The sequence below is a fragment of the Chenopodium quinoa genome, unplaced genomic scaffold, assembly GCF_001683475.1.
Source record: "Chenopodium quinoa cultivar QQ74 unplaced genomic scaffold, ASM168347v1, whole genome shotgun sequence".
Taxonomy (NCBI): Eukaryota; Viridiplantae; Streptophyta; class Magnoliopsida; order Caryophyllales; family Amaranthaceae; genus Chenopodium; species Chenopodium quinoa.
In genome coordinates, this window is record NW_018745454.1 from 4,946,250 (window position 1) to 5,003,135 (window position 56,886).

Consider the following 56,886-nt stretch of genomic DNA (forward strand, 5'->3'; position numbering starts at 1 on the left):
ATTTTTCATTTAATATTTTATTTTTAAAAAAAAATTTAACCGAACCTGAATCCAAACCTGTGAGTGAGTCTTAAATGGGGCCTACTAATAACTCTGTTAATTCTCATAGATATTTGTGCCTTGGGACAGCATATGTTTGAGGAGAGAGAATGCCTTGCTGCCCAAGCCAAATTTGGTAAATTTGGGGTCAACCAATGTCAAACCTTCACCCCTATTTTTTTTTTTTAAGATATTACTTGTTTTTTAAACTCATGTCATGTACTCTAATTTTTTTAACTATTACTACGCGTTACTGCGTTATTTCTAAATTGAAAAATGAACAACGTATACATAATCTATTAATCTGATAATCTTGTAATACTTCCAATTTCAACTCGTATATAGAGTTAGCGCAAATTGTATGTTATCATAAATCCGTAATCATTTGCGAGACATGAGTTATACTAGCTTTTATAAGGAGAGTTCGTAAATAATTCGTATGTCACAATTATATAAAGTGATAAGACTCATAAGAGTGTATAAATAAAATTTTAGCTTCACCCATCAATTTAAGCGTATGATTGATTTGGTATTTTAATACTACGTATATTATCAAAATTAAGAGCTAGCATGAAAAAGAGGTTACGAATTCAAATCTCAGCTCGTTCACCGGCCCCTCCTTCACGTGAAAGAGCGTGATAGAGTATATATGTAGTATGAAGCTAGTACTATATACGAATATGAAAAAAGTCTCATGTGTCAATACACGTACAATCAAAATTGACAATCATAATTTAGAGTATTTTTTATATGTTAGGGTCTAATGTAGTGCAATATACGAATATTGAAAAAGTCAAATTTGTCAGTTATTTTGGAACAAATGGACAAAGTATTTAAGATGTGACCTAGGAGACTGGCATGGATATCATATCTTAGTTCTCTTAGGCGCAAATTTCAATAATACTGTACAACTTTATCGCGTTATATTTGACTTACTACTTCCTCCGTTCTTCAACATCTGCAGTGCTTAAATGTGTGTTTTTTTTATAACATTAATAAGAGTTTTAGTCGTTTGTTTAACTAGTAATAGTAATTAAGTGACTAAATTAGTTCCCATTAAAATGAACATACAAAGATCATATAAATCTCATTTCGAGGCCTGTGGGACGTTGTGGTAATAAACATTTCCAATACTCTGGTTTGCGCATCATACATTCATACTATTAGTAATAAATTTTATGTTGTGCATGTGAAAGGAAGCACAAGTTTTAGATAACAACTAGTTATTGGCCTGAGCGATGCCTCAATGTTTGATTAAAATTGAATCTAAAAGGTCAGTGTTCGACAATATTTAAAAGTGAATAAAATTATAATAATAAATTTAAGATTAACGGGTGCTAGTTTATATTCATTAATGTCTTAATGTGCAATTATTTAGAAGTTAAATTATATGGGAACACTAAGTACAAAGGTTACACATATCAAGAGTTTTGGAGTAATAAATTATGACACATAATGTGATACATATTGCTCATGTGTTGCCAAGTCATATGGTAGGAACGGTGACACATGACGATAACATGTTGTTCCTATGAGTTTTAATAATATTATTATAATCAATCCTCAATTTTTTTATAATTAGAAAAAATTTCCGTAAACTTCTCTTGATGAATTATTATTGGGTGGGTTAGTAATATAATCAATCCTCTAATTATTAATCAAATTTATAATTACTCTTTCAAAAAAAAAATTATAATTAATGACTTGTTAGTTGCTTTCCCCTCACTAATTTGTGTGCCAATCAAAGCCAATTGAAGTCTTGCTCTAATAAACTATACGAAGTAGAAAGGTACAAAACTACAAACAACATTATTTGTTGGAAAAAAAGTGGAGGAGTGGATTGCAAATGAAGCTTAATTATATTTTGTCATAGTCACATACTCAATCTAAAACCTCAACTTTTCCCACCATTATCTTACATTCATTCTATCATTCCAAGATTTTCAATTCACAAGTGGTAATAAACACATCCAATCTCTTAGATCCATGCAAACATACATATTGCACAACTACATCTATTGCATATTTTTACTACAAATTCTTACCTAAGATGGAACCATGAACTATAATTAATCTTAATTACATAATCCAACTTAGAATATGATATATGTTTGGTTAATTATGAGGATTGCTAAATTGCATGTAACAATCTTGTAAGAGCAACTCTATTGGTAAATAGTACAACAAGGATTCACGTTAGACACATGAACCATTTATATTATTTTAAGTTACTCCATTAAATAGTTAATTGTATTACCTTGTAATTTGTATAATATATTTTTATTAAATTTACATATTGTTAATTAATCAAATCAATCCTTGTGGTAGCTTAGACTAAATATCTCATTTCAATAATAGACCACTTGCTAGATAATTTAAACAATTTACAAGTAGGTCGTGTACATATACCACTAAAAATGCTGTAACATAACATTGGTTAATTATAGCATGACAGTCTTCTCGCCCTCGAGATCATATAATCAAATTATCAATGCATCATTGTCCATTTGATTATTTGATGATCATGCTTCATAGATCATACATTCCTTATACCTTAAGCGAAAGTTTAAAAATTTAAGTAGTCCGTAAGTACGTAGTATGAACTATGAAGCTCCAAAAAAAATACACCCAACGAGGGGGCTTAAGGCACAAACCCAGATAGTATTTGTAGCCTGAAACTGAGACCAACCGTCTTCACTTCCCTAATTTCAAAGGATTTTAGTTTTACTCCAATGCAATTTTCTCTCTCCTCTCCTAAACATCAATCTCTATGGCATGCCCTCTTTCTTCTCAACACTTGTTCTTACTCTCTACAATTTCACTCATTATTTTGCGAATCAAACTCTCAAATTCTCTCTCTCTCTTCCAATTTATTCTTCTTCCTCCTCTTTGGAAGTTTGGCTGAATTTAAGAAATGCCCTCTTTAATTTATCATTGTACTCTGTTTTTCACTTTCTTTCTTACTTTTAGTCAATTGGGTGCAAAACCCATTTCCAATTTTATCAAAAAATCAGAATTGAATCATAAAGTTGGAATCTTTGATCATCAACTTTGCAATGAATCTTGTGGGAAATTTCGAGTATCATTCCCATTTTACATAAACAATGCATCTTGTGGGTTTTCTAACCCCCCATTATTAGAATCATTCCAATTAACTTGTCTTAATTCAACTTCCCTTTTCCTAAACATTGATTCCCAAAATTATAGGGTTTTGGAATTCTTTTCTGATGGGGTTTTAGTTGATTTTCCAGGGTTTTCTAACACGTGTCGGCCTTACAATGATTTAAACTCATTTGGGTTTGGCGGAAATGATTATTTTGGAATATCAAATGATAATGTAATTGGATTATATGATTGTGAAGACTCTTCTTTGTGTAAGGCTAATTGTGAGTCTAATGATTTACCTGATTGTGACAAAAATGGGAATGGAAGTGGGCCAGTTTGTTGTTATCCATTGTCTGATCATAGTGTATGGCATATTGGAGATGAATTTAATGTGTTTGCTAAGTTTGAATGCAGAGGTTTTTCTTCTTGGGTTGTTCCAAGAGGAATGAATTCTGGAAAAAGAGGGGTGAAATTAGAATGGGCTATTCCTTTGAACTTGTCTAAAGAAGCTTGTGATGTTAATGGGTATATTGTGAATGCTACTACTGTGAAGCATGGAGTAAGGTGTTTATGTGGTGATGGGTTTGTTGGGGATGGATATGTCAATGGAACTGGTTGCTTGAAATGTGAGTTGATTGCTTAGCTTATATGATTGTTCATTGTATACTTGTGGTTTGTTTTTTCTTGCTACTGTTTTCTATTTATTACTTTGAACTTTGTATGTATTTGTTTCATTTTCATTTCCTGTGTGTTCGAGATAGGGATGGTTAGTAGGGATCAGGATCCTCTCCGGGGGGGGGGGGGGGGGGGGAGTGGGGGACATTAATTTTTGTTTAGTGGGGTTATTGGTTATGCCTATATTTGATGCAACTTTCAAATTTTGTGACAATGATCAAGGAGAAGGTTTAAGCATTGTATGTATAGAATAATAAGGTTGGATTAGAATTGCAGGAATCTGTTGCTGAAATGAATGTCTGAAAGAAAATTTTGGTGTAAAAAAGTACATGATTTTTTCTGTTTCATTGTTTTTCTAAATCATACTTGGCCTTTGAAGATTTGCTCTTCCTTGAAGGGATGGTGTAATTTATGTATTGAAGTTGAATTTGGTTTTCGCAGCGTGTTTCAAGGATGGAAAGGAAGAATTTGGCAAAGATTGTGAACCAGGGAGGCACAACAAAAAAAAGATGATAATATTAGCTGGTAGTTACTCCATTAGAGTTTAGTGAAAGTGTTACTTCAAAAACTAACACTATCTGCTTTGAGCCTTTGACATATTGAGAAACTAATACATTTGTCTTTCATAATCTGCAGGCGTTCTTACATCAGCTTTTGCCGCTGCCTCTTTCCTTGCTCTTCTTTGTCTGATAAAAAGGTCAGTGAAATCTACCGCGTATGGGTCTCCCCACAAGCCCCAATTTCGCAGCACATTATCATTCCGAAAATCTTGTAACACCCGGCTTTTCACCTTAAATGAACTAGACGAAGCCACGGATGGATTCAACGAAGGCCAGAAAGTAATGGACAGTTGTGGTGGCAGTGTCTTCACCGGTAAACTCAAGGATGGTTCTCACATTGCAGTCCAAAGGGTCAAATGTGAGAACGAGAAGGACCTGATGCAAGTATTGACCCGGGTTGAGCTCTTGTCCACTATTATGCACCGGAATCTGGCTCATATATTTGGTTGCTGTATTGACTCAGGTTACACTCCTATGGTGGTGTACGAATTCCCTGAAAATCGAACTCTTGAAGATCATTTGCACAAAGAACAACCTGATAAAATTGGCCTTGATTGGTACAAGAGGTTAAGCATTGCTGCTCAAACAGCTAGTTTACTCGCTTTTTTGCAACATGAAGTTTCTCCTCCTGTTTCACATCAAAATCTCAAGACTAGTAGCATTTTCCTAGACCAAGATTTTAATGTCAAAGTAGCCTGTTTCGGGATGTTCTGTAGCTTAGAGCTGTATAATAGCGAGGTTTATGATTTAGGGGTGTTTCTGTTGGAGGTAGTCTCAGGCTCTAAGCACCCAGATATGCCTACAATAGCCTTGTACAAGACTAGGGATGGTAAAATAGAGGAGATAATTGACCCTCTTCTTTACTACCATGAACAACCGCCTTTTAGGAGGGATCAGATTGACAGAGTTGCTGACATTGCCACAAGGTGTCTGCTGTTTGGAGGTGATGGAAAACTAAGGATGGTGGATGTTGCGCGAGAACTAGTGCATATCACGAGAGATAGCATCGATGGTGGTAGTCGGAGAGGGCCAGCAATAGAGGAGACCTTCTCAAATTCTAGTCTTCTCCAGATGATTTCCATATCTCCAGATTCAATTTATGTCCCTTAAATCTAAGTCTTCTTGCTACACATTATAATAACCTAAAGATCAACTCTGATTGAGTGATTGTTCATCAAAAAAATTGGTGTATTATTTCTTCATTTCTTGTGTGTGCTTAGTGTTTGCTTTGATTTTGTTATTGAACGAGCATTATATATGTATATGTATTTAGTAATGGCAATGTAACACATCTTCAGATATTATGTATATATGGTGCATTGACAACCTTAGTATTTCTGAGACGGTCTCATCTATGTTGTTTTAGAATAATAGAATGTATGGACTATAAACGGTGCATTTGTTTGGTTAGGACCATACAAATTACCTATACTGGAGTTGTACCTGTGACTCTGTGAGGGCCGTGAGGCTGTGACTAAAGCTGATCAGGAGACAGGCCGGAGTTGAAAGAGCCAGCTATTATGGCTTGACATTGGACTAGTTAGGGTCACATCATGTGGCAAAAAGCTCGGTTACATGGCTGAGCGCATCAAGCTGAATGGTCAATACAAATTGATCTAAATGATGAACTTGGGACAGACCACCCCCCAAAGTGGCTTGAATAGAGGTAGTAAATAGGGCCAAAGATCATGGCGCGTAAATTGAGCCGGTCCATATTTGATCTCCTCTACTTGATACTCGTAGTTTATACCTCCAATGCAAAACTTAAATTAAATTAAGTTTCTTTTATGTTTTAAAAGAATATGATAAAGGTTGTAAACTTTTGCCCTAAATGATCTCCTATACTCAAAAGTCTCAAATTGTAAATCTAATAAAGACAAAATTTGGCACTTTTCTAACATTTCACTCCAACTAAAGAAAACAGATCTAGTATGTTTATTATAATGTCACAAATCAAAGTTGAGAATTTGGATTATACAGTTTACTGGCTGAAGTTTGGACCACAACAAAGTTTGGATCTTGGGCATAGAAGCATTGGGTTTTTTTTTTTTTTTTTTTTTGGGGGGGGGGGGGGGGGAGGAATCAACAACTAAAATTAATTAATGTTAATGTAATTCAAATCACCCAAGCTTATTATAGAGTTGTCAAATTTATTTTATCAAAAGTTGTATTTTTAAATAATTGGGCACGTGATATTCTACTCGCCTAAATAATTGTATGGCCGAAACCTCCAAAATCTCTCAAAAAGCGTGCATATTAGCCTTTAATTTTGGATTTTTTTTTTCCTTTTTTAACCTGGAAATGAAAATTGCTGAAATATTTACCATGATCCCTATTACCCTCCTGGAGACCAATTGGCTGAGTAGAACAATCTAATTTGCCCTTTCAACGACCAATTTACCAGTTTACAACTTGCACTGATTTAATTAACTCAAGCTTACCACGAATATTTATGACAACATATAATAATCATATATGGATCCAAACGGCATTATATGACCCCGAGATGTATCCCCTAAAATCTCAATGCTTTTCGACACCGGGCCCTGAAACCTTTGAAATTTCTCAAAAAGCGTGGATAGCCTTCAATTTTGAAATTTTTTGATTTTTTTTCGTCCGGAAATAAAAATTGCCGAAATATTTACCACAGTCCCAAATACCCTCTGTGAGTCCAATTGGGCGGGTGAAACCATCCAATTTGCCTTTAAACGGCCAATTTATCAGTTTACAACTTGCATCGATTTCATTAATTCAAGCCTACCACGAACATTTATGACAACAAAAAATGATCATATATGGTTCCAAAAGACATTATATGACCCAGAGATGTATTCCATAGAGTTTCAAGACTTTTAGACACCGGGCCCCGAATACTCCAAATTTCTCAAAAAGCGTGGATATACGCCTTCAATTTTTGAATTTTTTGGCTTTTTTCGCCCGAAAATAAAAATTGCAAAAATGTTTACAATGGTCCATAATACCCTCTCGAAGTCCAATTGGGTAGGTGGAACCATCCAATTTGCCTTTAAACGACGAATTTACCGATTTACAACTTGTACCGATTTCATTAATTCAAACCTACCACGAACATTTATGACAATATGTAATGATCATATATGGTCCCAAACGACATTATATAACCTCGAGATGTATCCCCTAAAATCTTAAGTTTTTTCGACAACGGGCACCGAAACCTCTAAAAGTTCTCAAAAAGCGTGGATATTAATTAGCCTTCAATTTTGGAAATTTTTTACTTTTTTCACCTGGAAATAAAAATTGACGAAATATTTATCATGGTACCTAATACCCTCCGGGAGTCCCATTGGGTGGGTGGAACCATCCAATTTGCCTTTATAAAACAAATTTATCGATTTATAACTTGCATCGATTTCATTAACTCAAGCCAATCACAGACATTTATGATAACATATAATAATCATATATGGTTCCAAACGGCATTATATGATACCAAAATGTATTTCCTGGAATTTCAAGACTTTTCGACACTGAGTCCCGAAACCTTCAAAATTTCGCAAAATGCGTGGATATATTAGTCTTTAATTTTGGAATTTTTTGACTTTTATCGCTCGGAAATAAAAATTGTCAAAATGTTTACCATGGTCCCTAATACCCTCTGGGAGTCCAATTGGCTGGGTGGAACCATCAAATTAGAAATTTTTGACTTTTTTTTTCGTCCGAAAATAAAAATTGCCGAAATGTTTACCATGGTCCCTAACACCGTACGGTAGTCTCATTGGGTGGGTGAAACCATCCAATTTGCCTTTAAACGACCAATTTATTGGTTTACAACTTGCACCGATTTCCTTAACTCAAGCCTACCACGAACATTTATGACAACAAATAATGATCATATATGATTCCAAACAGCATTATATGACCCGAGATGTATCCCCTAAAATCTTAATGCTATTCGACACCGGGCTCTGAAACACTCGAAATTTCTCAAAAAGCGTGGATATTAGTCTTCAATTTTGGATTTTTTTGACTTTTTTTCGCGCGGAATTTAAAATAGCCTAAATGTTTACCATGGTCCCAAATATCCTCCGGGAGTCCAATTGGGTGGTGGAACCATCCAATTTGCCTTTAAACGGCCAATTTATCGGTTTACAACTTGCACCGATTTCATCAAATCAAGCCTACCACGAACATTTATGACAACAAATAATGATCACATATGGTTTCAAATGACATGATATGACCCCAAGATGTATTCCATTGAATTTCAAGACTTTTAGACACCGGGCCCCAAATACTCCAAATTTCACAAAAAGTGTGGATATATGCTTTCAATTTTTGAATATTTTTGACTTTTTTTCACCCAAAAATATAAATTGCAGAAATGTTTACAATGGTCCATAATACTGACCCGGAGTCTAATTGGGTAGGTGGAACCATCCAATTTGCTTTTAAACGACAAATTTACCGAATTACAACTTGCACCGATTTCATTAACTCAAGCCTACAACGAACATTTATGACAACATATAATAATTATATATGGTTCCAAATGGAATTATATGATACCAAGATGTATTCCCTGGAATTTCAAGACTTTTCGACATCGAGTCCCGAAACCTTCAAAATTTCGCAAAATGTGTGGATATTAGTCTTTAATTTTGGAATTTTTTGACTTTTTTTGTTCGGAAATAAAAATTTCCAAAATGTTTACCATGGTCCCTAATATCCTCTGGAAGTCTAATTGGGTGTGTTGAACCATTCAATTTGCTTTTAAATGACCAATTTACCGGTTAACAACTTGCATCGATTTTATTAACTCAAGCCTACCACGAACATTTATAACAACAAATAATGTTTATATATGGTTCCAAACGACATTATATGACCCCGAGATGTATCCCCTAGAATTTCAAGGCTTTTCGACACCGGGCCCCGAATCCTCCAAAATTTCTCAAAAATCGTGGATATTAGACTTCATTTAGAAATTTTTGACTTTTTTTTTCGCCCGGAAATAAAAATTGCCGATACGTTTACCATGGTCCCTAATATCGTCCGGGAGTCCCATTGGGAGGGTGGAACCATCCAATTTGCCTTTAAATTAAACGACTAATTTACCGTTTTACAACTTGCACTGATTTCATTAACTCAAGCCTACCACGAACATTTATGACAACAAATAATGATCATATATGTTTCCAAATAGCATTATATGACCCCGAGATGTATTCCCTAAAGTTTCAAGTCTTTTCGACACCGGACCCCAAAACTTCCAAAATTTCTCAAAAAGCGTGGATATTAGTCTTAAATTTTGGAATTTTTGACTTTTTTTTCGGCCGGAAATAAAAATTGCCGAAATGTTTTTCATGGTCCCTAATATCCTCCGGGAGTCCAATCGGGTGTGTGGAACCATTCAATTTGCCTTTAAACGGCCAAATTAATTACCGGTTTACTACTTGCACGGATTTCTTCATTTCAAGCCTACTACGAACATTTATGACAACATATAATGATCATTTATGGTTCCAAACGACATAATATGACCCCGAGATGTATTTCCTAAAATATTAATACTTTTCTATGCCGGGCCTCGAAACCACCAAAATTTCTCAAAAAGCGTGTTTATGACAACATATAATGATCATTTATGGTATGGTTCCAAACGGCATAATATGACCTCGAGATGTATTTCCTAAAATATTAATACTTTTCTACGCCGGGCCCCGAAACCACCAAAATTTCTCAAAAAGTGTGGATATTAGCCTTCAATTTTGAAATTTTTTGATTTTATTTCGCCCGAAAATAAAAATTGCCGAAATGTTTACTATGATCCCTAATACCCACCGGCAGTCCAATTGGATGGGTGGAACCATCCAATTTGACTTAAAGTGACCAAATTACCGATTTACAACTTCCACCGATTTCATTAATTCAATCCTACCACGAACATTTATGACAACAAATAATGATCATATATGGTTTCAAATGACATTATATGGCCCCGAGATTTATCCTATAGAATTTCAAGACTTTTCGACACCGGGCCCCGAAACCTCCAAAATTTCTCAAAAACCGTGGATATTAACCTTCAATTTTGGAATTTTTGACTTTTTTTCGCCCTGAAATAAAAATTGGCGAAATATTTACCATGATCCCTAATACACTTTGGGAGTTCAATTGGGTGTGTTGAACCATTCAATTTGCTTTTAAATGGCCAATTTACCGGTTTACAACTTGCACCGATTTATCGGTTTACATCGGCCAATTTAATTAACTTGCACCGAACCCGACTTGAACTCAAATTTACCGAAATCCGTTTTAATCCGTCAAAACTAGAATTTAACTCGACTTGTTACGAACCTGTCCTGAATTCAATTCGACCTGTTCCTAACCCCACCCGAATTTTACCATACATATTACTTACCAACCCAAAAATTCAACCCTATCTGTTACTAGACCTCAAAATTAACGACTTGTTATTTACCCAACCTAAATTCAAACCAAATTTTCCCAACCCGATTTCAAATCACCGTAAATGCAATTTAGACCACCTTATTATTGTTGATCAAAACATTTTGTCTTGGGAGACCAAGTTGGTCCAGGCCAACAAAAGAAAGGAACATCATCCTCAAATTTAAGAGTTAAATATAGTTTATATTTGTTGTATGGTCAAAGGAGATAATTAAACCCTTGAAATCCCGAATTAAACCCAACCTATTGTTCACCCGACCCGAATGTAACCCGACCCAAACCGTATAAGAAGTATGACCCGATGTGACCCGACTCAAGCATGACCCAATCCAAACCTGACTCGTATAGGTTGTGGAATTAATCTGAATTGACCCGATCCGCTCTTAACCGACCCAAACCCGACCCGTTTAGCTGAATTGACAGCTCTAATTGTATTCCTTATTATTTAGGCCTTCAAATACAAGTGTTCATTTAAAAAAAATAAACAAAATAAGAATCTAGTTTTTGATATGTAAAACAATTAGAAAAAAGTTTTTTTTTTTTTTTTTTTTTTTTTTATGTAGTCGACTTTATTAATGTTACAGAGTACAAAGTTGTGTAAATACAAAGTTGGGTCTAATATTAATATTAGGATAATTTGTCAATTACTACCGCAAGTTAATACCACTTTGTAAATTACTACCGCAAATTAAAAAAGTTGTGAATTACTACCGCAATTTTTTTTAAGATGTTGCGATTACTACCAAACCCCCATTAAACCCAACTATGACGTCATTATGTCCCTTTAACCCGTGTTTGATTATGGTTAAGGGCTTTAACCAGCCCCCCCCCCCCCCCTAGAAAGAAAATGGTTTAGGGATATAATGACATCATGGTTAAGGGCTTTAACCATGGGTTAAAGTGATATAATGACGTCATAGTTGGGTTTAATGGGGGTTTGGTAGTAATCTCAACATCTTAAAATTTTTTGCGGTAGTAATTCACAACTTTTTTAATTTGCGGTAGTAATTTACAAAGTAGTATTAACTTGCGGTAGTAATTGGCAAATTTTCCTTAATATTATTACATATTGCGTATAAAGTTTAAATCTTTACGGAATATTTTTTTGCAATGATAGAGAGTATGTTAATATTATATTATTACATACTCCGTATATTGGATGTCTTGGAAGGAAAAGAAAATAAGAAAAATTTGTAATGCAGAGCATGGATGGAGAGTGGAAACCCATTAACAGAAGACTAAAAATTGCAATAATAATAATAATAATAATAATAATAATAATAATAATAATAATAATAATAATAATAATAATAATAATAATAATAATAATAATAATAATAATAATAATAATAATAATAATAATAATAATAATAATAATTCTGTTAATAAACTTAGCATATGCCAAGTTAGCTGCCAAAATGATTGATTTGACAAAGTCATATTTAAGAAGATGAGAGGTGCCACCTTATTTCTGCATCCTATAATTTCTCTTGTCATTCCACATATGAGTCAACTTTTCCAAGCAATTTAACTACCCTTCATTCTTTCCCTCTTTCTTTTTCTCCTTAAAATCTCTGTTCTAACATCATTTATCCTCCTCCTAGCATTCTCTCCTATACAATTTGTTAAGATTGCAGGTAATCGTTGCGTTTCATTTAGATGATTTCATGCATGTTTTTATTGCTAGAGTAGATGATAGCTAGGCACGGCTGTGCCCGGCCTTTAGAGCACGATCACAACAATCGTGTGACTCGTGTCGTGTCATCCATCTTAGGGGGTTAGGCTAATGGAACACCAATGTGATGCCTTTCTTTAGTGTTATGTTATTGATGTTATGTGGCTCCTGTCGTGTCTGTGATAATCTGTGTAAAACGCGATCCAGGCCAGCCCCACTGAGCCTGCCTACATGCCTACGGCCAACCTTATTTCTATATATTTCAAGTTAAATTGTATTTTCATACAGGAATCAAGAATTGCTTAGAATATCATATGAAAGACTACTGTCAAGAAACATATATCTATATCATAATGTACAAATGAAAAGATTACTACCTGTCCTAACATCATTCTAAATGTTTATCAGAGATGGCTGAAGAGACAATATTGGAAAATGAAGAGATGGTGTTCCCATCACCACGACGACTTGCCAAATTGAATGAACGAATCCTTTCCACGTTATCCAGGAGATCAGTCGCGGCACATCCATGGCATGATCTTGACATTGGTATTATACTATTATATGTGCAAATACTATCACTGTTAAAAAAGATGCAACTTATCTAGTAACAGCTAATCAGTGTTAAGTTGAACTAATTAGCTGCTGCAAATTTCTGGTTGCAGGACCTGAAGCACCACAAATCGCCAACTGTGTAAGCTTTATGCCCTTGCAAATTTCAGATGGTTGTGAGTCTCTGAAGGGGCAGAAAAAGATTTACACTTCATTATTTTACCAAAAAGTCACAGCTTTAGAAGTTTAGATTTTAAGTCAGCATTCAGAGTTTAAAAAGATCTGACATTTGTTTCCTGGTTTTATATATGATACACAGGTTATTGAGATCTCAAAAGGAAGTAAGGTCAAATATGAACTTGACAAGAAGACAGGAATGATAAAGGTAATACAATTATTCCAATTACGTTACTGCTATAATACATGATGTAGATGTTTCAGTTTTCTCTGTACCATTTGAACTATAAATATTTTCTTGCTGAAATTTTTTACAGGTTGATCGTATCCTATATTCATCCGTTGTGTATCCTCACAACTATGGTTTCATCCCTCGCACATTGTGTGATGACAATGATCCTATTGACGTCTTGGTCCTCATGCAGGTAGTTCAGTTTGCCTAAAAAGACATGAATATTGTTCATGCAATTTTGTAAAACACAATACTAAATATGTGAATCTGAATTCTAAAAAGACTAATCTACAAAAATTGTAGAAGTAATGAAATATAAGAATTATATTAACATGGGTCAATAGTTCTCTACTGATGTTGACATTGGATATGAACAGGAACCAGTCCTCCCTGGCTGTTTTCTGAGAATTAAGGCCATTGGATTAATGCCCATGATTGATCAGGTAAAGACTGATCTATGCTTAACTCAATTCCTCAGCTGTTTCTAACTGCAGAAATTTCCTAAACATTAGCCTAAATGCTGCAGGGTGAAGCAGATGACAAGATCATAGCCGTTTGTGCTGATGATCCTGAGTACAAGTTTTACTCAGACATCAAGGAACTTCCTCCTCACAGACTTGCAGAAATTCGCCGTTTCTTTGAAGACTGTATCCTTAAACTAACCAAAACAAACACCCCCTTGGGATATTTTCTGTATTCTTTTTTGTTTGTTATCTCTGTTTAAGGTTTCCTCAACTTCTGCAATATAGACAAGAAGAATGAGAACAAAGAAGTTGCTGTCAACGACTTTCTGCCAAAGGAGGCAGCCTTTGAGGCTATCCAGCACTCAATGTAAGCAATATATACCCTGCCATAATATTTCTACCCGTAGCTGATCAGGTCTATATTAATCTTCTCTCCCCCTTTTCCTTGTTAATGAGTTTTCTTGCCATCTGCAAGCAGGGATCTGTATGGTGAATATATAATGCACACTCTGAAGCGGTAGATCATATGCAAGCCCGGTTCTTTGAGCATTTTTCAGAGATTATAAGTTTTTCTACAATGTTTAGCAACTTAGAAAAGTTTACTGTTATTGGGTTAAAAGGCTTCTTAGAGTAGGAGCTGATAATATCTCCCATTCACTATAAGAATGACAATATACTCCCTCAAACTAGAGGTCTGAGACATTTATTTTCTGTAAAACTTTAGGAATTTTGGATTCACAACCAATTCTGCTATATGAGCTTTGTTGAGAGCCAGATTCGGGTTAGTTTTGCATTATCAGTGTTATCTGTATTTTTACAAGTTCAAAAATGTAAACCAATTAGAATCAAAACCTTAACACTCGGGAAGAAATGGAAGCAGCAACCACTGCCTCCATCTCATGATTCACATCAATGTTATTATACTTTGTATTAAATCTGTTCAACAAAATTCTAGTACTAGCTGAAATTCTACATACTCAATTATTTCTCAGCTCTCAGCCCTCAGCCAAAACACTGAGCAATTTCTAGAATGGCGGTATACTGCAACTATGCAATTCTAGACTACCCCACAACAGCGTAACTTTACATTGAATTCAAGTTGGGTCAAGTCTCTTGGAAATTGGAAAAAGATTGAAGCAAACATAAATCTAGAAGAATCGTTTCTAAGACATCCTACTTTTTCAACTAGATTACGTTTTTAAAAGTTCTTCATATTTTTACTTAAGTTCAATTTTCAAAGAAAAACCTCTTTTAATTATGTACAAGAATACAGTACAATGCACCACAGATATATCACTAAACAAATTTTCTTTCTTATCCAAAAGCAAAAAAAAAAGATCAACAACAAACAAAAGGAAAACTCCATACACTTGAGGGATAATATTACTATATTCAATAGCACAATACCAGTGAGTGAAACTACAAAAATTTGTATATACTCTGTGTGCCCCAAACAAATTGAGGGGCAGGTTCAAATTTTGACCTCATTCATGCAAATGAAACCAGTACTATCTATCTTATGTAACCTAGTAAGTACTTTGTATATTACTTCACTTTGACAACTAAAGTTCACCTAAGGTAAGCTAACAGTCATGCATGGAAGCACCCAATCAAAGGTAGAACTTAAGCAACCGGAAAGCAAATAACTCTTGCTTCCGCGCAATATGCAGCTCAGGGAATAAAGAAAACACTACTATGAATACCATTTGTTCAGAAGCTCCAACAGAAGTGCTGCAGCTGAGTCTTTGGCCTTCCTAACACTTGGCATGGGCTCTCCAATGCATTCACCAGTCCAACCTTTATCTGTGGTATTAACACGGACTGCAAATGTAAACTTCTTGGCATGTGCAGGGCCGCCTTCGTTCACACATCTATATATGGAAAAAGAAAAAAAAAAGGAAAAAAAAAAAAAAAGAAAGAAAAAAGAAAAAAACTCAGCCGCTAATTTTATTTTGGGGGGAGTGGGGGGTGTGGAGAGGGGGAGGAAGCTGGAGGATGAAGGGACTGAAAATTACCTGTAGAGTGGCATGGGCCAATTTCTACGTAAGCAGATATCATTTAATGTCTGTCTTGTAAATGTTTGTGCATTGTTCTTTTTCTTTTTCTCGGTCTCCTCAGCTTTATCCATGGCTTCAGCAGTTTCTTTCTCCTTCAAAGCAAGCAGAGCATTACGAGCAGCCAATTTCTGTGCCATCTTTTTCTGTGGATTTTGAGCCACCCCAATCTGTATACCATCGACATAAACTTCAACAGTGGCTAAATTCCCATCTCGAGTGGCCTTGTATTCCAGACCTTCAGCCTGCTGCTGACATCGTTCTTGCAACTCTCTCACGGGATGCATTGGAAGTGTTTCAGGAGTAACCATTGGTTGCAATAAAGGCTCAAAAACCTGAGGCAAATACCAAAATAGAACATCAAAACCTTAAAACTTCAACTACATAACAAAATTAAGCTAAGTGACGAAGAAAAATGGTAATGAATAAAACTTACTCTCCACACAACTGCCGTATTATGCCTGCTATCAAGAAAAATGGCTCCGGCAATTGATTCAACAATATCACCAAGAACTTTTGGGGCCTTGCAATCTCCTAAGCCAAATGAATTAAATCCAGGTTTTGAATATTCATTTTGAACTTCCTTCACAAAATCCCGTATCTACAAAAGTAGGCGAAAGATAATCCAGATTTACAAGGTGAGAATTGAGAAAAGGTCAACAACCATTACAAAACAGTATCAAGATCAGTATGGCAAAAAAAAAAAAAAGAATTAGAAGGAAAAAAAAAACCTGCTTCTCCAAGGCAGTAGACCCATGTCGTAAATGCACATGAAGCTTGTGTTTGACAGCAACTCGCGCAAAATTTTCATTATTAACAGCTGCAGCACGCAAATCTGTCAAACGTCCAGGGGGCAAATCTGTATACTTGAAAAACAGGTGCCTAGTAATAAGATGATCCAAGACTGCATCACCTACAAACTCTAGTCGTTGGTAGCAGGCGACTCCAGAAGATGGACGTGAAGCATGAGTAATTGCTTCAATTAACAATGCCCTGTCCCGAAATTGGATTTTTAGAGCACCTTCTAATCCATCGAAATCCACACTTCTTAGAACACCTTCTGGAACAGTACTTGGCCTCTTTGGACACTCAATTTCTTCAGGATTGAACTCTATATCTATTCCAATCCATTTCATGAAGTGATTAGCAGCAACTTTTCCGCCTTCAACATAATGAACTCCAATGAGTGATTCAACAACATCCGCCAATGTCTTGCTAGAAAGGACCCTGTACGAACTTGAATCACTTTCAAGTTCACCATCTTCCATTTCATCATCATCAAAATTATTAACATCTAATTCAAGACCCATCTTTGCAAGAGACTTTTCCTGATCAAATAAAGATGATTCCTCTTCTTTGACATCCTCGTCAAAAACTGGAAGAACGCCAGGGGCAGTCCACCTAGACGGTGCAAAGCGATCTGCTTGGATATATGACTGAAGCCCTTTTTCAAGTGCATGGTGGTATAATATCATATTACTAACCATTTGTTGTCTCATTCGTGTGAGCTGACCCTCGTGTTTTTGGGGAAATTTGAGAAAAAGAAATCTACTAACAACCCATTTCAAATAAGCATCTCCCAAGAGCTCAGCTCTTTCATAACAGAATGTCTCTTGACAAGAGGCTGCAGTCAAAGCTTCCAGAATCTGTGAATAGGCAAATTTGTTAGAAGAACAGACACATAATTACTTCAAGTTAATCATAACTTTGAGATAGAAAATAAAAAAGCAAAGCAAAGGAGGCCAGGAAAGGGATTACCTTGGAAGCAGGTACAGGATAGTTGATGATATTTTTAAGTTCAATAGCAAGTAACATGCTTTCCACCCTTCTCATTATTGATGGAAGTCTTTGGGCTCCTCGAACTAGCTCACCAGGAAGTGGATGTACAAAACACAATTCAGCAGGCAGATACACATAATAAGTTTTGTCAAGGGTCTCCTCAGATTCACCCTCATATTCTGCACCAACAAACCCAGTAAGCCATGGCAAAAATTTACAGGAAAAATGAGTATTTAGCATAGGCAGCATACCTTCAGAATGTTCAAATCTAGGGGAAAGGAGATTCTTGCAATATGAAACACCACGACCTCTAAGTAAAGGTTGTTTCTTATAGATCAATTCAACTCCATACCTATTGACAAAAGATGAAAAAATACACCAAATGCACCCTCTATTATGCTGGGGGGAAGCAAAAAGGTACCCAATTTATTATAGGAGGTATAAACTACTGTAATAGGTGGCTCTAACACCTGACAGTAGTCATGAATTCCTTCAAAATTGGGTAAAGCTTTCTGCATCTCCCAGCATAAATTCAGGTACATTTGTGGCATTTAATCACAACTCTCCATTAGTATCACAGACAATGAAAAATAACAACTGGATAAAGAAGGCAAGGCAAATTGATATAGAGCTTATATGCGATTAAAGTGTGGCATAATACAAGAGGGAAGGGTGTGTGTGAAGACTTTAGTATGGACCATACTTTTGCTTGTAGTAGTCTGCATATGAACTATACTCCAAGGGACCAAGATAACCTTCTTTCCTAGGGAATGAATTGTCTGCAGTCATATCATAACGTACAGAATCCACAAAAAACCTCTTTCCAGAGTGAGCAGCTGTCACAATTTTCCCCACCAAGTCTTCTGCATTGATGCAAGTATCAGCCAACATCAAATTTCCTTTAGGAAGTTCAAAATTGGCCTGTACACCATAGTCCCGGCCAGGAACCAATCCAGAAGCTTTTACTACATCATACTGTGCAACTGCTCCTCTGATACCATACGTAGGATGGGATTTCTGTCCAAATGCCATGCCATAACGCAGTTTCCCAAAACCATACTCTCTCCTATCCCCGCCCAGACTCCGCTCATTAGTTCCCAAGTAAACATCTGGCCGAGCCCTTTGTAAGGGGTTGTTCCACGCATCTGTACTTGTTATATTATCAACAAGATCCCAGTCTATTTCTTTTAAAGGATCTACAGATTTATCGCCAACCATAGGGACAAATAAATAAGCCTTTGCAGAATCCCACGGAGTTGTAGAAGGTTCAACATCCACATCAAGTATGATGCTCATCATTCTCACGTGGAAACTCTTCAGGGATGCTAGCTGCACATGACCATATATGTAAGTTATTATAAAGAATTAAGAAATTATAGATCCAAACAAAAGAAGCGCACCTGGCTTTCTGTGACATCTATTGAACCCCGAAAGACAAGAGATGCCTTAATCTTCATGGTTCGAGCGATAAAGAGATCCATCGACATCGATAACACCTGATATTCAAGAAAATTTTATTAAATGCAACTGAAACTACAATCAATGCTGCAACCAAAAAGAGTCTCAAGGGGATACCTCTGCATCCAGCTCACTGCCAAAAAGTACCGAAAAATCTGAAACTTGGGTCAAGAATGGATCCTTTGCGGACCCTAAATGTTCCCATTTTACAGCATACATATAGAGATGAAATAATTTGGAGTCATCACAACCATCTCTGCCAGACAATATCCATTCCCCCTGCACAGCCAGAAACAAGAATCAAAACCTATAGAGGTTAAAATAGAGAAATGCAAAGTGACATGTAACTATTGTAAAGGCATCAAAGAAAACCCTGAAGCATAGACATAGAAAGTTCAAAATCTTATACAAACTACATCATTGTTTTCTCCACTTCAGTCTGTCAAATTATAACTTTCTGGGATACTATTATAGTCATAACTGCTTTGGCTAGTTAGCTTAGCATGTCCATGGAATTTTACTATAATTTACACACTATCAATAATTCAAGTGATACAGTATATAAGCAAAATCAGAAGGAGTAATAAAATGGGATAAACAGGGATTTTTTTTATTTTTTTTTATTGAAATAAAATAAAATAAAATTGTGAGCTGTGCTAGAAACACTAACCCTAAGGATTGAGGCAATTCCTTCAGGATAGAATTCTCTGTGTCTGGCTGTTCCTGGAAGTGGATCTCCTTCATCATTTCGCTCAATCTTTTCTCCGTCTTCACCACTTCCCTTATCAGGCAAGAGCATGTCAGTAAATGCCCCCATCTCGTGAAGCTTCTTACAAGCAGCCAGGCAAACAGCCTGCATATGAAGTCCGTAACAAAAAATAAATACAATACAGGCATTCAGCTGTCACCAATATAGAGCCAGTTAAAAAAAAAAAAAAACTAATACAAAAGTAAACTTCAAGGCTAAACAAACCTGTTGCGCAAGACGAATTGAACTGCATATTGGGCCCTCAAGCTTTTCGAAAGGGGCATTACATGGTAGTTGAAGCCTACAAGAATAATCTGTGGATCCATCTGGCTTCTCATGCTTTACCATGATAAATTCTGGATGAAGTATTGAGTACCTATATCATGGATGATATCAACATATTAATATTGGCATTCAAACATCAATTTTTTTACTAGTAAAAGGAGATCAATATCAACATAAATCAAAGATGAAAGAAAGCTGTACCTATCACTGGGTAGCTGCGAACAGTAAAAATGAATAAGGCCTACAGCAGAATTCAAGCTCACAGTAGCACCAGTTGAAGCAACCTGGTACACTGAACCTGGGGCATTTTCTGCGGAAATCAATCTTGAAGTACCCTTGAGATGACTTACATCAGTCCTCTCAATTGCTTCTTTCCGCAAAGTTTCTTCACTATTTCTAGCATTCCTTAGAAATGCTTCATGAGACAAGTTTCCCCTGATAAAAACACAATGAGTTGAGTATCTCTCTATTCCCTGCTTTCGTATTTATATATACAAATATTAAGCAAGTACCTTTCAACCATCAAGATATAATCTGATCCTGGCTTTCTTGCACGGCCCCTAGATTGAATGTAGGCCAAAACAGTTTTTGCAAGGTCAAAGCGGATCACCACATTACATTGCCGGATATCAAGACCTTCCTCAGAGACACTAGTAGCAACTAATAAAGTCACCTAGAAACAATGCCAACAGGAATATCAAGGTAATTTTCTATGTGATACAAATTTGAATTTCTTCTAGTTTCACTCCAAAAAGACTGACTTCATATCAAGTACCGCTGTGACCATCACTTAAATTCAGTTTTATCAAACTAATATATTCAGCTCTAAGCAAGGTAGAAACATACACGGCCATCTCGGAATTGAGCTATTGTATCTTGCATTTGTGACGTCCGCATTTCCTGACTATTATTATGTCCAATCATACTTGCACACTTGATAAAACTTAAAGATGGAAGCTCAGCAAAAACCTACATATATGACAATTGACAAGTCATAAATCATCACGATCAAGAAACAGAACTCGTGACAACAACAACAACAACAGAGTACACTGACCTTTGGAAGAACCAATGCAGCCACAACTCTCTCAACAAAGATGATTGCACGAAAGTCATCAGTGTGCTTATACTTCATTAGTACTTTCACCAGTGACTGCACCTTAGGGGTGACCTTCCCATCAGCTACAGCAGCTCCAATGACAATGTCAACATGTTCTCCACCAGAGACAACTAAACAGACGTAGGTTTACCAAACAAAACAATTGTATTATTATTCTAATTAAAGGTATAAAAATTTATCAAACACATTATTAAGCCATCACTAACTTTTTTCACAATCACAGCACTTTAATTACTATCTTGACACTGCTTATCTGAGTATCAATGATATAATACATCAATAAATTAATAAAACTGGAATAACAATCAACAGTAAAAAAAATTAGGAAATAAAGTCATTTAATTTTGTGAGTCACCCTTATATAAAACATTTATCAGATGAATATACTCATGTATTTCAGAGTCATGTTAGCAAATTCTAATGAGTAGAAAGCTCCTAGAAAATTGTAGCAGTGCCAGAAAATCCAAAAATGCTCTCAAGTTAGAAATCTATCTAGGAAGTTCATAGAAAAACGGAAAAAGATACATAACAGGTAAAATGTTGATCAACCTTGCAGATAATTGGAATGTATGTAAAACACTCACCGTGACAATCAGGAAGTTCTCCCTCCTCAACCTCATCAACACTGCCATTATCTTGATGGCAGCCACTATCATTATTATCTTCGGTACTGCTGGCATCCTTGTTGGAAGCGGCACCTTCTGCTAGCTGGCACTGTAAAAGTGCAACGACCTTGCTCAAATAAGATTCTTGAAACTTCACATCAAGCTGGTAGTTTGCCCTCTCATTACTTTGTAAGGCTACTAAAAAATTGTGAGCAACCTGCAGGTAGCATAAACAATCCAAAGGTGATTACATAGAGAACCAAGAATAAAATTAAAAAAAAAAAAAAAAAAAACACCAACAGATATTTGCAAAGCTGTATATCAAACCTTGTAAGCACACCACTGTCCCAGTTCACCAAGTGCATAGTTGATAGCCCTTAATTTTTGAATCAAGTTAGCAGCACCATCACTCTCAGTTCTTTCAGAGACACCGTAGACCTGGCGTAACTCTTCCTTGGCTCCTGCATCTCTAGCTCCCATAAACTGCCATTTGCTCTTTCTTGAACTTGCTCGTGCAGCTTCTTCAACTGCTACTTCCATTTGTTTGATTTGTTCATGCAGATACAACAATGAAGCTGCTTTGTCATATTCCACAACAATTTCTGATGGCATAGGAACATGTTTCTCCAGTTCTCTACGGTCTTTTATTGTACAAACTACGGAATCCAACTTAGTCTCTAGGTTTCGTATCTTGACAGCACAATCAACTTGACTGGAAACACCTACATCACCAGAAAAATGTAAAGCTCATAGAGAACAAATTAAATAAGCCCCATCAACAATGGCAAAGTAAATTAAGGGTTGTAAAGGCATAAAGCGGCTAAAACTGTGGCATGGAAGATAGAATTTAGACAGCACATTCTACAAGAGTATATCATACCCCAATTACGGGAAAAGGCTACAAAAATCATTTTATAATTAAACAAAAAAAAATTATATACCCTTCAAGTTAACAGGGGAAGCAGTCATCCCAAAAACAGCAGGCCTTTTTTCCTTTGGAGTTGTATGATAAAATTCAGACATCACTAGAGAATATGGATGCTTCTTGACGGCATGGTGGCACTCATCGAGAATAAGGAGATGTATACATTCCATTTTGATTATGCTATGCCTTAAAATATTTAACAAAATCTGAGCAGTCATGACCAAAACCTGAAGAAAGAAAATTCCTTAGATTTTAATCATGGTAAACAACCTTTGAATACTACTAAAAGAATATACAAAAAGTACACAAGCAGAAGGATTCATAAGAGGCATATATCTTGTAGTAGTTATGATACTGCTTTCCAGAATTAGTTTTAATCTGGAGGCGTATAGATTACAAGTACAGATGAGCACCAAAATATAAGCTGAATACTCAAACATAGAAATCGAACGAAAATTTCTAGTGATCTAATTATGGCTGATAGCCTGTATACAGTCATAAATTGAAGACTTAATTGCTTTAGTATACAGGAATAAACCGAATAACTAGATCATGTCCATATCAAGTTCTCATTAGGAGGGCTTTCTAAGTTCCTAATATTTTATTTTTCTTACCTTATCAAAAAGAAGTTCAGGAAAATCATCAAAATTCTTATCATTACTCTCCATCATACAATTTAAGAAGACTTGTTTAATAAAACAAGAAATATAACATCTACTGTTTATTAAAAGGAATCTTATTGTAGTCCACAATTACTCCATGATTAAGTAATCATTCAAATTTGTCAGATACAAAGAGGAAATGGTTACCATTAACCAAGAATTGAAAAAAAAAATACATCAAATATGTATCAACTACAAGTTTTAACATTCACAATTCACAATTAATAGCTTGCCAAAAGCCAAAATACCTCAATCCACATTATTACAGTTTGCCAAGAAGATGCACATAATAGACAAAAGAGATGCCGAAACTACCATTAAAACATTCAAAGTTGCTGATATGAAATTCCAAGTCATTATATGAACAATATTTTGAAACTCTACTACGGAGTACACCATACAATATTTAATTTTTAAGAGCAAAATATCATGTATGAGACAGCAACCTGCTTCTGCACTTGCCAACTTTTATGATTTAAAAAGGGAAGCTTTAAATTTAAGCTCCACTAAAAAGTACCAGAAGATTATGAAAAATACCTGCTTAGATTCAAACTCGCGTTGCCATCTTCGAGTATCCCAGAAATCTTGACCCATCTCACCACAGTAATGACCAACACTGTATCCAGTTTGCTCGCGTATAACTTCTGCTTGCTATACATTCATAGGAGCATAATTAATCTCCAAACTCATAACAATAATATTCAACCAAATATCCACGGAATACATTTTACCTGATACACTAGTGGAACCTTAGGCACCAAGAAAACAGCCAGCACTTTCTTGTTCTGCTGCTGCAATCTATTGCAGATGCTTTTAATAAGTAAAACAGCAATCAAAGTTTTACCGGCTCCAGTCTCCAGGAAAGCAATAGTATTTTTCTGCTTTGCCTGCTCAAGTACTTCCAACTGATAATGGCGTGCCCGCTCCTCCAAACTTTTCTCCTTAAAACTTTCCTCATTCTTCTCAATCTTTGCACTGCATTCCTTGTTCTTTTCAGACCCCACCTTATTTGTGTCTCTATTTCGGGCAGATTCATATGAACCAACGCGATACACAATTTCATTTGACCCCGGCTTTTCCCTCTCCCAATAACCCTTTGCCTCTCTATCTCTCCATTCCCTATCTCGGCTATCTCTCCTCCCATTATAGTAATCCTTTCTCCTACCACCCAAATCCCTGTCCCTCTCTCTTTCCCTATCCCTATCCCTATCCCTACCCCTATCCCTATCCCTATCCCTCCGTCCAGTCTCCTCAAATTCTCGATTCCTCTTCCTTCCATTACTCTCCCAATCTCTCACACAACTCTGCCCACGACTCGAATACCCCCTCTCCTCTCTAAACCCATTACTTACACGAGTCCTCTTTCCGCTCCTCTCCTCACAATCTCGATCCCTATCAACCTTACAACTCTCTCTATCACTTAACACTTTTGAGTCCCCATTACTTGTTCTAACATGATCAAGAACACCCTTATTAGTTCCATCACCACCATTCAATTTCACACACACACTCCCATTATTATTGATATTATTAGAATAATTATTATTAACATTATCAGCATCTACCATTTTGCTGTCACTAATTAATGGACTTTGAACCTCAACATTACAATTCACAACAAAATTCTCAACTTGCAAATCTTTAGAAAGAGGAGTAATATCCATACCATCATTGCAAGGCAATCCTTCACCATTCTTGATACTATCAAGAATATGATCAATCCCACCAAAGAAGTTGGGATCAATGCTGGCAATTTCGCTCTGATTCCCGGTCCCGAAATCGCCGAAATCCCCGATAAATTCACAGGGGATGATATCATCTTCCTCCTCACAAGCATGAAGCCAGTAATTCGGCCTCGAATCATCCGAACCCTTATTTCCTTCCTCCATAAATTACTCAATCACACATTTAATTTAACAATAAAACAATAAATTCAACAACAATAACAGCAGTTAAAATCAATGGCACAATAAATTAAGCTAAAAAACTTAAAGGGGTGTTAGATTTTTGGATTTCTAAAGGAGAATGGAGAGCAGAGAAAGCGCTGATAGACCGTACGAAGCACGCAAAATGCAGAAGCTCAATAAAGAAAAAAAAAAAAAAAGAATTTAAGAGAGAGAGAAAGATTAGATGAAAAGGCAAATTGTGTGATTCAAAGATTCCACAGTCTATCAACGCGAATCTGCTTTAAATTCTCAAAAGGGAAATTAGGAAATTGAATTGAATTGCAATAATAATCATCTATAAAAAGAGATTACTGTAAAAACAATCTGGGTTTGATTTGTTTTGATGGAAACTTTTGATTTTTAATTTAGAGGGTTTTGGGTTAATTGGGGTTTCTCTGTTTCTCCTCCTGTTTTTCTGAAGGAGAGAGAAGTAAAGAGATGGACCTCTGGAGAAGAAAGGCGGTTTTGTATCGAATCTTTACTTCTCACGAGTTCACTACTCATAACTTGTTAGAGCTTTTATCCCGGTTTTAGGGAATCTTGTACTCCATATCGATTTTCAGCACTCGCTCTTATGGTTCTTCAAATTTTAAGGATAAATTAAATATTGTACGTTTTCTTTTTTTATGAAAAAAAACATAGGACAATGGTTAACTAGTTTGAGAACACATGACGAAATAAAATTTAAGGAAAATGTTATACATAGCTTTTAAAGCTACATACTTAAAAATCGTAAAAAGTTAAGAAATCATTAAAATATAAACACAAATAACACTGATTTACGCGTGTTTTTGTCATGAATTCCTAATTTTATACAATTTTTAAGAGTATATTTAATGTTTATACATAGCCCTTAGGGCTACATATAACATTACCCAAAATTTAATTACTTTGACTCTATTTTAGTGTTTAAATATTTTATTAAGTGCTAGTAATATTTTTAATCTCCTAAGTAACACATAAAGTATTACTCCCTCCGTCCCTTAATACAATGCCTCTTTTGAACATTTATTCCCCACATAATAAAGAGAAAGAGGCATTGTATTAAGGGACGGAGGGAGTATGTTTTTATGACTTTAGGATTAACTAGTAGAAAACTGTGATAAAACCCAGATTCGATCATTATTTGTGTTTAGATTTTTCAAGTGCTCGTATTCTATTTATGTTTCTAAATAATATACTCCGTGTTATTAAGTACTTATACATGGATTTCCTTTAAAAAATAAAAAAAAATACTTAAAACGGATGGTAATGTTAATCACATATGTTTTAAATACTTTCTTTGCTTTCCTCAAAACAAAAACACACACACGCGAAAAAAAAAAAATCCTTTCTTGGCTTCATTTTTTTCCACTGTTGTTTAAAGTTGTTTTATAAAAAAAATTCTCACTTTAACTGCATTCAATTTTTTGTCAACAAAAAAATATGAAGTACGGAGTATTATTTTACTTCAATTTGGCTTACTATATAATTAGTTTTATTTGCATCAATATATGTTATCTTATTGAGTTTCCTTGTTATATTTGTACACGGTAACATAAACACAAATGATGTACATATTTAAAAGAAAATACGTAATATTATTCAATCTATTTCATGTATTGTATCAACTCATTTCTCACAATGTAATTATATACGAGAAATAGTAATTCAAAATTTCTCACCGTTCATTTAATTACTTCTTAAACATACATTTGGTTTCAAATTAGCTATAGAGTACTTTTATTTCATTTTAACCAAATCATGAATCTATCTATTGAATAGTGGAATACACGAATTACATTGCAAGTTTGCAACAACTTTTTTTACATGGAGTCCATCAAGGCATCAACAATGTAAAAATTGCAAGTTTGCAACAACTTTTTTTACATGGAGTCCATCAAGGCATCAACAATGTAAAAATATTAGAATTTGGCATTCAAAGTTTTTTTACTTTAATAATTTTACCACCAAATAATATCAACAAGACCCACCCAAAAAGTCCAAGAAAAAGAGAAGATTGAGAGAAAGCAGAAATGTGACAACTCGGGCGGGTCAATATGCCCTTCAAACATTAAGGGTCCCCCAGATTCTTTGGGGCTCCCATCATTGGCCTAGTTTTGGTATTATTCAGGGTATATAATTGGACTTTTGGTTTTTCAAAAAAAAAAAAAAAAACAAAAAAAAAAAACAAAAAATAAAGAAAAAGAAAAAAAAAGGGTGAATATTTCTATCCTTTACGAATAAGATCATCTACATGAGGTCCATATAATAGAGTGGGGCTACATTTATTTGGTGAGGGAAGAAATGATGTGTAACTTTTTGGGAATAAATTCGAATTAATGTATTTGTTGTCAAAATTAGGAGTCATTTGGAATTTAGAGGATAGGTAAACCTTGTAACTTAAGCTTTGTCATTGTTTGAGCGAAGAATATTACCTTGTAATTTAAGATTGTGCCGATATTTGTGTTTTTTAAAAAAAAAAAAAAAAAAAAAAAGATTGTGCCAATATTTTTGATATTTTTAAGATTTATAAAATTATAAAACATCTACGCAATTTGAGTAACAAAAATTAGATAGCTTTTCAATGGTTATGGAAAGATCCAACACGGTAATTGATACACTCTAAATATACATTATGTGTGCATGCTCTATAATCTATACAAATTTATTCGTTCTTATTGTTTTATAATAATTTTGTTATTTGTTTATTAGGTAGGTTAAATTTTAAACTCAAGGATGAGAAGTGATGCTATAATTTTATTTTATTTCTTCCGTCCTTATGGAATCTCTAAGCATTTCCGATATATAAATAACTTGACAAAGGTAGCACAAAAGAAATGTTGACTTTGCTATGAATATGGTCCAAAATCCAAATGCATTTGGACCAATACTAGAAAATACCAGGCCTTTTAAATGATAGAGAATGAAGTATCTGCACATTAGTACATATTACGTAGTAGAAATGAAGTGAAAATAAAAAGCCTTGGTTATGGAAGGGAAGTTGAGAATAGTCGTAAATAGTTGAAGAGAGTAATAAATACAAAGTTGTCATAAATGACCATATTAGCTCATGTCATCTTACAAGATCATTTTCAATATACTTCCTCCGTTCTTTTTTTATCGCATCACTTACTAGTTTAGGAAGTTTACTTTTTATTGCATCATTTCCTTATTTAGCAAATTTTTACCTACAAAATTACTTTTTTACCCCTTTTACAATAACATCATAACCCCACCTATTATTCTTCCTCCTACCAAATTAAACCCCTTTATACACCACCCAATTTTTTTTTTTTCTGATAAATTACCTTAAATACATACAACCTTTGGACAAAGCCTACCCAATAAATCAGCCCACTTTTTGTTTTGTTTGCACAAATCTAAGTATGAAACCCTAGTTCTAGTTTGTTCTTGAGCTTTCTCACTTTCCTCATTCTCTCTCCTCCCTTCCCGCTTGAACAGCCGTTGTTTCCTCCTTCATCCAACTCTATTCCTCTTTCTCTCTCCTCTTGAAAGGGTGTGTGTCCTACTCCTCTCTGCCTTGTTCTGTTTCCTCTCTTCCTCCTCCTATAATGGATCTATCTCCCCTGAACGAAGCCCTCTTTGCGAGTGATGATGAAATCGAGCAGGGTTTCATTGTTGCTCTTTCTCTCTCCTCTTGAAAGGGTGTGATGATGCAAATTTGGTGTTTGGAATTTTTGAAAATTTTCAATCATGAAAATTTTGGTGGGGAAACTTGAACTGAAATTTGTTTGGGAAATGTAAAGTAATTCCACTGTTCACTGTTTATGAGTGGAAATAAGTCAGAAATTGAGTCCCCTTTTGGATAATACACGGATACACTTCATCTAAGCTGACAGCAATTCTATAAGGTGGTGGGTCTTTTTTTTTTTATAATACAAGGACACTTTTGTAATTTTACCACTCCCAAATTTTGCCGTCAAACCTCCTATGATGCGATAAATAAAAAACGGAGGAAGTATATACAAGTTGACAAAGGTAGCACAAAAGAAATGCTTGAGAAACAAGAATATGACACCTAATTTATGAATTTGCTATGAATATGATCTAAATGCACTTGGACCTATATAAGAAAATACAAGGGTTTTTAAATGATAGGGAATGAAGTATCTAAAAACTTTCAGACACCACTGACCTATATACTCTATTTTACACGCTTCATTTCACTCATAGGGACATGAACCACGTTTTTGCCAATATAGAAATAAATTGTATGGTAATGGACATGCAATATTGAGATTCCTTTTTCAAAATACATTAAAAATAAACGTATTATTATTATTTTTTTTTTAAATTCTCTACATATTGTTTTTGTTATACTCCATACTATTATAATTAGTTTGAAAGAAAATATTACAGATGAGATTTAATTTTAGCCGAAACACTCCTATGCGGCTAAGCTCCCTCAACAAAGTAATCACCCTTTTGATAGATTCTTTCAAGCAATCACCCCTTTTCATTACCCTTTATCCGTTTTCCTCTCTCCACGACTCCACATAAGCCAATTCTTCCCAATCTGCTAGATTAGGTCTGTGATGGGCAGCAGTCCCATATTACATTTTCTTCCAAAATACTTGTAAATAATTTTTACAGAAAAAAAAATTCCAAGATTTTTTTTTTTTTTTTTTTGACACACTATTCCAAGAATTAGTAATTAACTAATCTAATAATAGAAGAAAATACTCTCACTAATTATAACAACGTCAAAGAAATATTAAAAATAAAATAAAATTGATACGGAAGTAGTACTACTTGAAGCAACCTTCAATTTGACCAAGCCGGTGATTACAATAAACACAAAATTTTTCTAGTATAGATTACAAGTTCATCAAACTACTTGCATTTTTTTTTTTTTTTGACATCAACTACTTGCATATTAAAATAACAGCTTTATGAAAATAAATAAAATAATGTCCCATACTTTATTCATTAATCTTCCATCATACATTATACGTAGTATCAAAATAATAATTTATTCATTAATCATCCACCTTAATTCAGCAGCAATAATACTATTAACACCTTCTAACTACTTCAAAAGCTAACAATCAGTTGCAATCATCAACAAACATCATCGCTTCCATAGAAAGGCAAGCACTCTTAAGGACTCAGCCAAACACCCAACCTCAGCAAACCCGAGAGTTATTAAATTATTGTATAGTCTTCCCCAAATTTTGACAACGAACTAATCGAAAACAACTGATATGATACGATAGAAAATAACAGACATAATACAGATAATATTATATATAATGGTAAATTACGATTCATCCATATACTGCATCCATTTGTAAGTCCGATTATACGATAACCAATCTCGAGAAAGAGTCTCACCTTACAACTCACAGCATATACATGTAAAATAATACTATCATCATAAAGGTTTCACAATCTCAAGTCTGTAAAATAGCTTTGAATAATCTTCCTCACAATTGACAGGTTCCTTTTCAACAAGTTTTTGCTGTTGGTCAATCCTCATCCAATTCTCATTCAGCAAAAACAACTGCTCAACCATTCGAGGGGAGGCCCACCCTCTCCCTTAGAGTTAAAACTTATATCCACAGCAAAATCATATAAATCAATACTCTAATATGCAAAGGTCTAACAAAATATGTTTAATCCACTCCTGCCCTCAAGAAATTCGGCATATCTATCTACGATACCGGAGGGAGATATCCAGAGGGCCTTCTTCAAGTGCACAAAATGGCAGCTGGAAGAAACACTAGATCCGCTCAACTGTCCGTACCACTACTACTGCAACAGCAACTATTCAGGAGATTACCCATCTTGGGTTGATAATTTGGCAATTGTCTTCATCACCATTACGTTCTTAGCAACCACAGTTTTGATGGTGGTGGGGATGATAGGAGGGAGAAAGGCAACTCCCCTTACTCGACTCAATCAGTTAAGGAGATACTTTCTTCCATCAGGTCCTATTTTCCTACCCATCATTCTCGTCATCATGGCAAAAGGACACAGGGTAAACACTGTGTTCCCTATGTCGTATAATGGTCCTGCAATCCTCCACCTGGTTCGGATTTCTGCTCTCGCCTTCAACACTGAAACTGACAGCCACTTCAAGTATGTGTTCCTTGAGGCATCAACTATATCAGGAATCCTACATACAGCACTGTACTTGGACTCAATTATCTTGCCTTACTACACAGGTCTTGATGCCCTAATGTTGTCTAAATTCTCAGGTGAGTGCTTGTCCTGTGTCTGTAGGCAGCAGCCTCTAATTGTGGGAGGTATGCTGGTCTACAGGGGATGGTCAGTAACTACCGCTTTGGTAGTGGCTACTCTGATATTCAGAATATTCGGCAGGTTGACAACCGAAGAAAGCAAAGGGAAAACTATGTTGATGAAGTTTACTATGGAAAGTTTAAGTTGGATCTTAATGACTGTAGAATGTTTCTACCTACTAATCATTCCTCCACCAATGAGATCTTGGACAAAAGCAGCTAGTTTCAGTGGTGTTTTAGTTTTGATGTGTCTCCAATTTCTTAAAAAGATTACTACTTCTATTGTTGCTCAATACAATGGCAACTCGCAAAATCCAGGATGGTAGTAGATAATTTTGCAACAAGAATGAAAAAAAGACATGTTTAAACAAACAAAATTCATTGTCATTTCATCATTAGCATATTTTTCATTGACAGGATATCATTCATGAAGGTAACAAATAGAAAACTGAAATACTTAAGCAAAATTTGAGGCTTTACAATTACCCTATGGCCAAATTTTGGACACACAAATCAATGGGCAAATCACAAGAAAAATCTCCTCCGACTGGTGTCCATCTCCGGCTGTTTAAGATAAATAGCCAAAAAAAAAAAAAAAAAATTAATACACAAATTAACCACAAAAAAGAATGAACATATTAACAGCATTTTATTCCTGCTCAAACAGTAGAAGCAGTAACAAAATTACCTTATGAGTCCATTCAAATTCCCCGCCTTGAGTATCAAATGTGCCGTGCTGCAGGCTTCTCAACTTCAATACAAACCGAGGACCGCATTCCTGCATAGAATATAAACCAACAGTTCAAAGATAATAACATTTGGTAAATTAACCTCATCTAGATCACCAGATAACACAACTGAATTATGTTCAACAACAACAACACAACTAAATTATGTCCAACAACAACACAACTAAATTATGTTCAACAACAACAACAATAAAGCCTTAGTCCCAAAATGATTTAGGGTCGGCTAACATGAACCGTCACAAGGAATCGTACGATATAAAGAAAAGGACGTAACAAAATAATCATTTGAAAGAGTTTGAGAAAGGTGAGTACAGTGAGCAAACGAAAGAGCATTCAAGAAAAACTAAGGGAATTTTAAAAGGTAACCAAGAATAAAGTTCAAGAAAGTTTAAAAAAGTGGTTAAAAAGTTGGAGCAAAAAACATCAAAGGAAAGCAATACAGTTCATAAAATTTGGCAAGCTACAGCATGAAATTTCAAAATAGTAGAATTTGGGGGAGATGGGGTCAAAAAGAGAGGAGGAAAAGTATAATGTAACCAAAAAATTACAAACCTGCAGACGGGGCTTGACATAATCTGAAGCCTTCTTCTCGGCAGTAGGATCCTTTTTGGAGTCTACTTTCTTTGAATCTTTGGATTCAAATACATACCTAGCATAATACCAAGAACAAGAAATTGATAAAGTAGAATCTTCATGAAGTAAAAAAATACCATCTAGGTAGAAGAGGCAACAAGCAATGTGTACCTATGGTGGCGAAAGAATATATAATCCCGCTGACAGTGAAAGGTAACAACCCGACGACCGCGAAATTCTGGTTTTTGGGGGAAGAGAGATTGTAACATTCTGAATTATAAAAGAAAGAAAAACTGTCAGAAACCAGTCATAATACCTAAATGAAAGGGTCACTAGAAGCACAGATTAGCACGTTACTACTATATAGGAAATAAAGGAGACCTTCCAACACGACACCCTAGCCTTGTTGTGAAGTTATTTAGCATTAGTTCAGGCCAATGACTGGTTGGATTACCATGATTCTGCAAAAAAAACAAAAAAACAAATAGTTTCATGAGCATAAAAAAGAGAGCACTAAACAATACACAACTACTTAACCAATAAGACTTGATGGGAAATACAGTCACATTACAGGTCTATTCAAGCTATCAATCCATTGCTATAAGAAAATGTTTTATCGCAGAATAAAATGTAGGCAAGTTGAAACTCTTTAAAGGCTCTTAAAGTGAATTATAATTCTATACCCATCAATATTAGAAATTTCAGACACAAAGATATTCACAGGATGGCCGACAAGATGATTGGACACTCTTACAAGGAACAAGTTACAGACCAGAATTACACATAAAGCTACGAACAGTGAAACAACATAATACAAAGTATAAACTTTCCTTTTAGCTCAGGTGAGCAAGTCAGTAGTTCAGTACTACACAAGTCAATATCAAATTAGGTGTATGTGTGTTGACTGTGTTGTATGACTTGTATCTTGACGTGCAGCCAAGGGCATCCAAATGAGTTACAAATTCAGTTAACATTTGCAAATACAGCTAATACTCCCTCAGTCCCTTTTTGTTTGCTCTATGATCTACTTGCTTTTGAGAGCTTTATGAGTCATATGGGGCCAAAAATAAAATAAGGGACAGAGGGAGTGTGTATTAGTGTATTACATTTCAAGAAAAACAAAATTTGCAACTGGTGACTAACCTTAATCTCTTTTCGTAATTTAAGTTTTGAAAGCTTGAAATGTGCAGTTGGTCCATCAGGTAAGCCAATGATTAAGAGAGCATCTATGTCACCAAATCAGAGAAAAACATTATAAGATGTTAAAAAGAAAAACAAATTGATAGCATAAGTTGAGCTACATGACTTTCCAGTCAAAGCATTACATACAGCCACATAAGCAAAAGACAACAAGATTTGGGAAAGGGCCAGATTAAATCTTCTATATTAAAATTTACTTCTGCTGATTGGAGAAAAACGACACTGACCTGGTTCTCTTCTATTTGTATGGACAACAATCAAAGTAGTGAAATCCTTTTTAGTTGCATAAGTCACAATCTACAAAAGTTGTTTAACGAAAAGACAGGGAAATAAGATATTCGGCAATGAGAAAGATAATTTGTTATATATATTATATGGTAAAGGAGACAAACTCCAACCTTCTTCAAGTCGTAGGTTCCTCTCTTATGGTAAGAGGAATTTGGGATAACTTGAACTAATTCTTTGATAAACTCAGGTCCCCTCTGCAAACAGCATAAGATGAAAATCAGGCTATATGCATTCATATTGCAGAATATATTAGGAACTACTTCGCATCAAAATATGCAGTTGACAAGCATGGATACATGATTGTATCACATCGACATCAAAACGAAGCCGTTATCATTAGCAGTGCTCAGCACTAGCTACTTTACACCTCAAACATCCCAACGTGTAGCAAGGCAGGAGCCAAACAAGCAATTGCCTCCAAGTATTTCAACACACCGGTACCAAGAACAAAAATTTCAATGCTTATTCTATACTCCTTAACCCTCACCATCAAGTATACAAAGTACATGAAGTACTTCTCAAGGCAGCTGCTATGCCAATTGAAATGAGGGAATACAATCATCACAGTCAACAAATGTATAGAGCTACACGTACATCATTATCAATCATCAATTGTATCTCAACATGAAAGGGGGAAAAAAGACTATTTCCTATGTCAAAACATAGTTGCTCATTATCCTAACCTCTAGTTATAAAGGACAAGGCATAAACATTAGCTTATTAAACAGCCCTTTGTGATGGCTAGACCATTCCCACACTCTTCCCATCACTTGACTGGTGCAGGGGCACGTTTATAAGTTTATAAACCATTAGTACTTTTCAAATAAGGTGACAAATTCTTCTGAACTCCAATTATAGTTTTTAAAACTCATTTCCAAACCTTTGGAGCTTCGAGCATTATAAAGGAATAGAAAGAAATCACAACGTAAGTAATCAGTTCTTTAGAATTGGCCTAGACCTACATAGAATTAGTTGCCTTCAAACCAAAGGTTTAAAGGGGAATATAAATCATTTTTGTACCTGAACTGAAAGTACAAACAGCAGCGAATCCAGTGCACAAACATAATTTCCTTTCGAAGTATACACATTAAAAATTACTTAGCAACAACAAGGATCATGTTAAGACCAATTATAAGGTAACAACACCCAGAAACACAAATAGCCTTACTCCGTTTTTACAAGCGCTCTTTACACTAGTTCATTGCTTTCATGTAATCATAATATATATCATTCCACATTTCCCTATACATGTCATTGATAAGCTAACACTGTCTAGAGCGAAAGAAATACGCAAAAGTGATAACATTAGCAAATGTAATAACTACGGCAAGTGAAAGGAGAAGATCATACAGTGGAGTTGAAACGGCATGTAGTAATCATAACTTTCTGAGCACGCTGCCCTTTCAAAACCGCACTAAACTCATCAGTATCCAATTCCGCAAACAACTGCAACAAAAAAATGCACCCATTAATTCAACAATTCAACCACATTTCTATCTACATAACCAAAATTGAGACATTACATAAACAATTAAAGCCAATTTCTCAAGAATTTAACCACATTTCAAGCAATATAAACGAAATTAAGACATTAAATTAAAAATAAATTAAAAAAAAAAACCTCTTCATCATCAGGCTTGCAAACAGTCTCATCAGCTTCCCTAGTATTCTCAATCGTACGAGGAATAGGCCTTGGAGGAAGCTACAAAACACAAAATCAAAATCAATCTCAGCCGTTTAATCGAATTTGAAATCGAAATCAAACGGTTGGAATGAAGAGAGAGAAAAAAAAACCTCTTCGCCGAGTTCAAGAGCGCGTTTATCAGCAGCATCACGAGCTTTGGTCTTCTTACGCTTATCAAGCTTCTTCTCGTGCTTAATTTTAGCATGAATTTCAGACCTTTTGGCTTTGTTCTTAATCATGGAAGGTAGAAGTTGTTCCTTCTTGAAGGTTGAAGTTGAAGGTTTAGCATCTTCTCCGTTGGTTTCGCCGCCATTGTTGGAAGCTTCTTTCTCTCTCTTCTTCCCTGCCATTCTCTCTCTCTAGATTTCTGGGAGGGTTTAAGGTATGGCAGTCGGAAAACGGAGGTCGGAAGGAGAGGTGTTTAACTAGGGTTTTAGTTTGACTCGGGGAAGAGTGGAAGACGATAGTAGGAGAAGTTTGGGTTATAATGTAATGGGCCACTGTCTTATCTCTCAATTTATCGGTTGGGCCTTTGTTAAGACTTTAAATACAGTTTATTCGGAAAATTTAGGTGATAATATAGACGGGATTTGATCTCAGGTTTTGACTAATACCCCTCAAAATTTTAGATAACTGGTTAATTATATGCTTAAATGTGGTCTTATTAGATTATGCAATGAAAGCTACGCTCTAGTCTAAGAATATATGGTCTCGAGTTTCAAGAAATGTAGACGATAAACCAATAAATATACGTAGTATTATAGACAAAATAATTCGTTCTATCACAACAAAAGCAAACATTCTTTGTTTTTTGGAAGGGGAAAAGGAAAACCGAGCTAATGCATTAATTATACAAACTGTGTATCTATACTAAAACAATATAAAAGTACTTCAAAATGAGTACTCTCTACTGAGTAGCATAAGTAGAATTTGTATTGCTCCATTGGGAAAACTTAATATTTTTTTTAATTAAGCAATTTTCTGAAAAAGAGCATTGTTGCTAAACGTTTGTAGCTAATACAACACAAAATGCTTAACAATGGTTCCAAAAGGTTTTACTAATTTCCAAAGAACTTGGTAATCTTATTGTTTTGAGAACAAATACATCAAATCAAGCTACAAATGGCATTCTGAATTGGAGGAGACTCGGATCGTGTTCAACGCAGTTGCAGAATTTCCATGGCATTCCACTGCTTCAGCTGGTCTATTGACGTTATGTTGCACTTCATTACTTTTACCCCACAATAGCATATACAGACCACATATGACCATGATGGATCCTATAACACTGTTAACAATACATAAATCAAAATGAGAGCTATGAATTTGATCAAAAGAAAGCAAAGCAACTAGAAAATTTTAATTCCATACGATCTGTTCCATTTATATATGTCATTTTTGTATGTTTTGAGTTGTAAGTTACTCATAACATATCACACCAATCCGCTCTTTCTTTCTTCCCTGATTGTAACTTTCAAATGGGACAGAAGGAGTACTAATTATGTAACAAAGCGAAGAAAACAGACCTTCCAAGATAAATTTGTTCATGAAAGAAGGCGAAATCCATTATGGTAACAAAAATTGGTATGAAAGGGCTGAATGCTGCAGTAAACACTGGGCCCTTCTGTTCAACGCACCATGACATACCAACATAGCACAGTCCTGAACCCGAAATTCCCTGCATTTTTAAAAACATCAACTGATTTCTTCATGTTCTTAAAGCATAATCTTATTTACAAAAATATATGCTATCAACTTAAAACCTTAGCTTACAGGAAAGAATATCTTGGAAATTGATGTGTTTCTCTGGTGCATAAAGGAAGATTTTGAGAATCCTTCAAAGTAATCCCAAAAGAAATAATTGGCGGGACCTTTGATAGTGAATTACTGATTAACTAATTTATGCTAAAGATTGATATTGGCATATTAACTTCGATATCGAGACTAAAAACTAAGATTGCAGCAAATAATAATTCCTACTTACAGCAAATAGCACAGTAAAGATTTGCAGCTTTCCCCTCAGAATCCATATTGTAATGTCTCTGTTGATGGCAAAGCATAGAATTGCTGATTGAACAGCGCCAAAAGATGACATCAAGGCTGTGCTCGAGTATTTAAATGGGTATTTCTTGCCAATCTTTGACTGTATAAGAAACCATCCAGACCAACACACGGCACTTGACAGAAGGAAAATTGAACCAAGAATCCATTTTTCCTTGCTGCCAGACTTAGAAGGCGTACTCAAATGCTTAGCATGATATGTGGACAGTGGAATTCCTCTGTACAGTATGAGTAGTATAGCTCCACCGATGCATGTAAGTGAACCTAACACTTTAGCTATACCATATTTGCTTCTCAAGTTCACTTTCTCTTGCCTGCAAAAGCTCAATGCAGTTAAAACTTATTATATTTTTACAACAGAGGTGCTAAATGTGCTATTAGGAATGTGAAACTTCATCTCACCCTAGAGGTAAAGCCAAAAGGAAAGTGAATACAGGGCTCATATTAGCGAATGCACTAGCAAATACAGCAGATGTGTATTGTGTCCCAAGAAGAAACAGGTACTGAGTGAGTGTTGCCCTGAAAACAACCATCAATTCACCATTTCTCCAGAGTTTAAATAAGCCATCTCAAAGAATAAAAACTTCATTATTACAAAAGGGGAAGGGGAAACCAACATCAAGTATGTAAGAAACAACTGTTTCTCTCACCCAATGAGAGCACTGAAGAAGGTATAGCATAAGATTGAAGTTGTGAGCTTTACTCCACTTTGCCTGCAAACACAGTACATACCTTAGCAACCCACATTGATTTTTTAACCAATGTTTTCTATAGACTTATTTACATCAGGGTTTGTTGCACATAACAAGTCAATTCAAACAATGTTTGCAGATGATTTACCTCTCACAGAAGTAGGCAATGGGTGCCAAAAATATTGAAGCAGAAGTCAGTCTGTATGTGATTATAACCAACTGATTTGTACCCTCGTCAAGAATCTTCTTTAATAAGATGTTCAATACTGCAATCACAAAGTAAACAGCCAATATTACTGCAACAGGCTTCCATTGCTGATATCTCGCCATAGGCTAGATTACACTTTTTCCTTCCTTCTTTGTTTCCTTTTGTAGCAAATGTTAGCCAGACTGATCAAACCCCAGCAATGTTAACACTCAAACATCTTATATTCAGGAAAGAAATAGCAAATAAGAAACAGTAACACTAAAACTAGACATGTCACATCATCTGCTTTTTCAAGAAAGAAGTTCACATCAACACAACTTATATTCTATTTTTGTTTAACTTTTGGTTGATCGTTCCCAACAGTTCAAACTACAGTGAAGTTTGCCAAGGTCACACGCCTTCGTCATCATCTAATAACCTCATAGAGTGATCATGAATCACTTTATACTTACCAGATTAGGAGATGTTCTTCATTTCCATTTAGAGTGTGATGTAAAACAAGGCATATCCTTCTTTTTGACGGAATCCTATTCTAACAACAAGACAGCAGAATGACCAAAAACGGAATAGCCTCAAGTGCAATTAACCAACAAGAATAATATGTCATATCATATAACACATTTAGAAGCCATTGAATAAGATTATACAGCATATGTACAAATTTACACTTGCTATTAGTGTATCTTAGAATAATATGTGTTAGGATACTGTTTCCAGATACAGAGATGTGCACATGCTGAAGAAAGTAGAACATCTAGCAAAAGTAAGATTTGGTAAATATATCAGAAACACAAATTTTCTTTAAGACTACCACTATCACCACTCTGCAGCACCTTACAAAAGTTGCAAACATATCTTTCAGGTACTTGTTTTATTGCTGATACAAGAATTATTGTCTTTGAATGACCAAAGAACCTCAAAAACTTTATGTAGTACATTGGATGCTAGTTAGTGTAGCCAAATGCTGTCTATGACTCTATGCTTATATTATTAATTAGAGAACTAGCAGAATATAGGATAACAAATACAGCTTCAATATGCCATATGGCTGTTGGCCTCACAGAACTAGCATGAGATTAATTGCTTTATTTAAGCTAGACTGAGTAGTGTCTGGTAAAGAGAGCTAGTATAGCTAGTGCTAAACCCACTGCCATTAATGGCAATATGGCACGTATCCATACTTCTGCTAAATGAGGGAAAATGGCCTTTCTGGTCCTGACCAACAATCTTATGCCACATTAAACCACTTTTAATTGAGCATCTTATAATGGTGCTCAAAATACTTTCACCTAGATGATTTACAATTTACATGATAAAATTTTCCATATTAATTGTCAAAATTATATGTCAAAGTGTCAGAGAAAGCATTGTACCATGTACCAGTAAATAATATGACTTGCTAAATAGAAGTGAATAAGTAAGTTCTATATCAATAATATAGCAGAAAACATTATCTTTAAGATAGGATTACTGGAATATACAATAGGCTCAATACTCATCCAGATGAGTATGATATAACACTTCAAAGAATAAAGCTGTAAGGAAATAGTTATCTTGCCATGATAATAACTGGAACCATAGATGGTGAGGTGGTTCTGGATTATTTATACATCACTCTCCTATTAGGAGGAAAGTAGGCTTCCATCCATGGCTCAACATTAGCAATAATTAACTATTAGCTAATATAACAATGGTGACCAAGGCATCACATGGATGAAAGTAAAAGCTAGGGAGAGGAAGGAGCAAAGAGGGGGAGGGGGAGGTGGGAAGAGTACAAACATGGATGACAATTATTCTCACAACTAGAGGGAGGTTGAATAATATCTAAAATTTGTTTTTGTTTTTCACTAGAGTTAAACATTTTAATACAATATATGTTGCTCATAATATTATAAAGATACAAATTGATATCTATGATGGATAGCATTTCTGGAAGAACATCTTGAAAATTCATATTAATTTAAATAATTGAAAATAGTAAGCAGTGACAAAGGTCCATAGTATGCCAAAGCTGGATATTTCAAAGTGAGTATTCTTTAATTAGACCAAAAATCTCACATAGGTTTAAATGAGAGAAGTTTTATATAAATTCCAGAGCATAGATGAGTGAAACCAAACTAAGAGGAGCATCCAGAACTGGTGACATGAATAATGTCAATTGCAGTTGCAGAACTTTCATTGCATTGCACTGCCTCAGCTGGCTTGATTAAGTTTTCTTGTGATGCTTCTCTGCTTTTACCCCACAGAAGAATATAGAGACCACAAATCGTCAGAATTGATCCTATAACACTGTTAACATCCCAGAAAGCAGAGGGGAATGAGTACTATTGATTAAATACTTTTTTTAAAAAAAAAAAAAATAAGTAAAACAAAAAGGAAATTTTGAATTTATACAATATTCCCCCTGTCTGAAATTCTCAGTTAGAAAAATAGTAAAAGAAAAATCTTTTTGTACATGATAACTAGCTTTGAATAGTCAAATAAAGCACTCGGTTTCTACCTTTGTTCCCCTTGTTAAATATGACATTAACTCCTAGTAATGGATATTAGGAATAAAGAAGTATTAGTATTAGGGAAATTCAGAAACAAAATGAAAGAAACAAACCTTCCAAGGTAAATTTGTTCATGAAAGAAGGCTAAATCCATTAATAATATATATATCTGTATTGAAGGGATGAATGCTGATGTGAAGACTGGGCCCCTCTGTTCAACACACCAGGATATCCCAGCATAGCATAGCCCTGATCCTAAAACTCCCTGCAATTTGCACAATAATGATTTATCTTGCTCAAAATTCTCGTAGAAGTAAAAACTTCCTAGCCTATATGATGTCTTTGGTTCTACAAAATGCATAAAGGCGGTTTCTAAAAATACATTAAGTCATCCCTGTTATAACAATTAGTCTAGCCTTCGATAGTGCTTTACTATTTTCAAATATTTAAATGTAAAAAAGAACAATATTTTGATTCAAAAACTAGTAGATTACAATTCACTAGTTTACCACATTAAGAAAAGAAGGTCAAACCATACTTACAGCAGCAAGGACAGTAAGGATCTGCAGCTTTCCAGTAAAAATCCATACGGACATATTCCTGTTGATGGCAAAGCATAAGATTGCTGACTGAACAGCCCCAAAAGCAGACATCAAAGCAGTGCTCGTATACTTGCATGGATATCTTTTGCCAATGCTTGATTGTATAAGGAACCAGCCAGACCAGCATAAGATGCTGAGCACAAGGAAAATCGATCCAAGGATCCATCTATGCTTGTCGTCAATCTTACCAAACATACTCAAGTTATTAGCATTGTATAGTGAAGTCCTTGAGTGTGTTGCTTTGTTAAGTGGAATCCCTCTGTACAGGATCATTAAAAGAACTCCCCCGATGCAGATAATTGAACCCAACACTTTAGCTATCTTGCCAGTGCTTTTAAAGTTCACACTTTCTTGCCTGAGAAAAGCTGAAAAAAGTTACGTAACTTTCCTTTCAGCAAACTCCTACTAGACAGTAAAATTAAGAGTTCCTACCCTAGTAGTACAGCTAAAAGGAAAGTGAAGACAGGAGTCATGTTGGAGAAGGCAGTGGCAAAGGCAGCAGATGTGCATTGGATTCCAAGAAGAAACAGATACTGGGTGAGTGTTGCCCTGTAAACATCTTATTCTTTTCAATTATGTTTCTTCATTTGAGTTGCAAGCTCGAAGAAAAAACACAATGGTACATTGAAGAAAAAACAGAAGCAAAAATTAGTATTTGAACATAATTTTCTTACTCACCCAATTAAAGCACTGATGAAGAGATAGCATAAGATTGGAGTTGTGAGCTTAACATTTAGACCTCTTCTCCTGCAACAACAATCAAGAATTCAAGACATTAATTCCCTGCACCTTGTTATTTGTTCTGTTATTTTCTTTTATGAATCAAGAATTATGCTCACACAAATACCTTTCACGGAAGTAGGCAATAGGCATCAGAAAAATTGCAGCAGTGGTTAGTCGATATGTTACTATAACTAAATGACTCTTTCCCTCATCAAGGATCTTTTTAAATAAAAGGTTTAAAACAGCCATCACAAAGTAAATAATCAGTATGACAACAACAGGCTTCCATTTCTGACATCTTACCATCTGGAAGTTTATGCTTTCTTTTTTGTCAATTGTTTTTTACTACGACAAAAGGCTTGAGCAGACTGATCTACATGCAGTGGTATATAAGCACATACAAATGAAAGGATAAACATGGTTAAACTGATAGTGTCACATCATTTGCTTTTCTACTAAAAAATTCTTTATATACACTTTTATTATCATTTGCTTGCCTTTGTGCTGATTCTCCAGAGTCCAGACAGACCACACAGTTGAAAATCAGAGCAAAGATTGTCAACGTCACTCATGTTCGTCAATCCAGTTACTGCACAGGTGATCATGCTTTTCGGCTGGCACTCTACAATTACCAGAAGTTAAGTAATTTTCTTCATTGCCATTTTGAATACGATGCAAAACAAGGCATATTCTTATTTTGAACAGAATCTAATTCTTATTACAAGACAACAGAATGAGTTGCAGCCTCATGCTGAATGAGTCACTGAACAATATGTCATATCATATAACACATTGGTCAGCCAGTACACAGCATTCATACAGCATTAACATCAACTAAGAATTTATGTGTAAAATAGTTACTATGGTAAAAGGATTTATTACTTGTACTTTTTCTGCCTTAAAGAATTTATTGCCCATTTATAGTCATGAACATGGCAAATAGACATAACCTTTTACAAAAGTCAAATATGACATATCAACGAAGGAGAAATTTTTCTAGTGTATAGACTGTAGAGGCTGTTGAAAGAAACAGAGAAGGTTTGACAGATGAGAGAATTTACCCCTTGATGGATAGGAATGAGCAACTAAAAAAAGATATATTTTAATCTTAGTTCTTTGTAGAACAGTAATAAAGCTAACTCAAAGTTACCAGCACTTTGAATGGCTACCCCAGGAATAGATCTTTCTAATACTGTAGTTGATTTCGTTGTCTGATTCAAGTTATAGCCATTGAACAACTAGATGGCCTCTAAAAGTGTAATACAGTAAAACAAGAGCAGATCAGTCTAATCAAATGCTGAACATTTGCTGAAATGCATATTTGAGAACGAAGATGACAAGCGTGTTATAAGAGAGCTTCAATAATTTCATAGGGATGCAGGCTGCATGATGTTCAGATAAAATCCTGCACAGTTATGCTGTATGACACAAATGATTTCCTATGTTGAAGATTTGATTAGATATGACATCGCTTTTATTTTATTCAGTAGGAAACTGCATGCACAAAATTTTCGAAGAACTCTTTAATTTGCTGGTCTAAAGGTGACCATCTATATATTTTCCAAATAAATCCATCAATCCCTCTCAAGTCCTTGCTGATGAAGTTTAATCCACTGCACACTAGGTTCCCCAGAGCATCTTATACTATAATCTAACATTTACTTGCTCCTGATGCTTCTTCATCGGCTGACTCAAAAGGCCAATCAGGCTCACATCAGTAATAGTTATAGAAGTCGCTCAAGTACAGATCTATACAGTAGAAATATACCACAATTTTGCAGCATTGACCTACATTAGTTTCTTGTACAAAGCTAAATAGGATCCCATAATAAATGACACATGGTCAGTGGAATCAATAAGGAAATTAAGACTGATCAGGCATGCAGTATTGTGGAATGAAATTAAAAGTGAATCCTAGATCTAGTGGCTGTTAGACTTACCCCTAACTAATCAGACTATCTTGTATAGATTTAGCACACTTTAAGTATTAGTGTGAAAGTGTACAGCTGGTACTAGAAAGATAGGATTTTGCATTTTTGTTCAGCACTTAATGGACAAATCGAGATACGAAGAAAACTCAATTGATCTATACAATTGCATACATTAGATTAGTAAGACAGGAGCAAAAATCTAAGGAAAAAACCTTAAAAAAAACACACAAGCTAAGGAACTCTTTTTATCAAATAAGCAACATTCATGAATCATTATATAACTCAGAAAGAGCCAAAGAGGGATAGGAACACACAATTACAAAGTGAAACTTCGAGGGAATCCAATAAGGATACTAATTGGTCTTATCTTTTGTCTCTTCAAGGGATGATGACTTGAACCATGGGATCCAAACTGAGGTGGTCTTTTGGTATTGTCGGTATGCTTCAGCTCTGAAGGGTTGCTTAAGCATTCTCTCCTCAACCAGAGCAGTCACATAAGCTAAGCACAAGGTATTAACAAAGGCTCCTACGAATATCCACCCTTGTCCAAGGCTCCATGCAAAGATACCAAGTCCCCACCACCACAGCTGCTCCCCAAAGTAGTTTGGATGCCGCGAGTACTTCCACAAGCCATCCTCCAAAGTGGGTAAGATCGGCTTCCCAGAAGCCTTCAACTCTGCATTTTTGGTGGAAAACTCGTGGAGCTGAGTGTCAGCATAGTAAGCAACAACTATACCAGCCAAGCACACAGCAATGGCTACAATATCCCAAATGCTCCATGGTGCTTCAACAGTGTGTATGGTGTAGTAGGGCAAGGTTAATCCCATCAAAAAAATCTGTAATACATATAGAAATTTCTTGGTCTTAGTCTCCTATAGGTCCCTATAAAGAGAGCTGAACCTTAACTCTTCTAAAGAAGCATACATTGCTTTCAAATCTACTGCATTTAACAACAAAATCATACTTGCACATTTTCCTTAAGATCATAGAACTGAAATAGAATCACGTAAAATTCGGCCTCGAATCAATGGATCAACTTGAACATACATATTTTTGCATCAGAACAACTTAATCTTTATATAAACATCTTAAAAGTAAAACAAAAAATACATGGAAAAGTAAGAAATATACCTGCTGAGCAAAATAGATGGCAAAAAAGGAGACCCACCACCAATTTTTGCCATACTGTTGGCGCATATCAGTGAAACGCCAGTCCTCCCTAGCACCCCATTGCCAATTTTCGCGGCGAAAATAGTTATGAGAAAGCCTTAAACTCCATAGAAATGTCAACATTATAACAATTCTGGACCTCCACATATTATAAGTTGCTATTGGGTGAATTGCATAGTAGTAAGCTAGCAGCAATGGAATCACTGTCCAATATGGATCAATCATCTGCACCCAAAATCAAACCCCACAAAAAAATTCAAAAAACAAGTACATTTCCCTAAAATTTGTATAATTTAACCAAATTTCACACCCTTAAACATCTTATACTCACAAATAACATAATATAAACAAACCCCAGAATCAAAATTCAACAATTCTTTCAAAATAACTACTAAAATTCAAAAGGGAAGAAGTTGTGATCATACCCAGTGGCTGGATTGGAGATGACCAATAGCCCAGAACATGACATTGATGTTGAAGAAGAAGAAGACATTGGCAAGGAGAAAAGGGTGTTGGTAGCACCATGACCAAAGGGAGGAGAGAGAATGCTCAGAATCAGAGTAATGGTTGAGGAAATACATGTAGAAGAAGATGGAAGGAAGAGGGGCTAAGAATGCTATGATTGCATTTTTAAGGTTGCTATGGTTGCTTTTAGTTTTACCCATATTTGATAAATTATGGTTTTAAATTTGGGGAATTGTTGTGAAATTGGTGGGTTTTTCTGGGTTTGTGAGAATAAGGGGGATGATGAGAAATTGGGAATTTGGAGGGTTTTTGGAGTGACAAATAGAGGTTTGTTGAGAGGGGTTTATATAACTCCATGAAAATGATCACTTGTGAAGTTGTGAGTTGTGAGAAGTGAGATGTTTAAAAATCAAATTTAATTGATTGTTTTTTTGCCACTCTTTTCTACATTGCTTGCATAAAGTGCACATCCTTATTTCGTACTCCGTAGTAGATATTAAGGGGTTGTTTGGCAATCGGCGGTTGGTTGTTGGCTTGTTTGACTAGTTGTATGGGTTGACTTTTTAAGTTATTGTGTTAAGCTGACTGTTTTCAAAAGTGTTTGATAAAATTATTAATGATTGTTAGTTGTTTATTAGTGATAAAGTGGACCAACAAGCCAAAAGCCAATAAAAAAAAGCTACTCTTATTAGCTTTTGGCTTTTGGCGGAAAAGCTAGCTTAAAAGCCAACAAAAAAGCCAACTATCAAACATATTTTTTGGCTGTTTGACCAAACTTAAAAGCCAAAAGCCAAAAGTTAGGCAAAAAGCCAATTGCCAAACAACCCCTAAGTGTAGGTTCCACTATGACTTTAATGCTCTATTACGGAGTAAAGGTGTCAAAATCATATCCGACCCGACTTAATTCGAAATTGATACGAAAAATATCCAATTCAGATTTAGACTCGTATGGGCACATAAATTCAATATGACTCAACTTTAAAAATTGATCCGATCCGACTCGATCGGACATTGACCTCACTAGACCCGATCCGATCATCCGAATTGACACCTCTATTAGATGCTTTCTTCATTCCTTATTAATTGTCTTACTAATATATTTTAGTTAAATATAATTTTAGAGTGTGTATTGTTTATCTGAACTTATTTTATTATACGTAATTGAGTTTGACATCACAAATTATTGATTCATACTATTAAACTTGACAGCATAGACTAGATAAGTAACATAAAGTTGGAATGTAACTATCTTAGCAAAGTCAACATGCATTTATATTTCTAACAACTAACATTTTTAATATGTAACATCATCATACAGTTATACTTTGTACATACAATTCTAGTAACACGGTCCATATATTTAGAAATTCGATTTTGGCTCTTATGACAATATGATTAGCTACTCTAAATCTTCTAATAGCTAAATGATTGTTCTTATTTAGACTTATAATATACAGTAGTAATTATGATGGAGCAATTAACTGATACTAGCTAGCTAGATAACTTATTCTAATATCAAGCAAAGATAAGCTAATTAATGAATTAAAACACTACTATAAGATTAGAACCATTTATATTGCTCTTTCATTTGCTTTGTTAATTAGTTGTTTAAAATTTCAGCTTTATAGGCCTTGATTAACTAACTTAACAAGACGGCGCAAAGCATCTCCATTGATTTTGTTGCATTTAACTTTATTCTAATCTCTAAATTTACAAATGTTTTCTCCACTCCTTAAGGGAGTTAAAAAAACTTTGAGCCGAAATGAATCCAAATCAATCACTGCTTATATCATGCAAATCCATTATTTAGAGGTGTCACAAATTTTTTAAAAATATTGGATTTACGTACATTGATTTATTTTAATGTGTTTTTTGTAAAACTAATGTGAAAGTAAATTTTTTTTAAATAAATAATTTTAGTTAAAAGGGCTAATTCAACCAAAAAGTGAAGCTGATGGTTGAACTCCTCAACCCCTAGATCAATTTATATACTTTATCAAAAAGTTATTGAAGTGCAAATCATTGTAACTAAACCCCCAGTTAATATTTCCTAACAAAAATAACCATTTGATGTTGATTTTAAGACATATGGAAGAGAAAAATGTGTAACAAAAAATTAATTGATCCTCCAAAAACATAGCCGAGGTAAAAAACATGTACAAAATACTTGATAGATGCAAATTAAGACGTTTACTTTGGAGGAAGATTATTTTTAGTAAAGAGAAAAGGAAAGAGATAGTATTGGGTTTATAAAAGTGAAATGGATAATGATGATTAGCATCATATTTAAGGAAGAAAGTAGTGTGGCTAATCATAAATGTTTAATTATCTCTTATGTACTAACCACCATGCGCCGAATTTGGGTGATTCCCGCCTTTTTTAAGTGAGCTTTATTTTTTTCTTCAAGTCGCCAACCCAATTTCATTCATGTGGGCTGTTGGCCCTCCGCAATCCACGCTTCAATCTTCTTCTATTTTTACAGCGTTACACCCTTCCTACCTTAGGGGACCAGTTGTTGCACCAATGCACCATACCTTAGCGTCTATGCGCCTTTCGACTATGGGCGGCCTTAATTAACTTCAGTCGTGTTTTTTTTTTTTTTTTTTTTGTTGAAAGGTCATATGTTTTTTAAATAGAGTTACAATCAGCAGATGGTATAGATGAGATTTGATGTATGGTTTGACTATCACCTCTTAGATACTATTTAATTTGATATATAATTGACATCTGCTATTCAATTTCATAAGAGAAAAATTAAATGAAACTCGATTATGCATTTTTTCAAACTTAGTCTTGAGCTCTTGACAGGTTGAATTTAAAATTGAGGTAGCTCGGCTCGATTTTTAACTCTTGTAACTAACCGGGCCGGGGTCAAGTAATGTCTCGAGTCTTAGAAATTTTGTGAAACAGTCTCACCCAAAACCTTCTTAAAAAAAATATATGACTTATTATTTTTCTAGTCTTTACGCTAAGTTGATAAGATAATAAACAAGAACCTTCCTTTGTCCTTTTGGTGTGAAACTTTTATAACATGAAAGCATGCAATAATCAAATGGAGTCATCGTGATGCTTCTTGTAAAGGAATCAAAATCATATGCAAAAGTAAAAAAAATGTAAAGTTGAATGGACGCAAGTAATCATAGTAAATTAGAGATTATTGTATCAATTTAGCGCATGCTTGCTTGACAACCCATAAATATGTTGGCTATGCATTCTTTTTACTATTTCAATTTCTTTTTTTACTACCTACAATGTTGGACTTGTCTCCATTTAATCATTTTCATAATTGATTAGCGGCCTTAATCTTCAAAATTACCACAGTTAAATATATAGAACGAAAACTATTACTAAACTAGTTTAAATTTTACATTAATAAGTCACGAGTATAATTCAGGATGAACAGAGGACTACTTTTTATATTAGTACGGAGTAAGAAATAAGTACGAGTAGCATTTTTAAATGTTCGGAAAAAAAAAGGTAGTCGTCACAACTCACAAGTAATCTTAAGTTAACCAACCATCAACCTAAAGAGGGAAGAGGCATGTTGAGGTTGGGACCATAGTAGGAAATATTTGTAGCACGTATGGGAAGTCGTCGGCCATTACAAAAAATAAAATGCAAATGAGTGTGATGATTATAAAGCAGATATTATAGCTAATCTTGTAATTAGTGGTAGCAGATCATCTGATTTTTTTGCTAATTACATGTGTGATTCTGGGTTGTGTTGCATGTGTTTTGTTGAAAGAAAGCTATGTCAAAGCTCCGGGTTTTGCTCTCTCTATGTTTTTCTTATAATTGCTTTCAGATTTTTTGCATATTAATCTGATATAGTCTCTTAATCTGTAAAAGTGTTAAACTATATTTTTTAGATTACTTTTAAGGACATGATCAAAAGTAGAACCGAATGATTGTAGATCATGATTTGTTATCTTGACTATTTTGTGTATAAGCAGCTGTAAAAATAAAGTCTCAATAATCTGTTTTTGTGATTGTTCAAGAAACAGTGAGTACATGAGTGTACTATCATTGCTAGGCTCGAGGCCTTATTTCTTCGATTTAAAAGATTTTTCATATAAAGGTAGGATTACTATTAACCTACGGAAAAAAAATGAGGAGTTTTAAAAAATACAAAAGATAAATACAAGTAACACTTTCTTCGGCCTAGATTGAACCCCTAACTAATCCCCAATGATGGGCCTAAATTTTAAGACTAACTAATACCTATATTGTCTCCAATCTTTGTGTATCTACATACTAAATACATTTGCATGGTTTATATTTGCCACCTTGACCATATTATATAAGAAAATACATAATCATGTAATATCTTGAAAATAGCACGTTTTTGCTTTAATAAGCGTGAAAGTTAACCCTGTAGATTTTGAAGGATGGGATTTAACATTGGAAATAGGAGTATACATGTAATTGCAATTTCCATTTGGCCAATTTGGGTAATACTTTGCTCCAAGAAAATTTGGGTAAAGGAGGTCATGTTGTTCACATAACATGATCTTGAGCATCTCCAAATAAATAAAGAACATTGCTTATCTTCTTTACCCAAGTCCATCATCCTTCAATCAACAAGGCATCCCTACAAAATTCAAGCAAAGGGCCTTTAATTTAAGTAGAAGTAGTAAAGATTACTAGACCCTTTTAATTAATTTAAGCATTGTGTATAAGGCTGTGCATGTGCTGATGTACTTACAGGGAGAAGAACAATTACGAACACTAGCAGCATCTTTTGATCATGAGGATTCGACGTTTTCTCCCAATCCAAGTAACCCAAATAGGGTCTGTGGACACCAGTCTATATCCAGCATTGGTGTACAACGAACGAGCACCCCAATCATCCTCATATGCTCTTAGCACAAGATATTCATGCCCCCATAACACTGCTGTTACCTCACAGGCTTTCAGCAGAGCAGTTGCTACTTTCTGCCTCCTGAACATATATATATGCTATACATCTGTTAGTAACTCTGTACTCATATAAGTTTTTGATACTTAACAGGTTAAACATTCACTTAAATCAAATAGTTATGATTACATATCTAAAATTGGCCCTTGAGCAGTTGTCAACAAGATTTAATTAGCTTTTTTACACAGGGATTGCGGTGCTTCTGTAATTAAGAAAATATTACTTTCGTGTGCTGTATTGTTCATTTAGGAGTGTCACTGAGAAATGAAGCTCAATTCAAGGTATTTTAAAACAAACATAGAAGTGTAAGACAAAAACCTGAAGTTTTGGGAAACGGCAATTCCTGAAACATAGAGATACTCTGGAGCTCCTTGGAGGTGTTGCATCACGTCGTTGTCTCTTAATACAGTGACATCAACTACACCTACAAGTTGCTGTTGAACTTGTTCTGCCTGAGAATTCATCGAAGTATCCCTATCATGTTCCTTTGCGGGCTCTGCCACCAGACATGCATACCTGTTTTTATTTTCTTATCATTAAAATAAGAAATGTATTCGTATACAACTAGCAGGTACATGTCCAACAAGAACTCTCAGGACAAACACTGCGGTCAGGGTGTCGCTGTGGCCCCTGTGGTTCAGTGTTTAAGGGAAGGCCTTATAGCCTGTGTATCCAACTTATCAGGCGGCCTGGTTTTGTTTACAAGTGAAGCTATGAGAATTGAGACTAGGCGTGACCATGGGAGACTGGGCGTGACCATGGGTTTTGGTTTGATCCTGTAGCATCAGCCTCAAGCACTACACCAAAAGTTCGATCATTGGTTTTGGTTTGAATGTTACAGAACGCCTTGTGAAAATTGAGAAAAGAAAGATAAGTGTCAAAATCCAACCCCCCCCCCCTCTCTTTTTTTACATAGCTCGTGAATCCAAAAATAGGCCTAGTGACATAAAAATTATAAATTATTAGGTGCAGTTGAGACCACGCTTTTAGAGTTTCAAATAACGTATAACAATAGTTCAAGGGAAGTATAAATGGTTTATCATTACAATTTTATTATTTTTTTTTTTCCTGAATTGTTTTCACTATGTTACCTAGAGACATATACTCGTAAGTCGTAACCTCTACAATTTTATGCATGACGATTGTGATTAGCTGTTTGATTGTGCAACTGCAAAGAAACTTAGCTAAGTTGCCAAAATTGTATGCTGCATGCATCCACAATTAATTTCCAATTGCATCTAGACTAAGCAATGATTCAATTCTTTAGTTGTTTGTATTAGGATGAAGAAATTACCTGTCCGGAGGAGAGTTGCGTAATCTATAAATAAGTCCAGCAAGAACTTCAGCCTGACAGGATGAATAACTATATACATTAGCATCGTTTCATCATATTATACGCCAATTTACCCTGTAATTAAGCATTGATTTTTAAGTTTGACTAATTAATCAAATTTTCAATTATGGTTATCATACAACTCATAAACAATGCAAGGTCATAACAAGAGGTCACATTTTACATTTCCCATTAAGAGCTACGTATAATACTTTTTAAAAATCAAATTCCCTAAATGATCAATAACATTGAACAACGTGTGATTTTGATTTATACAGTATAAACAAACCCACGTGACATGTGCACGTTGGAGGAGAGTCTCACCACATACAAACCCATTAGTTTTCACGTGTAAGTTATAATCGCAAAATTAAATTAAAATAGAAATTAAAGAAGGGTACCTGAAAGAAACTAAAGAACCAATCATCAAAGAAAAGAGAAGGAACATGAAAAGCTTCAGCTTGAACTTGAGCAACCATCTTCATTTCACTCTTATCCTCTTTCATCCTTCTCACTTTCCAACCATATTCTTTCACCAAATAATCAATCTCTTTACTTTCATCAAACCCTTCATTTTTTCTGATTTCAATTTCAGCCGTCTGATCAATCATCATCCCCAGTTCTTCATCTGTACTAGGTGGACGCTGCTGTACCAGAGCACTGCTGTTGCTGTTATCACTACTACTAATACATGCTACTTTTAATAACCCACCTCTAATAATACACTTATTTTTATGTATTAGTACTAATGATTTTGTAATTACAAAAGGTACAAATGACTTGGATTCACCAGAAATTGAGAGTGTTCTGGAAATGTTGAGTATTTGATGGTTAGCTTGTAAATTAGCCATCATAATCTATGTATTTGTAATGATATTATTATGTACACTTTTTATGTGACATATACAGTTTTCTGTATCTAGAATTAGAGCATGGTTTTTTAATATTTTTTTTTTGAGAATTTTTGTGTCTCAAATGTTGGATTGTTGGGGGTTGTTCATGAAATGTGGAAGAGTGTAAAAAAAAAATAAAAAAAAAAATAGGAAAAAAATTATGAGGAGAAAAATGAGATTAGGCATAAGTGGTAGTGAAGAGGGTATAGAACATGGAAATGCCAGGTGGGAGAAGTGTAGCCTAACACTTGGTATACCTTAGAGTTGAGGTTTAGATTTTGTACTAGTGGATGTGCAAGGAGGCATGGGTACATACTTCATACTCCACATACCAAATTAGAAATGCCTAATGTGACAAAATTGTATAATCTTCGTATAAAATATAAATAAAGTTAATACTCGTAAAGTCGTAATAGACTAGCAGCTAGCCAGCTAATTTGACAAGCTGATTGTAAGTAACTGATAACATTAAAGTGTTTGATAAATAACTGTACAGTATTAGTATTTCAGTTTATTTCATACTCAAAAAGGTTTTTTTTTTAATGTTTTAATTTCAAAAGGTTTTTTTCTAAATAAAAAAAAAATTGAGTTCAAAAATAATTTTTAATAAGCTATTTACCAAGTATTCAAATTAACTTTTTAATTAAGATGGTGAAACCTCTAAGAATGTTCAATAAGCTAAAAGCTTTTTACTCCCTCCGTTTTAAATACTTGCTCTATTTCTCTATACGTGGAGTTTTAGGAGCAATTGGAGAAAGTAATAAAATATGAAGGTAGTGGAATAGTTGGGAAAATAAAAAATTGTAAAAAGCAAAAGTAGTGAAAGAATAGGAGCAGAGAGAGTATTATGTTGGGTCCACTAAGTGTGAGAAATGAATCAAATATTACAAAAGTAGTGAAAGAATAGGAGCAAGTATTTAAAAACGGCCGGAAAAGAAAAGTGGAGCAAGTATTTAAAAACGGAGGAAGTACCAAACAAAGCCTAAGACTTTTTCAAATGATCTAGATTGTGTGTGTGTGGCTTTTTTTTTTTTTTTTTTTAAGGTTAGGAGTATCTCTTCATTATGGGGAAGATGATTGTGTACTACTGTACTGCAAGATATGAATTGAACCTTATATGAATATATGTACCGTATTGAAGTTGTATCATACAGTTGTATGTACGTGAAAGTTTTTTCGTACGTGAGTTTCTTTTCTTTGATTCTCGCTTCAACAATGCTAATTTTGTGCCACGATTGTTTGGGTTCCAAAATTATTGGACTCTAGAGGAGGAATCTCATTCTATAGTTAAAAAAATATGGCCGCACTCTATTAAAGGTTCGCGATTTTATCGTATCCAACAAAAAATGTCTAGAATAAAGACCGAGCTTAAGACATGGGCACGTAAAAGGTATGGAAACAATAATAATAAATTATTGGCAAATGAAGAAAAAATAAAAGAACTTCATCATGCCCTTCGATCACAACCTTTTAATCCTATTTTAGTAAGTCACATTAATAGAATGATTCGTCAGCATGAAAAACTCCTCCTTTTTGGACAGCGACATTATGACTCTCTAAATCGAAAGAAATGGTTATTTCAAGGAGATAGGAACACTCGTTTTTTCCATAACAAAATGAGGAAAAAAATAGTCTCAACGACTATTCATAGGCTAAAAAATGAAAATAATGATTGGGTTGATACTTGTGATGAGATTAAAACCCTCCTTTTAGACTCTTTTCGCTCAAGATTTAAGTCAACTCTAATACTACAAGATAATTAGACTTATCCTTTATAGACCCTATAACGTCAACTGAAGATTGCAACTCTCTTCTTGCTCCGATCTCTAAAGAAGAAATTAAAGACGTTTTTTTTAACATGAACCCAGACAAAGCCCCTGGCTCTGACGGGTTTGGAGCTAAGTTCTTTCAATCCTATTGGGAAATTATTGAAAAAGACATCACCTTGGCAATTCAAAGTTTCTTTTCACATGGATGTCTTCCACCAGCATTAAACCACACCATTATTACTCTTATTCCTAAGATAGAAATGCCCGAGAATCCTAACCACTTTCGACCGATCAGCCTAGTGAACACAGTGTACAAAGCAATTTCCAAGATATTGGTCAATCGTTTATGCCCTATTCTTCAAAAAACAGTGAGTCCGCTACAAAACGCTTTTACTCCGGACCGTTCTATCCACGATAATATCCTCGTTGTCCAAGAAATTTTAAACACGTTCCAGAAATCTAAAAACAAAATAGGTTGGTGCGCCTTAAAACTTGACATGGAAAAGGCATATGATAGAATATAATGGGATTTCTTGTGGAAATGCCTAAAAGCTTTTGGCTTCCCTTCCCAATGGATTTCTTGGATCCAAGAATGTGTTACTAAAGTTTCATACTCTTTAAAAATTAATGGGGAAACAACCGAATGGTTTAAACCCTCTAGAGGTCTTAGACAAGGGGACCCATTATCCCCCTACTTATTCATCCTTTGCATGGAAGTTCTAATTAGGAAACTTTGTTTAGAAAGTTCTTACCGCAAATCTAGGATAGACTTCAAAATTTGTCCTAGGTCCTTTTCTATTCCTTGTTTGCTATTTGTAGATGATAGCTTACTTTTCTGTAAAGCTACCGCTTCAGCTTGTACTAATCTTAAGAAAATCCTAGATTCTTTTTGTGACATCTCTGGCCAGCTAGTAAATTTTCACAAATCTTCAATTATTTTCTCAAGAAACATCCCTAATGGCCGAAGAACATTATTAGCTGCACATTTTAACATGACCCCTAAAGCCTCGCTTGGTAGATATTTAGGCGTTCTCTTTAGTTCTTATTATCCGCTGAAGAAAGATTATAAACATGTCATGGAAAAAACTGAACAACGTATCCAACATTGGGAAGCCGGTTTCTTATCAAAGGCAAGAAGACATACGCTTATCCAAAGCAATTTAGAAGCTTTACCTAGTTACCTATGCTCATCTTCCCTCCTTCCTAATGATGTAGCTAAAGAATTAGACTCCTTCCACCGAAAGTTCTTTTGGAGACAAGAGAAAGATAAAAACAGCATCCCCCTTATTGCTTGGGATAAGATTTTTAGACCAAAGGATGCAGGTGGGCTAGGTCTCCGGGGAACACTGCCTCTTAACAAGGCATTCATTGCAAAGTTAGGG

The 56,886-nt window shown here is 35.0% G+C and overlaps 7 protein-coding genes and 1 pseudogene across 8 annotated transcripts; 3 read left to right on the forward strand and 5 right to left on the reverse strand.

Annotated features, from left to right (window-relative positions):
• The first annotated feature begins 2,578 nt into the window (after positions 1 to 2,578).
• LOC110714515 (probably inactive receptor-like protein kinase At2g46850) lies at positions 2,579 to 5,701 on the forward strand. The gene is made up of 3 exons (XM_021893048.1): positions 2,579 to 3,770; positions 4,261 to 4,344; positions 4,456 to 5,701. The coding sequence occupies exons 1-3, from the start codon at positions 2,954 to 2,956 to the stop codon at positions 5,487 to 5,489; spliced, it is 1,935 nt and encodes a 644-aa protein (XP_021748740.1). The 5' UTR covers positions 2,579 to 2,953; the 3' UTR covers positions 5,490 to 5,701.
• Positions 5,702 to 12,277: 6,576 nt separating this feature from the next.
• Positions 12,278 to 14,833, forward strand: LOC110714304 (soluble inorganic pyrophosphatase 1-like). The gene is made up of 9 exons (XM_021892808.1): positions 12,278 to 12,463; positions 12,910 to 13,050; positions 13,167 to 13,195; positions 13,373 to 13,438; positions 13,548 to 13,655; positions 13,840 to 13,905; positions 13,989 to 14,109; positions 14,212 to 14,293; positions 14,405 to 14,833. Exons 2-9 carry the CDS (start codon positions 12,912 to 12,914, stop codon positions 14,445 to 14,447), a joined length of 654 nt encoding a protein of 217 aa, XP_021748500.1. The 5' UTR covers positions 12,278 to 12,463; positions 12,910 to 12,911; the 3' UTR covers positions 14,448 to 14,833.
• A 431-nt stretch (positions 14,834 to 15,264) lies between these two features.
• On the reverse strand, positions 15,265 to 25,983 carry LOC110714303 (endoribonuclease Dicer homolog 1-like). The gene is made up of 20 exons (XM_021892807.1): positions 24,294 to 25,983; positions 24,100 to 24,213; positions 22,917 to 23,127; positions 22,303 to 22,697; positions 21,955 to 22,192; positions 21,308 to 21,480; positions 21,097 to 21,219; positions 20,763 to 20,923; positions 20,452 to 20,685; positions 20,191 to 20,341; positions 19,888 to 20,070; positions 19,335 to 19,496; positions 19,160 to 19,255; positions 18,463 to 19,088; positions 18,011 to 18,111; positions 17,739 to 17,938; positions 16,712 to 17,626; positions 16,417 to 16,581; positions 15,942 to 16,315; positions 15,265 to 15,797 (listed from the first exon to the last, which is right to left on the reverse strand). Exons 1-20 carry the CDS (start codon positions 25,449 to 25,451, stop codon positions 15,620 to 15,622), a joined length of 5,958 nt encoding a protein of 1,985 aa, XP_021748499.1. The 5' UTR covers positions 25,452 to 25,983; the 3' UTR covers positions 15,265 to 15,619.
• Positions 25,984 to 30,167: 4,184 nt separating this feature from the next.
• LOC110714079 lies at positions 30,168 to 32,106 on the forward strand. The gene has a single exon (XM_021892545.1). The coding sequence runs from the start codon at positions 31,123 to 31,125 to the stop codon at positions 32,077 to 32,079; it is 957 nt and encodes a 318-aa protein (XP_021748237.1). The 5' UTR covers positions 30,168 to 31,122; the 3' UTR covers positions 32,080 to 32,106.
• Positions 32,107 to 32,120: 14 nt separating this feature from the next.
• Positions 32,121 to 36,739, reverse strand: LOC110714078 (ribosome production factor 1-like). Its single transcript, XM_021892544.1, has 11 exons — positions 36,358 to 36,739; positions 36,185 to 36,265; positions 35,914 to 36,009; positions 34,674 to 34,757; positions 34,503 to 34,572; positions 34,219 to 34,301; positions 33,457 to 33,536; positions 33,247 to 33,345; positions 33,055 to 33,151; positions 32,442 to 32,531; positions 32,121 to 32,317 (listed from the first exon to the last, which is right to left on the reverse strand). Exons 1-11 carry the CDS (start codon positions 36,595 to 36,597, stop codon positions 32,279 to 32,281), a joined length of 1,059 nt encoding a protein of 352 aa, XP_021748236.1. The 5' UTR covers positions 36,598 to 36,739; the 3' UTR covers positions 32,121 to 32,278.
• Positions 36,740 to 37,071: 332 nt separating this feature from the next.
• On the reverse strand, positions 37,072 to 44,939 carry LOC110714397 (annotated as a pseudogene).
• A 259-nt stretch (positions 44,940 to 45,198) lies between these two features.
• Positions 45,199 to 46,956, reverse strand: LOC110713914 (uncharacterized protein C594.04c-like). Its single transcript, XM_021892359.1, has 3 exons — positions 46,552 to 46,956; positions 46,088 to 46,351; positions 45,199 to 45,792 (listed from the first exon to the last, which is right to left on the reverse strand). The coding sequence occupies exons 1-3, from the start codon at positions 46,789 to 46,791 to the stop codon at positions 45,310 to 45,312; spliced, it is 987 nt and encodes a 328-aa protein (XP_021748051.1). The 5' UTR covers positions 46,792 to 46,956; the 3' UTR covers positions 45,199 to 45,309.
• Positions 46,957 to 50,601: 3,645 nt separating this feature from the next.
• On the reverse strand, positions 50,602 to 54,086 carry LOC110714476. Of its 2 annotated transcripts, XM_021892989.1 has the most exons (5): positions 53,244 to 54,082; positions 52,804 to 52,856; positions 51,828 to 52,025; positions 51,297 to 51,533; positions 50,602 to 51,182 (listed from the first exon to the last, which is right to left on the reverse strand). In XM_021892989.1, the coding sequence occupies exons 1-4, from the start codon at positions 53,694 to 53,696 to the stop codon at positions 51,320 to 51,322; spliced, it is 918 nt and encodes a 305-aa protein (XP_021748681.1). In that variant the 5' UTR covers positions 53,697 to 54,082; the 3' UTR covers positions 50,602 to 51,182; positions 51,297 to 51,319. The 2 variants fall into 2 exon arrangements, with proteins under 2 accessions (XP_021748681.1, XP_021748682.1); XM_021892990.1 differs by lacking the exon at positions 50,602 to 51,182 and having other exon boundaries at positions 51,452 to 51,550; positions 53,244 to 54,086.
• Between the last annotated feature and the right edge of the window lie 2,800 nt (positions 54,087 to 56,886).

Excerpts from the sequence above, each read along its gene's own strand:
- LOC110714078 (XM_021892544.1), bottom strand. The coding sequence starts at position 36,597 with ATGGCAGGGAAGAAGAGAGAGAAAGAAGCTTCCAACAATGGCGGCGAA. Across the intron at positions 36,010-36,184 it reads GCAAGCCTGATGATGAAGAG|TTGTTTGCGGAATTGGATAC; the intron begins GTTTTTTTTTTT and ends TTTTTGTTGCAG. Across the intron at positions 32,318-32,441 it reads AATTTGAATGGACTCATAAG|CCGGAGATGGACACCAGTCG; the intron begins GTAATTTTGTTA and ends TATCTTAAACAG.
- LOC110714515 (XM_021893048.1), top strand. The coding sequence starts at position 2,954 with ATGCCCTCTTTAATTTATCATTGTACTCTGTTTTTCACTTTCTTTCTT. Across the intron at positions 3,771-4,260 it reads TGGAACTGGTTGCTTGAAAT|CGTGTTTCAAGGATGGAAAG; the intron begins GTGAGTTGATTG and ends TGGTTTTCGCAG. Across the intron at positions 4,345-4,455 it reads AAAGATGATAATATTAGCTG|GCGTTCTTACATCAGCTTTT; the intron begins GTAGTTACTCCA and ends CATAATCTGCAG.
- LOC110714304 (XM_021892808.1), top strand. The coding sequence starts at position 12,912 with ATGGCTGAAGAGACAATATTGGAAAATGAAGAGATGGTGTTCCCATCA. Across the intron at positions 13,196-13,372 it reads CACCACAAATCGCCAACTGT|GTTATTGAGATCTCAAAAGG; the intron begins GTAAGCTTTATG and ends TATGATACACAG. Across the intron at positions 13,656-13,839 it reads ACGTCTTGGTCCTCATGCAG|GAACCAGTCCTCCCTGGCTG; the intron begins GTAGTTCAGTTT and ends GGATATGAACAG.
- LOC110714079 (XM_021892545.1), top strand. The coding sequence starts at position 31,123 with ATGTTTAATCCACTCCTGCCCTCAAGAAATTCGGCATATCTATCTACG.
- LOC110713914 (XM_021892359.1), bottom strand. The coding sequence starts at position 46,791 with ATGGGTAAAACTAAAAGCAACCATAGCAACCTTAAAAATGCAATCATA. Across the intron at positions 46,352-46,551 it reads ATCTCCAATCCAGCCACTGG|ATGATTGATCCATATTGGAC; the intron begins GTATGATCACAA and ends TTTTGGGTGCAG. Across the intron at positions 45,793-46,087 it reads CCATCTATTTTGCTCAGCAG|ATTTTTTTGATGGGATTAAC; the intron begins GTATATTTCTTA and ends TATGTATTACAG.
- LOC110714303 (XM_021892807.1), bottom strand. The coding sequence starts at position 25,451 with ATGGAGGAAGGAAATAAGGGTTCGGATGATTCGAGGCCGAATTACTGG. Across the intron at positions 17,939-18,010 it reads TAGATTTGAACATTCTGAAG|AATATGAGGGTGAATCTGAG; the intron begins GTATGCTGCCTA and ends TTGTTGGTGCAG. Across the intron at positions 17,627-17,738 it reads ATCCTGTACCTGCTTCCAAG|ATTCTGGAAGCTTTGACTGC; the intron begins GTAATCCCTTTC and ends GCCTATTCACAG.
- LOC110714476 (XM_021892989.1), bottom strand. The coding sequence starts at position 53,696 with ATGATGGCTAATTTACAAGCTAACCATCAAATACTCAACATTTCCAGA. Across the intron at positions 52,026-52,803 it reads CGCAACTCTCCTCCGGACAG|GTATGCATGTCTGGTGGCAG; the intron begins GTAATTTCTTCA and ends AAATAAAAACAG. Across the intron at positions 51,534-51,827 it reads GCCGTTTCCCAAAACTTCAG|GAGGCAGAAAGTAGCAACTG; the intron begins GTTTTTGTCTTA and ends ATATATGTTCAG.